The 72,089-nt window shown below is 44.7% G+C and overlaps 1 long non-coding RNA gene across 1 annotated transcript; it reads right to left on the bottom strand.

Annotated features, from left to right (window-relative positions):
* Positions 1-43,175: 43,175 nt before the first annotated feature.
* LOC103626833 (uncharacterized) lies at positions 43,176-43,714 on the bottom strand. Its single transcript, XR_553180.1, has 3 exons — positions 43,689-43,714; positions 43,414-43,479; positions 43,176-43,235 (listed from the first exon to the last, which is right to left on the bottom strand). It is a non-coding gene; the product is annotated as an uncharacterized lncRNA (long non-coding RNA).
* Positions 43,715-72,089: the final 28,375 nt, after the last annotated feature.

The following is a 72,089-nucleotide window of genomic DNA, read 5'->3' as shown; positions in this document are numbered from 1 at the left end:
ACCGGGTTTTGGAAGGTAAACCGAATGAGAACCATGTACGTGCCAGGATCAGAACTCACGTACACAACGATTACATAATTGGACATCATCACACAATGCTCAAAGTAAATAGCGGAAAGGTACTTTAACTACATCAAGATGTCCAAGACATCCACAGAGTCTAATACATAACCATTGTCTTCAACATTACTATCAAAGTGCGAAGAAACGAAACGTAGAAGATAAGCCTACACAGGCAGCTGACTGGGGGTTTGCCACTAAGATAAACTAGAACTCATCGTATTCCTGGTACTCCTCAAAGTCCTCCATGTTTCCAGCATCTCCTCTTGAGCACTGAGTACAGTGGGGACAACCTGAGGTGGGGTGGTTTGTAAAGCAAGGGTGAGTACACATCAACGTACTCAGCAAATGTCCCGTTTGGTTAAAGTGGACTAGCTATATGTGGAGTTAAGGTTAAGTTGTTGCTTTAAGTTGCTGTATGTGCAGTTAAGGTTAATCTGTTGCTTTTAGTTGGTCAAGTTTTATTACTATAAGTAGAGCCAAATTTTAGTAATAAACCTAGTTATTACCCAGAAGCACTCCCTCCAAGAGGAAATACCAGAGATCAAAATTATAGCCATCATTGCTAACCATGATCATAAAAGTAACCAAAGTTCTTCTAATCAAAGAGGATCCCAAGGCTGGTCTTAACCGTGAGCATGACTGATATACCAGTTTCTAACACTCTGTTGAGGTCGCATACTTTACCCACAAGTCGTGATTCCCTTTCTGCCCGGGGTTTTAGCCTCCCCATTGTTCACTACCAAGGTGACCTAGCAGGGTCTCACTACGTAGCCTTTACAAAGATTTCCCAGAGGTCATAGTCACTCGTTAGGTTTCTCCAGTTTGATAAACACAGTACATCTCCCCAAAGGAAGGGTGACTAACAAAACCAAATCAAGAACCTCTGCAACCAGCCTCGGTAGAGCAAGTACTATGCCCGGACCCTATTGACGGCCCTATAGAAAAGCCAACTACTCCTCTGATTCCTCTAATTAATCAGCTAAGGGTGTCCCATTCCACCCTTATGGTTGCACTGTTATCCCAGGTTGTCACTCCCCAAATAGGTCCTTATAGAGAGGCACTCACAAAACTGCCTGAGTCCCCTAAAGTAATCATAAGAACCTCATCGGGATAACATCATCGTATCATAAATAATCACATCATGTTCATTGATTAAGTTAAAGCAATAACTTAAAGCTAACCATGATAACCCAAAAGGTAAACAATGATAAGGTAAATACAGACTAGTCAATCCTTAAGTTTCAATAATGTAATGTGGGACAGTGAATTATAAAGTAAAGTAGGACATGATAGGTCTGAGGACACTTGCCTTCACCAGGTTGTTGCTTAGAGGGATCTTCGGCAACACACTCAAGAACCACGGGCTACTCGTTGTCTAAATAAAGGGATCATACATTCAATACATTTGGAAAGTACAAATGAACAGCACATCAAACATGTACAAACATTGGAACACATATCAAAAGGTATAGTATTAAACAAAGGAGAATGAGATCAAATTATAAAGTGAACTAATCTTAATTAGGAGTCGATCACTCTCTAACTGTTTGGAACACATCTCGAAAAGGTAAAATAGTAATTAAACAAAGAAAGAGATTAAATTCTAAGATGAACTAATCTCATTTAGGAATTGATTATTCTTTAAGTGTTGTCCATAATTACATAACCTAATTCTTTTCATTATATTGAGACCTAAGAGTTAAACCAGAGATGAATTCGTGTAATACATACTATTGATCTCACAAGATTAAATATACTTTAACTCCTAGGGTTTTCATTTTATTTATTTCATTAAATGAATAAATCAACATATACTTTAATCTTATATTCTAGGTGTAAAATTAAAGTGCACAGACTATTGATGAACATAATTTATTTGAACATAGAATAATCTTATGAACATTTTGCACTTTGAACCACTAAATTTGGAGTTCATATGAAAAAGATATGAAATAAACAAGTTTGAAGTTTAAAATATGAAATTAGGGCTTATTATGTGATTAAATAAAAGCACAAGGGGCTATTTAAAATAAACCAGGGGTCTGCACGCTAAAACTTAGGACAGCGGGGTTTTTCTAAAACCTACATGCGAAGGGATACGGGGTAATCCTGACCATCGGATTAGAGATCAACGGACAGAATTAGATCGCGCGGGCGCGCGCGTGGGCACGAGCGCGCGCACGCGATTGACAGGCGGGGACTGTGGTGTTAGGGAGCCGGGGCGGGCTGGCCAACCGGGCCCAGCGGCAGGGGCGCGGGTGAGGGGAGAGAGAAGGGTGGTCAGATCTAGATCGGAGGGCTGGGATTAGATCCGTTCAGCTAAAGTCTAAACCGCCCGATCTCGGACGGATGCCCGAGAGCCAACGGCCAGGGCCAGACCGCCACGGTGGCGTCGCTCGGTCCCGCGGTGAGGGCTCACCAGAAGAGGGGGGCGACCACGGCGGGGCTCTAGTGGCTTAGGGAAGGGGTCAGACACATTCAACGCGACTCGGCGAACACGATCGGGGGTGCAGAACCGACACGGGGGCGCAAGAGAACGCAGACCGCAGTGGGAAAAGTCCCGCGGCAGCGCCACCAACTCCAATGAGCAATTGTGCGGGCGCGAGCGTGATACTTGGTGAAATAATGGCATGGGAAGGGTTCTCACCTCGAGTGCGAACTCCGGGACACTTGGAGAACGGCGGGGGTGCGATGGAGCCTCGGGTCGACGGCGGCGGGACTTTGGCTGAACAAGAAACGCTCCGGTGAGCGCAGACCGGACAAACCAGAGAGCAGAAGGGCAAACCCGAGGGTGTCCCGAGTAGCTGACGGCGAGACGGAACTCACCGAGGCAACAAATGGGCCGCGGGCTCGGCGACGGTCGCAAAACGACCGGCAGTCGACTGTGGGTGGTGGCGGAGCTCTCTGGTCGTGCGCATAGAGCGAGAGAGAGGGCGAGAGGGTTCGGCTGAGGGCGCGGGGCTCAAAAGGGGCGAGGACGTGCGGAGGTGGCCGGAGATCATGCGGTCGTGGGCACGTCCACGGTGGGGGATCGTGGGCAGGAGGATGGGGACGAGCTGACAGGTGGGGTCGGCGGGACAGAGAGAGAATCGGGTGTGCGAATGAGAGGAACGACGCCGACAGACCTGGCCCACGGGGCAGCGAGAGAGAGAGGGAGAGAGGGCACGCGGGTTGGTGCCGACAGGCGGGGCCCGCCTGTTAGGCACCGAGGGCGCGCGGATGCAGGCGCGTGCACGTGGTTGGGCTTAGTGGGCCGACTTGGGCTGAATTGGGTTTTCTATTTTCCAGAGAATTTATAATTGCTTTTCTATTTATTTTATCTAGGGTTTTCAATTCAAATTCAAACAAAATCAAACATGTGCAACAATTCAAAGAATATTTGGGGTTCAACATGATGCAACATTTCATGACTCATATGTTTTGTCAAAAATAAAATAAATAAACCTTCACTAAATAAGCTAACCCTAACCAAAAGAAAAAGAGAGAGAGAGAAACTAGAGAGAGATAGAGAAGGGTAACACCTAAATTTGGATGATAATAAGAAAAAAATTATACCCCCAAATTCAGGGCGTTACAGACCTATCCTCCTTAAAAGAATCTCGCCCTCGAGATTCAGGGCTGGCTAGCAAAGAGTTCAAGGTACTTGGCTCTCAGATATTCTTCTCTTTCCTAGGTTGCTTCTTCTTCTAAGTGATGGCCCCATTTGACTTTACACATCCTGTTGGTGTTCCTACAAGTGACCCGATCTCCTGTCTCTAGAATTTGAGTTGGCTTCTCAATATACGTCAGATCTTCTGGAACTTCAAGGTCTTCTGTTGGCAACTGCTCTACTAGTACTCGCAAGCATTTCTTTAATTGAGACACTGGAACACATCATGCACAGCGGACAGATTCTCTGGTAAGCTAAGTTGATATACCACTTCTCCACGTCTTGCTTGAATCTGATACGACCGAATATATTGAGATGCTAGCTTGCCTTTTACTCCAAACCTTTTGGTTCCTCTGATGGGTGACAGTTTCAAGTAGACATAATCTCCCACTTCAAAACTGAGTTCTCTATTTCTGGTGTCAGCATAGCTTCGCTGTCTGGACTGTGCTGCCCTCAGATTCTCTCAGACCATTCTGATATTCTCTTCAGCTTCAAGCAAAATATCCAGACTGAACACCTACTTTTCGCCAGGCTGGTCCCAATGCAACGGAGTTTGGCAATTCCTCCCATAAAGTGCTTCGAATGGTGACATCTTCAGACTGGCCTGATAGCTGTTGTTGTAGGAGAATTCTTCATACGGTAGCCTCTTGTCCCAACCTAACTTGTCTTGCAAAGTATAAGCTCTCAGCATATCCTCAAGAATCTGGTTGGTTCTCTCTGTCTGTCTGTCTGTCTGCGGGTGATAAGTTGAACAGAACTTCAAGTGTGTACCCAAAGCTTCATGTAACTGCTGCCAAAAATGAGAAGTAAACTGGGTGCCTCTGTCCGATACTATCTTCTTTGGAATGCCATGCAAGCACACAATCCAAGACATGTATAATTCTACCAACACTGCGCTGTTATAGTTGGTCTTGACTGGTATGAAATGGGCCGCCTTTGTTAAACGGTCCACTACAACCCAGATGGAGTCATAACCAGCTCCAGTGCGGGGTAGACCGACTATAAAGTCCATCCCAATCTCATCGCATTTTCATTGAGGAATCTACAATGGCTACAACAAACCTATGGGCCTCTGATGTTCTGCCTTGATCCTCTGACAACTATCGCATCTGGCCATATACTCTACTATCTCTCTTTTCATACCGTACCAATAGAATCTCTTCTTCAGGTCTTGGTACATTTTCTCGCTACCAGGGTGTATAGAATATGTTGTCTCATGACCTTTTTTGAGAATCAGTTCCCGAATCGATTTGATGTCTGGAACGCACAACCTATCCTTGAACCATACCACTCCTTCGGCATCTTCACGGAAATCTGGACCTTTTCCATCTAGGATCAGCTGCAGGATCTCGTTGATCTTCTCATTGTCTTTCTGACCCTTCCTGATATCTTGTTCTAGAGTGGGTTCTAGCTCAACTAACACTCCTTGAGTGTTGTTCAGAAATCCGAGACTCAGCCTGTCGAATTCCTTTGCTAGCTCGAACGGCATCGGGTGAGTGGCCAACATATTGACTTGACTCTTTCTGCTCAGAGCATCTGCAACCACATTTGCTTTGCCTAGGTGATAGTGAATCTCCAGCTCATAGTCTTTGATCAATTCTAGCCATCTTCGCTGCCTCATGTTTAACTCTGACTGAGTGAATATGTAATTGACGCTATTGTGATCCGTGTAGATATCACACTTCTGCCCATAAAGATACTGTCTCCAGGTCTTCAGTGCATGAAACATTGCTGCTAACTCCAGATCATGAGTGGGGTAATTCTTCTCATGAACTTTCAACTGTCGGGACAAGTATGCCACTACTTTCCCTTCCTGCATAAAGACACATCCCAGTCCGGTGTACGAAGCATCACAATATACTGAGAATGTCTTGTGAACATCTGGCAGAACCAATACCGGTGCTATTGTCAACTTCTGCTTCAACATTTCAAATGATTCTTGGCACGCTGGGTCCACTTAAACTCAACCTTCTTTGCTAGCAAGGCTATCATTGGTCTGGTAATCTTGGAGAAATCTTCAATGAAACGCCGATAGTAACCGTCATTCCAATGAAACTCTTGATTCCTCGGACATATTTTGGTGCTTTCTAGTCCAGAATCGCTGCTACCTTCTTTGGATCCACAGCTAGTCCATATCGGTTTATTATATGACCCAAGAACAGAACTTCACTGATCCAGAACTAACACTTGCTAAGCTTGGCATACAGCTGGCAATCTCGTAGCCTCTAAAGTACTTTCCTCAAATGTTCCTCATGCTCTTGCTCATCTTGGGAATATACAAGAATGTCATCAATGAACACCACTACAAACTTGTCGAGATAGTCCATGAACACGCTATTCATCAGATACATGAAGTAAGCTGGCACATTCATCAAACCAAATGACATAATCATGAACTCATATAGTCCATACTTGGTGATGAATGTTGTCTTCGGCATATCTGAAGGTCAGATTCTAAGCTGATGGTAACCTGATCTCAGATCTATCTTTGAGAAAACACTGGCTCCTCTCAACTGATCAAACAGGTCCTCGATTCGGGGCAGGGGGTACTTGTTCTTGACAGTGACTTCATTCAAAGCTCTATAATCGATGCACATCCTCTTCGTACCATACTTCTTCTCCAGAAATAGCACTGGGGCTGCCCAAGGTGAGGTACTTGGTCTGATATAACCTTTCTCTAACAACTCATCAATTTGCTTCTTGAGTTCCACCAACTCTAGTCCGGACACTCGATAGGCTCTCTTAGAAATAGGGGCGGTGCCTGGGATAAGCTCTATGGTGAATTCAACTTTCCTTTTAGGTGGCATTCGTGGTAACTCTTTAGGGAATACATCTGGGAATTTTGACACAATCCTAATTGCCTTAGTCGGATTGGACTCTTTGTCATCTACTGATAAATGGTGATAGGCTCCTTCTTCTAGTTCAGGCAAGTACAGCTTAGTTACTACTTCCTTTCCGGATGGGGACACCAACTTAACTATTCTCTCGTCACAACTGACAGTGGCTTGATTTTAGTGTAGCCAATTCATCCCTAGGATGACATCTAACCCTTGAGTTCCCATTACTACTAGGCTAGCGGGGAAGTCTATCCCCCTTATTTCAATCCTTAGATTTGGACAAATCCTATCAGACTAAACTTTTCCCCAACTGAATTAACTCTTAAAGGCGGGATCATTGGTTCTATGGGTATGTTATGTGATTCTACCCAAGATGTAGAAACAAATGAATGCGTCGCACCAGTATCAAATAATACTTTTGCTGGGTAGGATTTGACTGGAAACATACCTACTGCCACATCCTGAGCATCCTGGATTGCTTCGACCTCCTTGTGGTTCACCTTTTCACAGTTGTAGGCCTGACCACGGCCTCTTGGTGCTTGCTGTGGCGCTCCTTGTCTTGGTGGGGCATTGACTGCTGGCCGCTGCTGAGCTGCTTTCTTTGGATAGTTCTTTGCCCAGTGGTTTTGTTCTCCATAGTAGAAGCATGCACGACCTCCTACTTGTGCTAAAGCTGCTTGGTTATTCTGGTTGGTTGCTGGGGCAAGAAGATGAGCTGCCAGGTTGTTCTAACGCTGGTACTAATTTCCTATCGGTTGAGTGTTCTGACGGTACTGCTGCTGCTGAGGAAACTGCCTCTGGTATTGATGCTGATGCTGACGCTGATGCTGGTGACCTTGCTTGAATTGCTTGTGTTTGCATCATGAACATCTGCTCAACTGTCATCGGGGGTGGCGGTGGCAACTACTGCTGCTGGGCTGCATCTTCTTGGGTGCCTGCTGTTCTGGCTGAGCACACCTTGCACCTCTGCGCCTGTTCTTAGACATCTGTAGAAAGCACACACACATCAGATCTGACTCTGCAGTTTTTCAGCATAAGAAAAGATATACGGAAATCTCCATAGCACTGAACAAATGATCATCTTCACTGACAGTTTCTCAGATAAAGAGGAAAGTGGAAATAAATGGATTACCCAACTAAATAACTGACTTTATTAATAACTACACCAAGTTGCAGGAGATACCCACACATTGATGACAATCATTACAAAGATTCAACTATGGATCCAAATCTATTCGGGTCCTACAGTCTAGGGTACTGTTGGGACCATGCTTCGTCGCCGAAGGTCCTGCAGAAAGGAAGCAGCTTTGGCTGAAGCCGCCTAGATGTAATGCCAAAGGTATCATTCATGAAGCTTCGGTATTACAGCATGTTCGAAGATGTCGAAGGTATCATTCATGAAGCTTCGGTATTACAGCACTCGCTCAATGTCGATCCATCCTTCAGACCCAGAAAGCAGAGGCTTCGGAAGATGTCTAATGACAAGGCCGAAGGTGCTCGGAATGAAGTGAAAAGACTCCTCAGTGCCGGAGTTATCAGAGAGGTAAAATACCCAGAATGGTTGGCTAACACTGTTATGGTAAAGAAGGCCAATGGTAAATGGAGAATGTGTATCGATTTTACTGATCTCAATAAGGCCTATCCGAAGGACGAGTTTCATTGCCAAGGATAGATTCCCTAGTTGATGCAGCAGCTTCATCAGAGCTTATGAGCCTGCTGGATTGTTATTCAGGCTATCACCAAATTTGGATGAAGAAGGAGGATGAACCGAAAACCAGCTTCATAACCCCTAGTGGAACATATTGTTACCTTCGGATGCCTGAGGGGCTTAAGAATGCTGGAGGAAGCTTCAGCAGAATGACAGCGAAGGTTCTTCATTCTCAGATAGGCAGAAATGTGCTAACTTATGTTGATGATATCATTGTAAAAAGCACGAAGCAAGACAATCACATTGCTGATCTGCAGGAGACCTTCGCTAATTTTAGACAGGCTGGTTTAAAGTTGAACCCAGAAAAATGTGTCTTCGGAGTGATGAAAGGGAAATTTCTTGGCTGTCTAGTCTCAACAAAAGGTATTGAAGCTAATCCAAACAAAATCGAAGCTATCCTTCGAATGGAGCCACCAAGTACAAAGAAGGGGACTCAAAGATTGACAGGAAGACTGGCATCTCTCAATAGATTTATATCTAGATCAGCAGAGAGAAACTTACCATTTTTCGAAGTACTGAAATCAGCTGAAGTTTTTCAATGGGGACCAGTTTAGCTGAAAGCCTTCGAAGAGCTGAAGCAGTATTTGATAGACCTAACAACACTAACTCCACCAACGCCAGGGGCTCCTTTGTTGTTATATGTGGCAGCTTCGCACTCAGCGGTAAGTGCAGCACTTGTCCAAGAGAAGCTTGAAGGCCAAATCAAAAAGCAGGCCCCAATATACTTTGTATCCAAAGTTCTTAGTTTATCAAAGAAAAATTATACAGAATTGGAGAAGGTACTGTATGCTGTTTTGATGGCCTCCAGGAAGCTTCGGCATTATTTTCAAGCTTACAATATAATTTTTCCTTCTTCACAACCGTTGAAGGATATTATGAGAAATCGAGAAGCTACTGGAAGGATTGGAAAATGGGCTGCAGAGCTCAATGAATTTTGTATTGATTATGTGCATAGGTCTTCGATTCAATCCCAAGCGTTGACAGACTTCATTGCTGACTGGACGCCAGGGGCTCAAGAGGAAGAAACGAATAAAGATGTCGAAGTATGGACAGTGTTTTGCGATGGGTCTTGGGGAACCTTCGGAGCAGGAGCAGCTGCTGTGTTGGTTTCACCTTGCAAAGTTAAAACTTGTTATGCGACAAGACTTGATTTCAGTTGCACAAACAATATCGCTGAGTACGAAGCTCTGCTCTTGGGTCTTCGGAAGTTAAAGGCAATGGGAATCAGAAGGGCCATTCTTAAAACTGATTCCCAAGTCATTTCTGGCCATATTGACAAGAGCTACAAAGCAAGAGATCTGAATCTTGAAAAATATTTAGATACAGTCCGAAGGATTGAGGCTTCCTTCGAAGGATTCTCTGTTAAAAATATTCCTCGTGGAGAAAATGAATATGCTGATCTATTAGCCAAGTCAGTAGCACAGGGGCTGCCCTTACCTTCGGAAGTATTTTTCGAAACAATAAAAGCACCTTCGGTCGAGCTTCTTGAAAGAGCAGTCCTCAATATATCCCCTGTCTATAGTGAAGACTGGAGAACTGAGATCATTTCTTTCCTTCAGGGTAATTTTCTTTCAGATGACGAAGCTTATAACAGGAGGATAGAAGCAAGAGCTCGACCATATGTCATAATAGAAGGGGAATTATACAAGCGGGGGTCTGCTCCCCGTTACTCAAGTGTTTATCTAGAGCCGAAGGCATAGAATTGATGAAGGAAATACACGCAGGCCTGTGCGGATCTCACATTGGATCTAGGCCTTTGCTCGAAAAAGTTTTTCGTCAAGGATTTTATTGGCCAAAAGCAGCTTCGGATGCAGCGGATTTAGTTCAAAAGTGCAAAGGTTGTCAGAAATGTGCAAGAGATCAAAAACAACCTTCGTCTTTAACTCAATTAATACAACCCACTTGGCCGTTGCAAAGGTGGGGCCTTGATTTGTTAGGCCCATTACCACCAGCATAGGGGAACTTAAGATATGTTGTAGTGGCAGTGGAGTATTTTTCCAAGTGGATTGAGGCAAAGCCTTTAGCCACAATATCTTCGGTTACTATTAAAAAGTTTTTCTGGCAAAATATTGTTTGTCGCTTCGGAGTGACGAAGGCCATTACTGTGGATAATGGGACACAGTTTGATTCTGAAGCTTTCAGAGAATTTTGCGATCAAATTGGCACGAAGATCCATTTTGCATCAGTTCGACATCCGGAGTCAAACGGACTTGTTGAAAGAGCTAATGGGATCATAATGACAAGGATAATGAAGCTAATCTTCAATCAGCCCAGGGGAAAGTGGCCAGAAGAATTAATCAAAGTGGTGTGGAGCCATAACACAACAGTGTCAAGATCAACAGGTTTTACGCCATTCAAACTATTATTTGGTGACGAAGCAATAACCCCGGAAGAAGCCAAAGCAGGATCAATAAGAATAGTAGCTTCGGCAGAAGGCGAAGATGCAGTTGATCACTCTATGGAAAAAGATGCTATAGAAGGGATCAGGCTTCAAGCTGTGGAAAACATCAACAAATATCAAGCTGAAACAATAAAATGGCGTGACAGAAAGGTTAGGCTGAAGAACATTGAGCCAGGACACTTGGTGCTTCGAAGAATAGCCAACCCTGAAACAGTAGGCAAATTACAGCTGAAGTGGGAAGGACCTTTTTTGGTAGCATCTTCGTCAAGACCCGGTTCCTACAGATTGAAGGATATGGATGGCAACGACATTCCTAGATCATGGAATGCGGATGAGCTTCGGCGATATTATGTTTAGCTTGATGTAATTTTCTTTTTCTATTCTTTTTTGTGGCACCCTTTCCCTTTCCAAAGGGGGAGAATGGTTTTTAATGGGGCCACAACATGTAATTTTCCTTGTTTTTATTCTATAAGAGTGATATCCCCCAAAAAATGTAAATGTAAATGCAAAGGAAAAAGAAAAGAAAAAAGGGAGAAGCTCAAAAGTCGTTCCTAAGGGAATGCAGAGCTTACAGCGAAAAATAAACGCTGATTCCGCTGAAAGTAAAAGGCGAAGAAGCTCCTAAGGGAGGCTTACAGCGAAAAATAAACGTTGATTCCGCTGAAAGTAAAAGGCGAAGAAGCTCCTAAGGGAGGCTTACAGCGAAAAGTCAACGCTGATACACCGAAAAGTAAACGGTGAAGCCGAAAAGTAAACTGCCAAAAGATTTGAATCATTCCCAAGGGGATGAAGGGCTATGATTATGGTTTTTGAATATGTGTTTCAATATTCATTTGCACGATACATTACATCATGTCATTTGCATTCATAAACATTTATTTAGACATATATAGAATCATCATCATACCACACAAAAAAGACAGATGCTTCGGCAATGAGGAAAAATTTCGAAGAAAGAGAAAATTTTTCATGCTTCGTTGTGTACGAAAAAAAGGGAAGGTGTTTTTCGCCTTCGGCTCAAAGAGAGAAGTTTCGTCCACAGCAAAGCAGATTGTACATGGACAAAGGAGACAAAATATATTACAAGGTATGTACAAATTTACATAAGTTTTTTCCACAATTATATTACAAAGATCCCTTCAGAATTTTTTGTAGGAAAGTCTATTATAGCAGCTATCAAGCTTCAGGCCGTCATACTTCAGCTTCGTCATACTTCAGCTTCGTCATCCTGCACATATTAAAGAGCAGAATAAGAAAGGTGTAAATTTCAAGGAGAAGGTAAAAGTAAAAAATACAAGTTTCTTACCGGCTTAAGGTGACTTCGAGCTTCGTCACCGGCCATCCTTCGCCCGCTATTTACCCAAATTTGGGTCATAAATCTATTCCCGATGCTTCGGGCTAGGCTCAGGATATCAATCAAGTCTGCTGCTGACAAGCTGAAGTTTGGTCTATTCATAATTTTTCCGTGCGTACAGCCAGCCTTCAGAAAAGCGGTAGCTGTGCCTCGAGAAGCTACCAGGGCGCAGAAGTCGGCATGCCCACCAATAACTTTGTCAAGAGCATCAACTTCGCCTTCAATATGTTCCAAGGTGCTAGGCAGGTTTTCGGTTGAAGGTGAAAATTTTTCAGAACTGGCTCCAACAGAGTGAAATACGTCCTTCAGCCGCTGCATGCATCGGCTGCCGAAATTTAGGCATTTCTCTTGGAGATCCTTCAATGATTTTTGCAAATTTGAATTTTTCTCGACCTCAGTCTTGAGACTTGCTTCAAGTTTCTCCTTTTCTTGCTCATATTTTTCTGACTTTTTCAGTAATTCATTCTTTAAACTGTCATTTTCAGCTTTGGCTTCAACCAAGGAGCCTTCCATAGACTGAATAATAAATTCTTTCTTTTCTAAGACACCTTCGTGTTCTTTAGCCATAATTTCAAGATCTTGAATGGTGAAGTCTTTCTTCAGAACAGCTTCGTAATTTTCAACTTTTTCTTCTAAATCTTTGATGATAGCTTTGTTCTTCTCCTCTTCAAGATCTTGTTGCATTTTCAGCACTTTACTTAATAATATACTCTTCCAAAACAACCTTCGTCAGAAAAAGACATAAAAATAATAATAATAATAAAACAATAATAATATTTTTACCTTAAAATTCGCATAGAGCAAGCTGCCCGCGACATGATGTCACTGGTACCTACAGAGGTCTGCCTCTATCTTCGGCAGGCCAACGCTTTTGGAGAGGGTTCTAACAATTTTGGCCTCGGTGCGATTCCGAAGGCATCTTAGCTTCCCTTCGTTGACCCCACCAAATAGCATAGCCCCTGATTTATATCCACAAGATATGGCATATTTTTTCAACTCTTCTTTTTCGGCGTCTATCAACTCTTGTCCAAGCAAATCTTGAAAGTTAAAATCTCCTTCCTCCGACATTTCATCAATCTGCTCTTTCCCCTTTTCAGTTGCCGTGTTCACCGCAGCCACAGCAGCTTCTTCTTTAGCCAATTTCAGAAGAATATTGTCAATAACTTCCAGTGTGGTTTCCAGGTTTGAATCTTCGGTGGCCCCGGCTTCGGCTCCAGTAGCTTCGGCTCCTGTAGTTTCGGCTCCGGCAGTTGCAATTTCAGTGGTTTCAGCCCTGGTAGCTTCGGCGGCTTCGGCTTCGGCGGTCTCGGCAATAACAATTTTTGACGCCGATACCGGTGGCGGTGTCTGATGAATTACATCTATCACTTGGATAATTCTGCGTTTTTTCGGCTTTGCAGGACTTTCTGCTGCCGAAGCTTTTTTGTCCTTCTGAAAAAACTTTATCAGTTCCGGTGCCAGCGGACTTAGCTCGACAGGCAAAGATTCAGTCATTACCTTCAGAATTTCTTCTACTTCGGCAGCAGAAGGTGTCGCAGGAGCTTCCTCATCTTGGACCAATCTCTCTGGTTCTAGAGATACAGGCTTTGGAGATGCAGGCTTTGGAGATGTAGGCTTTAGAGATGCAGTTTTTCTTTTTCTTAGAGCAACCACCTTCGGTTCAAATTTTTCTTTCTTCTTTTTTGGTTGATCTTCGTCGTCTTTAATTAAAGTGCTAGCCACTCTTTTCCTTTTCTGCCCTTCGGCACCCTTGTCTAGCCGTTAGTAGTCAGGGTATTCAAAGCCTATAGCATCAAGCACTCTGTTTAGCCTTCGTTTTGGCCGGGTGTCGAAGGCTGCTGTCATCAATTGATCCTCTTTTTTAGAATAATTCCCAAGAATTTCAGTACTCATTACTTCGATTGTTTCGAGCCATTCTTGGCAGGGTGCTTTAAAATATTTCTTGAATAGTGGTAGGGCAAGCGGACAAGCTCCCCCTCCTTCTTCTCCCTTTCGAGCTTCGGCATAGCCCATTCCTTCATAGTTGGAAATATCTTGAAAGCCAAAAATTCCTGCACTAAATCTCTAGTGCCAATGTGCTTTGCAATAATCCTGAATTCAGCCAACGCGATTTGCGTTGGACCTTCGGGTGTCATACTGCATCGGGGTCTGGTCTCTCCGAAGATCAGTTCAAGCGGACTTTGTACCAGCTTCTCCTTGTCATTGTCAACTTTGACGTAGAACCATTCCGATTTCCAGCCTGCCGGCCACTTGCTTCGGTAGCTGATCACAGGAAATTTTGTAGTCTTCCGATAGGCAAAATTGTAACAACCAAAATTTTCATGTAACCCATCCTTTCTGGCTTTAGTTTGATAATGTAGCTCGTGTACCCGGCAGAAACCTTCGGCAAATGGCTCCACCCCCTGGCTTCGGAGAGCCCAAATATAAACATTAAGCCTAACAATAGCATTAGGAGTCAGTTGATGAAGATAGATCCCAAACTTCTTTAGCACATCAGCAATCATCCTATTCAAAGGAAATCTCAAACCAGCTTTGAGGAAACTCTTGAAAATCACTATTTCATCTTTCTGTGGCTTCGGGGTAGTCTCTTCTCCGCCAAAACGAATCAGTTTTTTCTCATCTTCACTAAAGTAGCCCGACTTCACCATCTTAGGAAAATCAGCCTTAGAGATGGTTGACTTTCCGAAATCCAAGTGGCTGGGCTTGCTTGGTACTGCGATACTGTGATCACCTTCAGAATCAGTCTCTTCAATATCTGTTTGTTCTGCTTCGGTAGCAGCGGTGTCTTTCGATGTCACCAAACCAGATCGCCTCATTGCTTCCGAGATAGGAACAGTTTCTGCAGCTTCGGTTTCGTCTCCTTCGCGCTCAGCTCTAGCTGTAGAACGCACTCTGGCCATTTGATTTTGAATTTCTTGAAAATTGCTTGGAAATTAATAACCTTTCTTCCGATGCTCTTCTTCTGACGAAGCAGACAATAAACTCGAGCTTCGTTTGAATGCGAAAATCAAGCTTTGGCTATGGTTAAAATTCTTGGCAGCAAAACAGTGCAATAGCAATGAATGCTGTGGTAACTTCACACCTACACATCTGTTTATATAGTGCTGCAGGTAAGAAGGTGAATCGTCAGGATTTTTACACCAGGCAAACAGTTGCTCGCACCCGCTGCACGGTGGGCCGCAAAAACCAAAATAGTGAACCTGCAGGGTGGGACCGCTATGCGCTCGAAAACTGTATCGTTCCTCGACAACGACCTCAGGGAAGGTGTTTTTCGGACCTTCGGCTTCCTGAAGCCTAAGAGACTTTTTTCACGGATCAAGCTCGTTACGAAAAACGATCTAGCACCGCGAAGGGGCTACTGTTGGGACCATGCTTCGTCGCCGAAGGTCCTGCAGAAAGGAAACAGCTTCGGCTGAAGCTGCCTAGACGTAATGCCGAAGGTATCATTCATGAAGCTTTGGTATTACAGCATGTCCGAAGATGAGGGATCGAATCGACTTAAAGATAGAATGACTTTTTAGTCCATAAGGGTCTGAGTCAATGTTGTAAATTTTTATGAGGGGCATGATTGTAATTCTTCACAAGCTGTGCCCTGTGCCTATAAATAGTGAACAGTATCCCTTTACTGTTCACGCATTCCTGTAATTGCTAACGCACCACTCGGGAATTATTGTTTGTCAAGGCAAAGGTATAAATGTACATAAACATTGTATTCAAAGATCTTAAATTCATATAATAAGATATGTGAATGATGTCATTTATTTTCAATGTATTTATCTTTAATGTTTCATGTTTTATTTTATTTTGTATTATCTTATAAGTTTAATTACGAAGGTGAAACCTTCGTAATATTATGCTCGTGACCTTCGTCCGAAGTTCATTAAATCCTTGTGGAGATAATGCTTCGACGGACGAAGGACATTGATATTTAACATTTTATGTTGCCTTGTTCTTAATTCAAAGCATTTGAGAACAAGTCCCCAACAGGTACCTTAGTCAAAGTGACCACGGGGCGGTGAGCGGTAAGGGTGCTGAATCCCGACAGGGGCGGGAGAACCAACATCCAGATAGTGGCGTGCTGCGCAATCAGCACGCAATTTCGCAACCTCCGCCCGAACTTTGCCCAACTCGTCAAGGGCGTGGTCTAGCTCTGTGTTGAGCACGGCGGCCACGTTGACCATGCTGTTCAGCCAGGGATTGCCTTCACCAACTAGCGATACAATCACACCTCCAGCATTGCCGGTCGAATAGCGAGCGTAATACTTCAGGTCAAGGCCATCCGCTACCCCGTTGAACAACGAGCAATATTGAGAAAGTGCCCGTCGTGCTGCATCTTGCATGGCTGCCTCGGCAGTATCCCTCTGAGTAATAGAGTAATGCTCTGAGAAGGCCTCTGCACCCCAAAGATCATTGTCCGAACGGCGCACCAAGAAAGTAGCCTCCCACTGGTCTGGGTATAAACCGCGACGAAGCTGGTAGACTACACAACGGTACTCGATGGACCAAGTGTGTCGGTCGAAGGCACAATGCAGCAAGGTGTCGAGAGCGTCGTGGAAGTGACACCCGCGAGAGGCGTCGCGAGTGATGGGTCTAGCGATCCATCCCTTCGGCTCCGGCTACTCCGAGAGCTCCGTGACGTGGCTCGAACTGCCACCGGCGTCATTGCCGTCTCCGTCTCCATCAGGGTCTCCTCCAGCAGCCGGGATGCCATGTGGTGGTGCAGGGGGCATCTCTGGCTAAGGTGCATTGGAAGCTTGCCTCCCAGTCCTGCAGCTCCTGCTCCTGGCGACGACGCTCCTGCTCCTCGTGCAGGCGACGATGCAGTCTCTCCATGTGACTGGACTGACTTAGCACTGTGTGACGCAGTGGACGCTCCACCAGGCGAGAAGGCAAAAAGGGGATCACTGACTTATGTGCAGTGCACCTAATACGAGCCATCTACAAAAGACATCGTAAGCACAAGAGTGAGAGTAGAACTATAAGACCAGAAAATAAACAGAAAGAAAAGTGAGACAAAACTTTTGAGATAAGTAAATAACATAGAGTTGGTCAAGATGACCAACTTTTGAAAGGACACTAAGGTCAAGGTAAGAGCAGGGGTCTATAATCCTTAGAGCGACCATTCTAGTCTAGGTTAGCGGTCCTACAGTCAGCAAGGCTTTGATACCACTTATGTCACACCCGGTTTTGGAAGGTAAACCGATTGCGAACCATGTACGTGCTAGGATCAGAACTCACGTACACAGCGATTACATAATTGGTCATCATCACACAATGCTAAAAGTAAATAGTGGAAAGGTATTTTAATTACATCAAGATGTCCAAGACATCCATAGAGTCTAATACATAACCATTGTCTTCAACATTACTATCAAAGTGCGGAGAAACGAAACGTAGAAGCTAAGCTTACACAGGCACCTGACTGGGGGTTTGCCACTAAGATAAACTAGAACTCACCATAGTCCTGGAACTCCTCAAAGTCCTCCATGTTGTCAGCATCTTCTCCTGAGCACTGAGTACAGTGGGGACAACCTGGGGTGGGGTGGTTTGTAAAGCAAGGGTGAGTACACATCAACGTACACAGCAAATGTCCTGTTTGGTTAAAGTGGACTAGCTGTATGTGGAGTTAAGGTTAAGCTGTTGCTTTTAGTTGGTCAAGTTTAATTACTATAAGTAGAGCCAAATTTTAGTAATAAACCTAGTTATTACCCAGGAGCACTCCCTCCAAGAGGAAATACCAGAGATCAAAATTATAGCCACCATTGCTAACCATCATCATAAAATTAACCAAAGTTCTTCTAATCAAAGAGGATCCCAAGGCTGCTCTTAACTGTGAGCATGACTGATATACTAGTTTTAACACTCTGCAGATGTCGCACACTTTACCCACAAATCGTGTTTCCCTTTCTGCCCGGGGTTCTAGCCTCCCCATTGATCACTACCAAGGTGACCTAGCAGGGTCTCACTACGTATCCTTTACAAAGATTTCCCAGAGGTCATAGCCGCTGGTTAGGTTTCTCCAGTTTGATAAACACAGTACATCTCCCCAAAGGAAGGGTGACTAACAAAACAAAATCAAGAACCTCTGCAACCAGCCTCGGCAGAGCAAGTACTGTGCCTGGACCCCATTGACGGCCCTACGGTGAAGCCAACTACTCCTCTGGTTCCTCTAATTAATCAGCTAAGGGCGTCCCATTCCACCCTTAGTGATAAGTGTTGAGGCATAAAGATGAGTTGTATGTTTCACCCCTTGATTATTCTTTTCTTATGCACATTATCATGTGTTTGTTCTCATTTTATACCTTCTCCCTTAAATTATCCTTCGGGAAGGAGTAATTGAAGGAAGAAGGCTGCAATCTTTGAACTTGTGTATCCTTATTTTTGATGTAATGTAGCAATCAAAAGTAAGTGACCAACATTGACGCCCACCTCTAGTGATCTCATGACCAAAACAAGCTACACCACGACGAAGAGCATGGCGAGCCACCAAGCTTCATCATCAAAGATGGAGAAGCTTGGCTCGAGCTTCGAACCCTACAACAAAAAGCAAAGGAAAGAAGCACAAAGAAGGGTGCAACATGTGGGTGTCCAAGGACCCTACATCAAAACCAAGTGGTCTCATATACCAATCACATTCTACCAAGATGATCTTCATCTCAAAGATTACCCACAGAAATATGCCATGGTCATCTCATGTGTCATAAAGAGCTTCATGGTCCATAATGTTCTGGTTGATACAGACAGCGCAACAGACATCATATTCACGAAGGCCTTGAAGCAGATGTAGGAGCAGAGGATAAGATCTAGGATTCAACCTACCCTCTCTGTGGCTTCGTAGGGCAACAAGTGTTGGCCCTTGGAAAGTTGTCTATGCCCATCACCTTCGCCTATGTCAACAACACAAGGATAGAAGAGATTGTGATCGAGATAGTTGACAAGGACTTCCCATACAATGCAATTATTGGGAGGGGAACACTCAACATCTTCGAAGCAGTCTTGCACTCATCTTATCTTTGTATGAAGATATCAAGTAACCAAGGAGTCATATCAGTATATGGATGTCAAATGGTCATAAGAAGGGCATAAGGGACCCTACAAGAACCCAAAATTCTCTACAACATAGATGAAGCTAAAATGCAAACTCAAGCACTAGAAAAGCAAGTTAAAGAGAAAGCATCTTTGGTAGATCAGCTGAAACCAGTTCTCCTTTGTGAAGATATGGTAGATCAAAGGGTCTTATTCGGCAATCAGCTTTCTTCAAAGCAAGAATCTGATCTCAAGAGATTCTTGTTTCACAACAAGGATGTCTTTGCTTGGTCAACAAATGACTTGTGTGGAGTGGACAGAAGCATAATAGAGCACGCTCTAAATGTTTATCCAAGCAGCAGGCCATGAAAGCAAAAGCTTCACAAGATGTCTGAGGATAAGGTTGAAGGTGCAATGGCTGAAGTCAAAAGGTTGCTCAATGCTAGAGTCATAAGAGAAGATGCATATCCAAAGTGGCTAGCTAATACAGTAATTGTCAAGAAATTCAAAGGCAAGTGGAGGATGTGCATTGATTTCACAGACTTCAACAAAGCATGCCCGAAGGATGAGTTTCCATTGCCAAGAATTGATTCCCTTGTGGTCGTCGCAGCTACTTCGAAGCTCATGAGCCTACTAGACTACTATTTAGGCTACCATCAAATTAGGATGAAGAAGGAAGACGAGTTGAAGACCAGCTTCATAACCCCTGGTGGCACTTATGTCTATCTTCGGATGCCTAAGGGGCTCAAGAATGCTGGTGAAAGCTTCAACAAAATGACAGCCAAGGTGTTGAGCTCACAACTTGTATAAAAATCTTGACTTATGTTGATCATATCATTGTAAGAAGTATGAAGAAGCAAAATAACATCTCAGGCCTTCAAGAGACCTTTGCTAGCTTCTAAAGGGCAGGCCTGAATCTGAACTCTAAAAATGTGTATTCGGAGTAAAACAAGCTAAATTCCTTGGTTGTCTTGCGTTAACAAAAGGAATCAAAGCAAAATCCACATAAGATAGAGGCCATACTTCGGATGGAGCCGCCGAAGTCAAGGAAGGGGGCTCAAATGCTATCAGGAAGGCATGCTTCTCTAAACAGATTTATGTCAAGATCAACAGAACGAAGCCTGCCTTTCTTTGAGGTGCTGAAATCGACAGAATTAATCGAGTGGGAACCAGCCCATCAACAAACCTTCGAAGAATTGAAATAATAATGGATTCAATTAACAACTCTCTCTCCCCGCCATCGCAAGAGGCACCTCTGCTACTCTATGTGTTAGCTTCGGTGCACTGTAAGTGCCATTCTGGTCCAGGAGAAGGTTGATAGAGGCATAGGTCCGATATTTTGTGAGGTATGATAACTTGATTGAGAGGAGATCTCGACGTTGATGATCCAAGGCTCTGAGCGAATGGATCCTCGCAATCACTACTGCATTGGTTATCATTTGTGACACATGAGTGACCTTGACACGAAGGCTTATCCTATAAGTGCAATCAAGAACACAAGCAAGAACATGAAGAACACAACCAAAATTATGTTGATTACGAGTTGGGGTCTCACAAACTGATGAACGATGACATTATTCGATGACATATATGATCTAAGCAAAATGCAAACCCTAATGTGGTGGTGGGTGGTGATAAAATATAGGTTAGGGGATTGTGTGACCCCTAGTCGCACCCCTAATGAACTCCAACGCGACACACAACCCAATAGCCCAATCAGCACCAAAAATAAAATCTGAACGCTGACTTGTTTTGACGATTCCCGTTGACTCCGAATAAATTTTAAGGTGGTTCCAGTTGGGTTGGATAGATTATCTCCTTATATTTCCATCCATATAAATCCTAATCATAGTTTGGATACATACTAGGCGTCCATTTTAGTGCAAATTGGTCCTAGACTTCAAGGTATAGATGAAGTTGAGTCAGACTTGGCTTTCTCTTGTTGTGAACATTCTACCTTCTTCTCCTTGACATCTTGGCCTTTTCCAAGTCCTTGCTGGTCCTATCCAAGCTTCCTAATCATCAAAATCCATGGCATCATGTGTAAGCTCTAAAACACAGTTGACTAGGTAAGAATGCACCTGGAGATCTAGTTATCGTGCACGTGCTCGTGTTGTCAGTCCATGCAGTATTTGTATGTGAGTGATGTACTCATCATCCTCCCCCACTTGAATTGGAGTCATCCTCGACTCAGACGTTGGGTAAGGGGGTGGCGAGCAACTCTAGGATGTACAAGGCATTTAGGCCATGAAAGAGGTGTCGCTAATTTCTGGCAGATTCTGGATGTCATATTGTTATGATGATTCCCATTAGCTACAAGCATATTTTGATGTGGGACTAGTTGGGTTGGAGATCGTATCTTCTTATATTTCCAACGACATCTAGAACATCGAAACCAGAGTTCGTATGTGGTCTAGGCATCCGTTTTCATGAGGATCACTCCTGGAGTCCTAACTTGATTCACGAATAAACTGGACTTGAACTCCCCTTAAGCTTGGGACTCTATGATTGATTAGGCCTTGACCATACAGTTTACTTCCTTGTACTCATTATTCTCCCCTTTTTGGTTTTGAGTCATCCTTGACTCATAGTAGTTGGTGCATGCAAAAGGTGTTGATGTAATGCTTGATGTCGTCCAACCTTGCACCCCTTCTTGAAGTTGACCCTATTGTTGTAAAACATACAAAGAAGGACAAGTGGAACTGGACGTGATATGGTTAGCATTGACAAAACCCTCTAATTGATCATATTGTTTTATGACAAAAGGATATTTCATATTTTAACAAATATATACTTGATGTACTATATATTCTCCTTTCCAATTATATTTTTCCAAATACATGATATGTATGTTTAGATAACCATGGTAAATCAGCACTAAAAAGAACTTCCTCCTCTAAATTATTTAGATTGCATAGAACTTCAAATTCAATATAGCCCAAAGTATTTAAAGGAGATACGAATTTCAATCCATCATGCACACTAGTTATATGATTGAATGTTCTAGTTTTGGCACAATTAATAGGATCAGAAGCAACAACATCAAGTTTGTTCTCTAGTTGTGGCATAGAAATAATAGTATTGTCATCACACAACTCTTATTTATCACAAAGAACATCAAGACAATCCTCTTGTAACAAGGGCAACTCAGATTTTTAAGGCATCACTTCAGTAGAATTACTCAAATTATTTTTAGTGTCATCCATAGAAACAAATTGTTCTCTCATAAGTGTTTTTACATGAGTCCATGTGTGTGGTTTATCATAGTCATGCAAATTATTCCACCAAACTAACACATCATTCGTTGAAGTACTAGCCACAATTTTAATTTTGTACCTATTACATATAAGATGTCATGCAAAAATCTTATTCATTGTTACTTCCCATTCATTATACTAATTTGCAATATTTTCATCAAAAGAAGAGAAGGATGGATATATTGACCTAACAGAGACGAATCATCATCAATGGTGTGGCTCTCAAAGGCTTTAGTCAATGCGAGCATCATCTCCTTCAATTCCAGACAAGAGACACAGTCACCATCAGTAGGCTTAGGGTCCTTATCCTTGTCCATTTGCGTCTTTGGTTCTGTCATTGTGTCACACACGGTTTTGGAAGGAAAACCGAATGTGAACCATGTATGTGCTAGGATCAGAAACTCACGTACACAATGATTACATTGTTGGACATCATCACACATTGCTCAAAATTATAGTGGAAATAGTACTTTATTACAATGGCGGAACCACCTAGATTATTCCAGATTAAATGCCCAAGTCGCGCATTGAAGGCAGCAACACACTTAAATCCGAATAACCCGTTAGTCCCTCGGATCTAGTCCATTAAAGAAACTTACCAAGGATCGAATACCACTAGCTCGCTCGAAGGCGAGGCACAGAGAAACACAATAAAACATAATACCACAAATTTAAGAAGTATCAGTAGTGATTACATTATCGGAGTTTCAAAAGCAGTAACCATAGTTTTTAATGCAGCGGAAATAACTAACGGAGAAAACCCAGTAACATGGCGATGCCTGGCCACGCTAATCTTCCTGGTCCTCTCCTGCGGAAGCAGCAACCCACTCGGTCATCTATCCCGGTGGCAGGGGTGAAGGCCAAGTCACATCATCAACCAATCATCCAAGGAGGTACCTGTAAAAATTATGCCACAAGCAAGGCTGAGTATACTAATACTTAGCTAGACTTACCCGGTGTGAGGAGTCTACTCCTCTACCTCTAGACTATGAAGCTGTTTGGATGAGGGGTTTGGTTTGCCAAAAGCACTAGCTGAGTCTAAAACAAGTTTCAGCTTTTCAAGTTCTAGAATAATATTTTTAGACTAGATGAGCACCTAACTATCCATACATGGTATCAAACATTATGTCAATCAACATCCTTTTGAAAGTAACCTCATTTCCACTTTTTACTCAATGCAGTACAATGGATCAAGCAGTCTCATTAGCTGCGAGAAGCAGACGATTCGAATCGAGTTTTAACCTTGCAAGGTAAACCTAAACACGACATGTAGGGGCACTTCGTCCCCACACATATCAGCCATCCCCATCGATTCCCCAGCAACAGATCAGGGCTCACAGCCTTGGCGTACAATGCTCCATTGACCCTTGATGATGATTGTGCGAAGTGAAGTGGTGCCAACCACAAGATGCAGTTGGTGGATGACCCAAAGAAGGATGGACTTAACCAGTGGATGCTGGCCAAGCGAGTGTCATCTAGCAAACACTATCTAGTGTTGATATCCAGGCAAGCCCCGGTTTTATACATAACTGTTGTATATGTTATTTTACCGCACTTAATGTTTGTAGGCTTGTACCATGCACTAAAGTGTAGGAGTTGCTTGAAACCCTAGTTGCATAAACTCAGGATTCCTTTTTGAGATGGATACTAATATGCTAGGTCGAGTAGCTATTTTGCTAATTAGGGATCTCGGTAGAAGTCGAGTGATTTTTTCTAGCACTCGCGCGAGGTCAGGAATTGGTTGTATCCATTTTGATAACAGAACGATGATGGTCTATGGACACGGATCCATGGGGATGCGCTGTCTACGAGACAAAATTGGAATATGGATTAATGTGCGAATACCTGTGTCTAGCGTTTGAACGTACTAAACACATGCCGAGAAATATGGTAATCGGTAAGCGTAGTGTAGGGGGTATGCTTCATCGCCGAAGATCCTGTAAGAAGAAACACCTTCGGCAGATCCTCTCAAAAGCAGTGCCGAAGCTATCATCCATAAAGCTTCGGCATAGTTGCATGTCTCAAGATGAAGGACTGCACCGACTTAAAGATGAAATGACCAATTGATCCATGAGAGTCTGTGTCATAATCGTAATCTTTTGTAAAGGGCATGAATGTAATATCTCACAGGTTGTGCCCTATGCCTATAAATAGATGAACAGTACCCCCGTACTGTAGAGGCTATTCTGTAATTGCCCGCGTATCACACTTGGATCTTTGCCTTCTGTCAAGCCGAAGAAATAAATGTAATTAAATATTATATTTAATGTCCAAGTTTACATAATGATAATATATGAATAACATTATATGTCTGTTCATATAATCTTTCATGTTTCATATGTTTCATCTTTCATTATCTTATAACCGTGATGATGAAGGTATGTCCTTCATGACCTTCGTCCGAAGATCGTTATATCCTAAGGGAAATAATGCTTCCAAGGATGAAGGACTTTAACGTTTAACACTTTGTGTTGCCTTGTTCTTGATTCATAGCATTTGAGAACAAGTCCCCAACATTGGCGCCCACCTCCGGTGAACTCACTTCCACTTTTTGAGCTGATGGCTTCGTTCAACAATCAAGCTGAAGCTGCTTCAGCTACGAAGCTGGTGCTCCCGATAACAGGTGGTTCATGCTCAGAGCCAGCCAACAAGAAGCAGAAGGAGGCCCAGAGAAGGGTACAACATGTTGGGGTGCAGGGACCCTTCATCAAGTCAAAATGGTCCCACATCCCAATTACCTTCTCCCAAGAGGACCTTCAGCTCAAAGATTACCCTCATAATGATGATATGGTCATATCTTATGTCATCAAGGGATTTCTAGTCCACAATGTTCTCGTTGATACAAACAGTGCAGCGGATATCATATTTGCTAAGGCCTTCAGACAGATGCAAGAGCCAGAGGATAAGATCCATGATGCTACACACCCTCTTTGTGGTTTTGGAGGAAGGCAGATTGTAGCACCTGGCAAGATCACGATGCCAGTGACCTTCGGATTTGTCCACAATACAAGAACTGAACAGGTTGTGTTTGATATTGTTGACATGGAATACCCCTACAATGCAATCATTGGTCGTGGAACACTCAACGCATTCGAAGCAATTCTTCATCCAACATATCTATGCATGAAGATACCTTCGGATCAAGGGCCTATTGCTATTCATGGAAGTCAGGAAGCTACCAGAAAGGCTGAAGGAAATTGGACAGACTCAAAAGCAATCCACAATATAGATGGGGCCGAAGCTTATGAACAGTATAAGTACAAAACAGAGAAGGCTGCTTCGGCTGATCAACCGAAGCCCATGCTTCTATGTGAAGACATAGCAGAGCAGAAGGTATTGTTGGGGTCCCAATTATCTGAAGAGCAGAAGAAAACCTTGATAAGGCTTTTATTCAACAACAAAGATGTTTTTGCATGGTCAGCCAACGATCTCTATGGTGTCAACAGGGACGTCATTGAACATTCACTCAATGTCGATCCATCCTTCAGACCCAGGAAGCAAAAGCTTCGGAAAATGTTTGACGATAAAGCCGAAGGTGCTCGGAACGAAGTAAAACGACTTCTCAGTGCTGGTGTCATCAGAGAAGTAAAATACCCAGAATGGCTAGCCAACACTATTATGGTGAAGAAGGCCAATGGTAAATGGAGAATGTGCATTGATTTTACTGATCTGAACAAGGTTTGTCCAAAGGATGAGTTCCCATTACCAAGAATAGATTCTCTAGTAGATGCAGCAGCTTCGTCAGAGCTCATGAGTCTACTAGATTGTTATTCAGGCTACCACCAAATCTGGATAAGAAGGAAGATGAGCCAAAGACCAGCTTCATAACCCCTAGTGGTACATATTGTTATCTTCGAATGCCTGAGGGGCTCAAGAATGCTAGAGGAAGCTTCAGCAGGATGACAGCCAAGGTTCTTCATTCTCATATAAGCAGAAATGTACTAACATATGTTGATGATATCATAGTGAAGAGCACGAAGCAAGAAAACCACATTACTGATTTGCAGGAAACATTTGCTAATTTTAGGCAAGCTAGCCTGAAATTAAATCCAGAAAAATGTGTCTTCAGAGTGAAGAAGGGCAAGTTCCTTGGCTGTCTAGTTTCAACGAAGGGGATCGAAGCCAACCCAAGAAAGATCGAAGCTATCCTTCGAATGGAGCCGCCAAGCACAAAGAAGGGGGCCCAACAGCTGACAGGAAGACTGTCATCTTTGAATCGATTTATATCTAGATCAGCACAAAGAAATTTACCATTCTTTGAAGTACTAAAGTCAGCTGAAGTTTTTCAATGGGGCCCAACTCAACAGAAAGCTTTCGAAGAGCTGAAGCAATACCTGATTGATTTAACAACATTAACTCCGCCAGTGCTAGGGGCACCATTGCTATTGTATGTGGCAGCTTCGCACTCTGCAGTGAGTGCGGCGCTTGTACAAGAGAAGCTTGAAGGACAAGCTAAAAAGCTAGTCCCAGTATACTTTGTCTCCGAAGTTTTGAGTTTATCAAAGAAAAACTATACAGAATTGGAGAAGGTGCTGTATGCTGTGTTAATGGCATCTAGGAAGCTTCAGCATTATTTTCAAGCATATCACATAATTGTTCCTTCATCACAGCCCCTGAAGGATATCATGAGGAATAGAGAAGCTACTGGAAGGATTGGAAAGTGGGCCGCGGAGCTTAATGAATTCACTATTGACTACGTGCACAAATCTTCAATTCAATCCCAAGCGCTAGCAGATTTCATCGCTGATTGGATGCTAGGGGCTCATGAAGAGGGGACAAGCAAAGATGCCAAAGCTTGGATAGTGTTTTGTGATGTTTCTTGGGGAGCCTTCGGTGCAGGAGCAGCTGCGGTCCTAGTGGCACCTTCAAAAGTTTAAACATGTTATGCAGTCAAACTGGATTTCAGTTGCACAAATAATATTGCTGAGTACAAAGCACTTCTATTGGGGCTTCGGAAACTAAGGGCAATGGGAATAAGAAGGGCCATCCTAAAGACTGATTCTCAAGTTATTGCTGGCCACGTGGATAAAAGTAGCAAGGCACGAGATCCAAAGCTTGAAAGATATCTGGATACAGTTCTAAGGTTGAAAGCTTCCTTCGAAGTTTTTTCTGTCAAGAATATTCCAAGAGGTGAAAATGAGCATGCAGATTTGCTAGCCAAATCAGCGGCTCAGGGGCTCCCCCTACCTTCGGAAGTATTTTTTGAAACAATAAAAGCACCTTCGGTTGAGATCATGGAAAGAGCAGTGCTTACTATTTCTCCAGTACATAGTGAAGACTGGAGAACTGAAATAATATCTTTCCTCCAAGGCAATTGTCTTTCATGTGACGAAGCTTATAACAAGAGAATGGAGGCAAGAACAAGACCATATGTGATAATAGAAGGGGAATTGTATAAACATGGAGTCTGTGTGGATCTCACATTGGATCTAGGCCCTTTTTGGGAAAAGTTTTTCGACAAGGATTTTACTGGCCGAAGGTAGCTTCGGATGCAGTAAAATTAGTCCAAAAATGTGAAGGCTGTAAAAAATGTGCAAGAGACCAGAAGCAACCTTCATCTCTCACTCAGTTAATATAGCCCTCTTGGCCGTTGCAAAGGTGGGGCCTCGATTTGCCAGGCCCACTTCCACCAGCACAAGGAAATCTAAAATATGTTGTGGTGGCAGTAGAGTATTTTTCCAAGTGGATTGAGGCGAAGCCTTTAGCCACAATAACTTCGGTCACTGTCCAGAAATTCTTCTGGCAAAACATTGTTTGTCGCTTCGGAGTGCCGAAGGCTATTACTGTAGACAACGGAACACAGTTCGATGCTGAAGCTTTCAAGGAATTCTGTGAACAAATTGGCATGAAGATTCATTTTGCATCGGTCAGACATCCGGAGTCAAATGGACTTGTTGAAAGAGCTAATGGCATTATAATGACAGGAATAATGAAGTTAATCTTCAATCAGCCTAGAGGAAAGTGGTCAGATGAATTGATCAAAGTGGTGTGGAGCCACAACACAACATTATCATGGTCAACAGGTTTTACACCATTCAAACTATTGTTTGGTGACGAAGCAATAACCCCAGAAGAAGCTAAGGCGGGATCAATAAGAATAGTGGCTTCGACACAGGATGAAGCTGATTATTCTGTGGCAAAAGATGCTATAGAAGGGATCTGGCTTCAGGCCGTGGAGAATATCAATAAATATCAAGCCGAAACAATAAAATGGTGTGACAGAAAAGTTCGGCTAAAGAACAATAAGCCAGGGCATTTGGTACTTCGGAGAGTGGCCAACCCAGATACAGTAGGCAAGCTACAGCTGAAGTGGGAAGGGCCTTTTCTGGTAGTATCTTCGTCAAGACCCGGTTCTTACAGATTGAAGGATATGGACGGCAACGACATTCCTAGATCTTGGAATGCGGATGAGCTTCGGCGATATTATGTCTAGTTTGATGTAATCTTTTTATTCTCCTATGGCACCCTTTTCCTTTCTAAAGGGGGAGAAAGGTTTTTAATGGGGCCATAGCATGTAATTTCTCTTTTTCTTATTCAGCTCTACGAGAGCAAATTTCCCCAATTATGTAAATGTAAAAACTGAGCATGCACCATCGAGTGCAGGGAAAAAGGAAAAAACAGGGAGAAGCTCGAAAGTCGTCCCTAAGGGGATGCAGAGCACGACGAAGCTACAAAAATCCGTTCCTAAGGGAGCGTAGCGTAAGTTTTCTGCTCAAAAGTCGTTCCCAAGGGAATGCAGAGCTTACAGCGAAAAGTCAACGCTGATACCGCCGAAATAGAAGGCGAAGAAGTCAAAAAGACGTTCCTTAGGGAATGCAGAACTTACACCGAAAAATAAACGGTGCAGCCGAAAAATAAACGACAAAGAGATTTCAGTCATTCCTTAGGGAATGAAGGTTGTGGATGAAGCTTCGGATGCGTGTGTTTGGGCATTCATTTGCACGACATATTACATCATACATTTGCATTCATAAACATTCATTTAGACAAACATAGGATCATCATCATCATAACATACAGACACAGGCAGATGCTTCGGCTATAAAGATAAGGCTTCGGCAAAAAGAAAAAGTAGTTTCATGCTTCGTTGTGTACGAAAAGAAGGGAAGGTGTTTTTCGCCTTCGGCTCAAAAAATACTAGTTTCGTCCACATCAAAGCAGTTCATACATGGACGAAAAGGTAAAAATATATTACAAGGTATGCACAAATTTATAGAATTAGTATTTGATTTTTAAATTATAAATATTTTTACAATGATATTACAAGAATTTCTCTAGAATTTTTTCAGCAAGGTCTCCAGCTTTGACATCATTGAGCTTCGGATCATCTGAGCTTCGGATCACGTGTCAAGCTTCGGCTCATTGTTACTCAGCATCGCCATCCTGTACATATTAAAACGGTATGAGAAAAGTGCAGAGTTCAAGGAGAAGGTAAAGAAACAGGCACAAATATTTTACCGGCTTAAGGTGGCTTCGAGCTTCGTCGCCAGCCATTTTTCGCCCGCCTTTTACCCAAATTTGAGTTATGAATCTATTTCTCATACTCCGAGCTAGGCTGGGGATATCAATTAAATTTGCCAGTGATAAGCTAAAATTTGGTTTGTTGACAATTTTTCCATGTGTACAACCAGATTTCATAAAGGCAACAGCTGTGCCCCGAGAAGCTAGCAGAGCGTAGAAATCGGCGTGTCCAACTATAACTTCATCGAGTGCATCAACTTCGCCCTCAATGTGTTCGAAGGTTTCTGGTAGGTTTTCAACTGAAGGACTGAATTTCTCAGCGCTAGCTCCAACTGAGTTGAAAACCTGCTTTAGCCGCTACAGGCACTGTTTGCCGAAGTCTATGCATTTTTCTTGAAGTTCTTTCAGTGATTTCTGCAAATTTGAAGTTTTCTCAGCTTCAGCTTCGAGTTTGGCTTCAAAATTTTTATTTTCCATAGAGAGTTCACTATTCAATCTAGCAATTTCGGCCTGGGCCTCCACCAGTGAACCTTCCATGGTTTGAAGTACGAAGTCTTTCTTCTATAGGGTAGCCTCATGGTCTTTAATCTTCTTCTCCAGGCCCTCAATTATAATTTCGTTCTTTTTGTCCTCGAGGTCTTGTTGCATCCTCAGGACTTTGCTCAGCAGTAAGCTCTGATAAAATAAGCTTCATCAGAAAACAATCTTCGTATCAAAGCAATAAAAAGTTAAGAATTTTACCTTAAAGTTAGCATAAAATAGGCTACCGGCGATATGCTGCCGCCGGTACCTGCTGAGGTCTGCCTCAACCTTCGGGAGGCCAACACTCTTCGATAGAGTGCCGACAACCTTCGCCCCAGTGTGGTCCCGAAGGCATCCTAAGCTTTCTTCGTTGACTCCCCCGAGAGTAACGCACCTGGTCTGTACCCTCAAGATATAGCATACTCTTTCAGCTCTTCTTTTTCAGCCTTTGACAATTCTTGCCCAAGTATATCTTCGAAATTGAAGTCCTCTTCTTCCGAAGTATCCTCGCCTTTCTCCTTTCCTTTTCCAGCCACTATGCTCGGGATCTCTTCAGCGGCTGCAGCAGCTTCTTCTGCGGCCACATCCAGAAGCATGGTATCAATTTCAGAGAGTGTGGCCTCTAGATTTACATCTTCACCGATTTCAGCTTTGGCACTTTTGGCTTCGATGGGTGCAGCTTCGGCAGCAGCACTGCTCTCAATAGCTGGAGTCTTTGACGCTGATGCCAGTGGCGGTGTCTGCTCGATAACTTCAACTACATGAACAATTCTTCGTTTTTTCGGCTCATCTGGCTTCTTCGCTACCGAAGGCTCCTTTTCCTTCTGAAAAAGCTTCATCAGATGTGGCCCTAGTGGACTTAGCTTGACAGGCAAAGATTCAGTCATTACCTTTAAAATTTCTTCCACATCGGCAGCAGGAGGTGTTGAAGGAGCTTCATCCTCAATATCAGTCGTTTTTCGCTTCAAAGCCGCAGCTTTCCTTTTCTTCGAAGCAGCTATCTTCGGCTCAGGGCTTAATTTTCTTTTCTTCAAAGTTTCTTCATCCTTTTTCACCAATTTAGTAGCTTCTTTATCCAGGACGCTAGCAACTCTTTTTCTTTTTTGTCCTTCGGCACCTCTGTCCAATCGCTCATAGTCAGAATACTCAAAATTCAGGGCATCCATCACCCGGTTCAACCTTCGTTTCGGTCGAGTGCCAAAAGCTGCAGTCATTAATTGATCTTCTTTTTTAGAATAGTTGCCAAGGATTCAATCGTGTCTAACCATTCTTGGCAAGGTTCTTTGAAGTGTTTCTTGAATTTATAGTAATAGGGCAACCGAACAAGTTCCTTCTCTTTCTTTTCCCCTTTGAGCTTCGGCATGTCCCATTCTTTCAAAGTTGGGAATACTCTAAAAGCTAAGAATTCTTGCACCAGATCCCTAGTACCAATGTGCTCCGCAATAACTCGAAATTCGCCCAGTGAAACTTGGCATGGACACTTTGGTTTCATGTCGCACCGAGGCCTAGTCTCTCCGAAGATTAATTCTAATGGGCTTTGAACCAGCTTCTCCTTTTTCTCATCAACTTTGACATAAAACCATTCAGTCTTCCAGCCAGCTGGCCATTTGGTACGATAGCTGATAACTGGAGACTTCGCATCTTTGCGATAAGCAAAATTGTAGCAGCCGAAGTTCTCGTGCAGCCCATCTTCTCTAGCTTTTGTCTGATAATGAAGCTCATGTGCCCGGCAGAAGCCTTCGGCAAGCGGTTCTGCCCCTGGCTTTAGAGAGCCCAGATGTAGACGCTAAGCATAACGATGGCGTTAGGAGTTAGCTGATGAAGATAAATCCCAAACTTCTCCAAAACATCCGCAATCATCTCATTCAAAGGAAATCTTAATCCTGCTTTAAAGAAGCTTTTAAAGACTACCACCTCATCCTTTTCTAACATCGGCGTAATTTCCTCTCCGCCAAAGCGAATCAGCTTCTTTTTTGCTTCACTGAAATAGCCTAACTTCATCAACTTAGGCATATCATCTTCGGTAACAGTGGACCTCCCAAACTCCAGGTGGCTGGGTTTAGATGGCAGAGCACTGTAATCATCTTCAGATTCACCTTCCTCAGCACCAACCTGCTCAGCTTCAGTGGCAGGTGCACCTTCGTCAAAAACATCCTCCAGCACTACCATCCCTGACCGTTTCATCACTTCGGAAATCGGAGCGGTTTCAGCAGCTTCGGCTTCTTCTCCGTCATGTGTAACCCTGGCAGTGGAGTGTACCCTTGCCATTTGATGATGAATTCCTCACAATTTTTAATGAAGTTGTTGACTTTTTTAATTTTCCCGAAGCTCTTCCTCTTGTGACGAAGCAAAACCAACAACGGTACTTCGGTTGAGTGCGATGAACAAGCTTCGGCTATGGTCAAATTTTTGGCAGCAAAACAGTGCAATAGCAATGAATGCTGTGGTAACTTCACACCTACCCGTCTGTTTATATAGTGCCGCAGGTGGGAAGGTGAATTGTCAAGTCTTCTGCACCAGACGAACAGTCGCCCGCACCCACTGAATGGTGGGCCACAGAACCTAAGAAGGTGAATCGCCAGGATGCGCATACCCGTTGCATGGTGGGACTATTTCACGCTCGGAATATTGTGATCGTTTCTTGGCAACGAGCCCAGGGAAGGTGTTTTTTGGACCTTTGGCTCTTCGAAGCCTAGGAGACTTTTTCACTGATCAAACTCGTTACGAAAAATGATCTAGCACCGCGAAGGGGCTACTATTGGGGGTATGCTTCGTCACCGAAGATCATGTAAGAAGAAACACCTTCGGCAGATCCTCTCAAAAGCAGTGCCAAAGCTATCATCCATAAAGCTTCGACATAGTGGCATGTCTCAAGACGAAGGATTGCACCGACTTAAAGATGAAATGACCTATTGATCCATGAGAGTCTATGTCATAATCGTAATCTTTTGTAAAGGGCATGAATGTAATATCTCACATGTTGTGCCCTGTGCCTATAAATAGATGAACAGTACCCCCGTACTGTAGAGGCTATTATGTAATTGCCCGCGTATCACACTTGGATCTTTGCCTTCTGTCAAGCCGAAGGTATAAATGTAATTAAATATTATATTTAATATCCAAGTTTACATAATGATAATATATGAATAACATTATAGGTCTGTTCATATAATCTTTCATGTTTCATAGGTTTCATCTTTCATTATCTTATAACCGTGATGATGAAGGTATGTTCTTCATCACCTTCGTTCGAAGATCGTTATATCCTAAGGGAAATAATGCTACGAAGGACGAAGGACTTTAATGTTTAACACTTTTGTGTTGCCTTGTTCTTGATTCATAGCATTTGAGAACAAGTCCCCAACACGTAGTACCTGATTGAACTTGCCCGCATACTTTCCTCCTCACTGACTTGAGACGGAGTATCCCATGCCGGATTATGGTGGGTACAAGTGTAGACATTGCACGGCGGTCGCCGGGGTCAATGGAGCATTGTACGCCAAGGTCGTGAGCCCTGATCTGTTGTCGAGGAATCAATGGGGACGACTGATATGTGTGGGGACGAAGTGCCCCTACATGTCGTGTGTTTAGGTTTACCTTACAAGGTTAAAACTCGATTTGAATCGTCTGCTTCTCGCAGCTAATGAGACTGCTTGATCCATTTTACTGCATTGAGTAAAAAGTGGAAATGAGGTTACTTTCAAAAGGATGCTGATTGACATAATGCTTGATACCATGTATGGATAGTTAGGTGCTCATCTAGTCTAAAAATATTATTCTAGAACTTGAAAAAGCTGAAACTTGTTTTAGACTCAACTAGTGCTTTTGGCAAACCAAACCCCTCAGCCAAACATCTTCATGGTCTAGAGGTAGAGGAGTAGACTCCTCACACCGGGTAAGTCTAGCTGAGTATTAGTATACTCAGCCTTGCTTGTGGCATAATTTTTACATGTACCTCCTTGCATGATTGGTTGATGGTGTGACTTGGCCTTCATCCCTACTACCGGGATAGACGACCGAGTGGGTTGCTGCTTCCGCAGGAGAGGACCAGGAGGAGTAGCGTGGCCAGGCTTTGCCATGTTACTGGGTTTTCTCCGTTAGTTATTTCTACTGCATTAAAAACTATGGTTACTGCTTTTGAAACTCCGATAATGTAATCACTACCGAAACTTCTTAAATTTGTGGTATTATGCTTTATTATGTTTCTCTGTGCCTCACCTTCGAGTGAGCGAGTGGTATTCGATCCTTGGTAAGTGGCTTTATTGGACTAGATCCGAGGGTTTGACGGGTTATTCCGATTTAAGTGTGTTGCTGCCTTCAAGGCGCGACTCGGGCACTTAAGCTAGAATAATCTGGGCAGTTCCACCACTTTTGGATGCATAGGTCATGTCAAGAAGGTAGGTCCTGGAGTCGACAAGCTGTCAGACATGTCTACTAAAATGGTTCTGCTAGGATATGAATCAGGCACAAAGGGTTACAGAATGGTTGATCCTACGAGCCATTGGCAATTTTGCCATTATCATTTGTGGGTTTCGCCAGTATGCCATCGGACCCACAAATCATAGACACAGACGGTCCCACCAGTCATAGACACGGGATGGTATAATAACAGACAGCCAAATTTGAGAGTGGCAAAACAGCAAATTTCTCTTGATCCTACAACTGAGAGATTATACATAAGTAGAGATGTGAAGTTTGAAGAGGATGTGGCATGGAACTGGAACAGTGACAGTTGTTTTCAGTCGACTGAAATAGACACAGATATTTCAATCACACCGTTTCAGTTTACTGTACCTGGTCAGCAAATGGGTATTCCAGCGGGTACAGGTGATGTGAGTGAAAATTCTGGGGGTGGTGGATCACTTCCACTATCACCACATCCACAATCACCTGTGACACATTATGCCTCACAAGAATTAAACAGCATCACAAGATCTGAACATACATCCCAAATAAGTACCTGAATGACAATGGGACAAGTAGAAGAGTTGGCTGATTTAGTGAGAACAGCTAGCTGATTTAGTGAGAGATTTTAGAAGATGCACTATTCATAGTTATGTGCCTCCAGCCTTGAATGCCTATACATTAAAAGAAACTAAATTCAGCAAGCATGAGTAATCAGAGGTAGATTGGAAAAGATGCACTATTCATAGTTATGGAAATTGGGCGTTCAAGCCCTTGACATGGGCTCAAATCCAAGAACAAGCAATGAAGCAAGAGTGGGAAAAAACCATGTCATGTACGGCATCCCCTACTCCAGGTGACGTCGCGCCCGCGACGTACGCAGGGCGGCCGAGCGTGCAGCACAGGAGGCGGCTGCCCAAACCAACTAGCCGCGGGATTAGGCAAAAGAAGATATCTAGCCTATTATTTAGGAGGAGATTACTCCTTTCTGTTAGAGGTTATCTAGCCTATTATTTAGGAAAGGATTAACCTTTCTGTTTCAGCCGTGGGCTATATATACATGTAATCAGCACTTGAGAAAGGGGAAGGAAAAACAATTACCCATCTCTCTCTCTATCTACTCTCAAGCCCAGCCGCCGTAAGGGGCATAACCTTCGGTCCTGGAAGACACGGCAGGAGACTACGAACTCCGTAGTCGAGGGCCGCCTACCCTTGATCAATACGCCCTTGACATCTGGTATCAGCGATCCAGCCGATCCTCCACCTACTCACCAGCCGCCGCCAGCCCTAGACAACCGCCCAACCCACCCTCGCCGACCTCTTCATCTGAATCCGCAACCAGCCCAACAGCCACCATGTCTGAGTCGTCTATCGCCAACGTGCTGGACATGCTCAAGACCATGACCTCAGAGATGCAGACCCTCAAGTCCGACATGGCAGCCATGAAGGACAGGACTGCGTCAGCGTCTGGCACCGTTGAGAGCAACCAGATAGACAGGCCCCGCGATCACGACTTCTTCCCGAGCCATAAGAAGTGGGACTTTCCCCGCTTCGACGGCACCGTCGATCCAATGCTCTTCCTCAACAAGTGCGAAGCCTACTTCCACCAACATCGCACCATGGCGGAGGAGCGCGTGCGCATGGCGTCCTATCAACTGGACAAGGTCGCGCAACTATGGTATATCCAGCTTCAGGACGATGAGGGCACCCCATCGTGGGGACATTTCAAAGATCTCCTGAACCTCCGGTTCGGGCCCCCACTCCGGTCTGCCCCGATGTTCGAACTCGCCGACTGCCGACGCACCGGAACCGTGGAAGAGTACGCCAGCCGATTCCAGGCCCTTCTACCTTGCGCTGGTCGGCTTGAAGAGGCGTAGCGTGTCCAGCTCTTCACCGGGGGCCTTCTACCACCGCTCAGCCACGTCGTCCGTATCCACCACCCAGAGACACTCGCGGCGGCCATAAGCTTGGCTCGCCAAGTGGAGCTGATGGAGAGCGACCGGTCGGTACATCAACCAACGCGGCCAGCACCGCGCAGTCCCACGGGCCCTGCACAGCGGGCTGCCCTGCCGGCAACAGCGCCGCTCCTGGCGCTCCCTGCCCCTCCAGCGGCCGCCCAGCAGGGCCGCGGCGAGAACGACCAGAGGCGTCTCACACCGGAGGAGATGGCCGAACGACGACGCCTAGGGTTGTGCTTCAATTGCAATGAGAAGTTCACCCGTGGCCAGAACAGATTCTGCCGCCGCCTTTTCTTCCTCAATGGTGTGGAGATCGATGACGTCGCGCGGGACGGCAACGCAGCAGCGGAGGATCTAGGCAACAAGGAGGCGCCCGTGTTCGCTGTATGGGCCGCACCAGGGGCGCCCACCGAGGAATCGCCGTGTTTCTCCCTCTCCGCTCTCGCCGGGGTCCGCTTCATCGACACCCTCCAGATCGACGTCACCATCGGCAGTGTCCGATTCTCCGTGCTCCTGGACTCGGGCTCCTCACACACCTTCATCTCGGAGTCCGCAGCGCGCCGCACTGGGCTCCCTATCTCCGCCTGGCCACGCATGACGGCGACGGTGGCTAACGGCGAGCGAATCACCTGCCCAGGCGTCTTGCACCACGTCACGTTCTCCGTCCAGGGCGACGTGTTCAGCACCGATCTCTTCGTCATGCCGCTGGCTGGGTATGATGTCGTTCTGGGCGCCCAGTGGCTCGGCACGCTCGGGCCGGTGACGTGGGATTTCAAGCGCCGCACCATGTCCTTCATAATGCAGGGGCGCGCGATCTGCTGGCCATGCGCCCAGGGCGCCATCGCGGCGGCCATCTGCTCCACCACGGCCTCCGCGTCCCTCCTCGACGAGCTGCTGCACTCCTTCGACCCCGTCTTCGCCGAGCCTCAGGGATTGCCTCCACCACGCTCTCGCGACCACCGCATCACCCTCCAACCAGGTGCCCAGGTCGTCGCCGTGCGGCCGTACCGCTACCCCGCGACTCACAAGGACGAGCTAGAACGCCACTGCACAACGATGCTCTCCCAGGGGCTCATCCGCCGGAGTTCCTCGGTGTTCTCTTCTCCCGTTCTGTTGGTCAAGAAGCCTGAGGGCTCATGGCGGTTCTGCGTCGACTACCGTGCCCTGAACGCCATCACCATCAAGGACGCCTTTTCCATTCCAATCGTCGACGAGCAGCTCGACGAGCTCCACGGCGCCAAGTTCTTCTCCAAACTCGACCTCCGCTCGGGCTATCATCAAGTCCGCATGCGTCCCGGCGACATCGCCAAAACGGAGTTCCGCACGCACGATGGGCTATATGAGTTCCTCGTCAGCCATTCGGCCTGTGCAACGCTCCGGCGACATTCCAAGCACTCATGAACGACGTTCTGCGTCCCTTCCTCCGCCGGTTCGTACTGGTGTTTTTTACGACATTTTGATCTACAACTACTCTTGGGCCGACCACCTCCTACACCTCCGAGCCGTCCTCACCGTGCTGCAGCAACACCAGCTGTTCGTCAAGCGCTCCAAGTGTGCGTTTGGGGTGTCGTCCATCACCTACCTCGGCCACGTCATCTCCGATACCGGCGTCTCCATGGATCCCGCCAAGGTGCAGGCGGTGGCCGACTGGCCCCAACCGCGTTCCGCCCGCGTGGTCCGCGGGTTCTTGGGCCTTGCGGTCTATTACCGCAAGTTCGTCCACGACTACGGCGCCATCGCAGCACCCCTAACGGCGCTCCTGAAAAAGGAGGGGTTCTCCTGGACTGAGGACGCAGCGGCAGCATTCACAGCCCTCAAGACCGCTGTCACCTCGGCCCCGGTCTTGGCGCTTCTGGATTTTACATGGCCTTTTTTTGTCGAGTGTGACGCTTCTATGCACGGATTCGGGGCGGTGCTGCTCCAAGACAAGCACCCCATCGCTTTCTTCAGTCGCCCCGTCGCGCCACACCATCGCTCCCTCGCTGCATATGAGCGAGAACTCATCGGGCTCGTGTACGCCATACGCCACTGGCACCCATACCTGTGGGGACGGCGCTTCACGGTCCGGACAGACCACTACAGCTTGAAGTTCCTCCTCGACCAACGCCTCGCAACAATTCCGCAACATCATTGGGTCGGGAAACTTCTCGGCTTTGACTTCGAGGTGGAATACAAGCCGGGCGCCCAGAACACCGTCGCGGACGCGCTGTCCCGCCGGGACACACCTGACGGCGTAGTACTCACCATCTCGGGCCCGCGTTTCGACTACATCGAGCGGCTACGCTAGGCACACGCTCTCGACCCTGGCCTTGTCGCCATCCGGGAGGAGCTGGCCGCGGGTACCCGTACAGCCCCGTGGGGCCTCGTCGACGGGTTGGTCACCTATGATGGCCGGCTGTACATCCCTCCCACCTCGCCACTCCTGCTGGAGATCATGGCCGCGGTGCACGGGGATGGACATGAGGGCATGCAGCGCACTCTCCACTGACTCTGGCGTGACTTCCACTTTTCCGACATGTGTCGCGTCATCCAGGACTTCGTCCGCGCCTGCCCTACGTGCCAACGCTTCAAGACGGAGCATCTGCAACCGGCGGGTCTTCTTCTTCCACTACCCGTGCCGACTGGAGTGTGGACTGACATCGGGCTGGACTTCATCGAGGCTCTGCCCCGGGTCAAAGGAAAATCCGTCATCCTAACGGTGGTGGATCGCTTCAGCAAGTACTGCCATTTAATCCCCTTAGCTCACCCGTACTCTTCTGAGTCTGTGGCACAGGCGTTCTTCACAGACATTGTACGCCTCCACGGGAAGCCGCAATCCATGGTTTCTGATCGCGATCCGGTGTTCACTTCCACGTTCTAGAGGGAGCTGATGCGGCTCATGGGCGCCAAGCTACATATAACCACGGCGTTCCATCCGCAGTCCGATGGACAGTCAGAGGCTGCCAACCGCGTCATCACCATGTACCTCCGTTGTTTCTCCGGCGACCGGCCGCAGGACTGGTTGCGGTGGCTGCCTTGGGCAGAATATACATACAACACAGCGTACCAGTCTTCTCTACAGGAGACACCATTTCGGGTGGTATACGGCCGTGACCCGCCCACCATCAGATCATATGAAGTAGGGGACACGCGCGTGGCTGCTGTGGCCCAAACAATGGCCGAACGTGAAGAATTCTTGGCCGACGTCCGTCACCGCCTAGAGCAGGCCCAGGCAATCCAGAAGCGCTACTACGACAAAGCTCACCGCCATGTCTCCTATGCCGTTGGGGACTAGGTGCTCCTCCGACTCCGTCAGCGGCCGGTGGCTTCCATTTCTCAGGCGCCGAGGAGCAAGCTTCAGCCCCGCTTCTTTGGGCCGTACCGAGTCACCGAGCTCATCAATGAGGTGGCTGTACGTCTCGAGTTGCCTCCACGCGCCAAGCTTCATGATGTGTTCCATGTCGGCCTCCTCAAGAAATGGGTGGGCGAGCCTCCCGCGACACCACCACCGTTACCCGCTGTTCATCATGGAGCCATCGACCCTGAGCCGGAACGTGATGTACACACTCGCATCGCTCGCGGGGTTCGACAGGTGCTCATCCGCTGGAAGGGAGAACCCGTAGCTTCCTCCACATGGGAAGATCTCGACGCCTTCGCCGCCAAGTACCCAGCGTTCCAGCTCGAGGACGAGCTGGTGATCGAGGGGGGGAGAGATGTCATGTACGGCATCCCCTACTCCAGGCGACGTCGCGCCCGCGACGTACGCAGGGCGGCCGAGCGTGCAGCACAGGAGGCGGCTCCCCAAACCAACTAGCCGCAGGATTAGGCAAAAGAAGATATCTAGCCTATTATTTAGGAGGAGATTACTCCTTTCTGTTAGAGGTTATCTAGCCTATTATTTAGGAAAGGATTAACCTTTCTGTTTCAGCCGTGGGCTATATATACATGTAATCAGCACTTGAGAAAGGGGAAGGAAAAACAATTACCCATCTCTCTCTCTATCTACTCTCAAGCCCAGCCGCCGTAAGGGGCATAACCTTCGGTCTTGGAAGACACGGCAGGAGACTACGAACTCCGTAGTCGAGGGCCGCCTACCCTTGATCAATACGCCCTTGACAAACCACATGACTTTTTCCTGAAAATGAGTATTTTACATCCTCTTAAGAAGCAAACAAGCTTTATGTAACACATAAACTGTCTGTGGTGCAACTTAAGATAACAAAAAAAGTCAGATGATATACTTAGAACTTGAGCAGGAAGGAAAAGCATGGCATAAAAATAAAACCATTGCCAATTTCACATCAAAAAAACAGAAGAGCAAAAGGAGAAAGGTCTACTTCAGCACAATTTGACAGCTCAAGTACTTGAGAGTTTCATATAAAACACCTGGATCTAGATGAAGGTATTGCTTCAAGATGCATATGTTATTGAAACATGGCAGAAAATATTCACTAAACATACCTGAACCATTAGCAGCATTTCACAAAGTGTCCCACTTCCTTTCCGCAGTACCTCATCAGGTGACATAGGTATTATGGTTGCAAGAGAAAAGATGAAAGGATGGACATAAGTCATGTATAGATAGTATGTTGCAACAGCGTCTGATACAGAATACAAAGCCATTGTCTGAAAAAGAAACAATGGGGTGAAAATGAACTTAGGCAAATATTTCAAATTAAGACGAGTACAATCCATAAAACTAAACACAAAATCACAGACAAGGAGTAATATTTAGTTTTGTGTGTCCCATAGATGTATTTAGACCACCTCCATTGGAGATAATGTCACTTCAGGATAAGAAAAAAAGGAAAACTTTAGGTACATGTGGCTGCTCCATTGCAAAGCGAACCATATCTTCTGGATTAACCTCCAGAGGATCGTAACCTAGCTTGGCTTTTGTAACAGCCTGCGAGTGTGCCAATGTAACAAGAGAAATGAAATATAGTTAAATAACATATATTTAAATAGATAAAGATGAACCTAGACTCATATAAAACATATATATCAAAAATTGTATCTATTAATTAACTAAAACGCAATTTAATTTAGGGCGGAGTGAGTACTTGGATAAAAGTTCCTGCGTAACAAGAGCAAGTGGATAAGTGAAGGTGTCAAAATCTACAGCTAATCTGGACGTTTCCAAAACCAATTTTCATGTTTTCTCCTTCCACCACCGGCTGTCCTTCGCGTACATTCCACCGAGACACAGTAACGTATCAGAAGGAAGAAAAATATGCGCTGATTATGTAGTACTCCAGTTGACATATTGCACCGTCGTCAGATTTGGTAGTTTCACATTGTCTTAATAAGGGCACAAGTGATGGCATTTGGCACGCACCACTCAAATTATTTGGTTTATCCTCCCATTCCCTGTACTAGTTAAGCTGTTGATATCACAGGCCATAGACATTAAACAAGTTGCACTGCATTGTGACAAAAAAAACGACTGTACTCTCTCTAACAGAAGCGAGTAAAACGTACTTTTTCGGGCTCATGTTTATATTTTTTGTCCTGTGCAACCATTTCTATATATATTTGATTTCATCGTATCGAATCGAGCTACTTACTAGAGTCTTAGACTAGTACTACCTGCTCGTCAGTCGTCACTGTTGGAAAAAACAGTAGCAGAAAAATGAAAGAAGACTACCTATCCGTCCCCCCCTTTCTGTACGGCACCTCCAGTCGCTGATCAAACAGCAACGATCTGATTCGCAGATAAAGTCCAAACCTCGTTCTCGACCTGATGACCACTCGATTACCGGTGCTAGCACTAGCACGCAATGTGTACCTGTTGTTGCAATCCGCTAGAACAGATGGACACAGGCAGCAGCACAGCCAGCTAAAGGCACGAAGGCTCGGCCAATCAACGCATCATCCAATAAGCACAACGCTAGCTGATCACTTCAGAGAGTCGAGTCAGGTCGGGGTTCTTACCTCTCTCAAGGCAAAAACATGTTTCACATAGAACAGTACTAAAGAATAGCTTGCCCTTGTTTATTTTCCTTGCAGAGTGAGCAGTTGTAATCGGCTGGTTAGTGATTGGGGGCTAGGGTTCGTTGGTGTTCTTGGTCGGGACCAGTGGTTCAGGTCCTTCTTATTATTATACCGGGAGGGCGGTCATTCCCTCCCGAGCCGAGTTTTTTTATACTGCTGCAGCTTAGCTTAAAGGAGATCAGATTTTCTAAAAGTGCTTCCACAATACAAGATTATAATAACCAAATGACTATTGTCCTTACTATATCTATCTATATGACTATGAGGTACCTCAAGGCTCAAGTAAACTGTTTTCTGAAGTTTACACTCTCTTCTTGGTTTTGACATGTGTGTGATCGAACTCCCCCCCCCCCCCCACAAAATGAAATACATGGTCAGGCACTTTCGCGAATAAAAGTAAAATGCTTTCAGAATTTTTTACATGACTGTATCCTGAGCAGCTGGTGTTCAGTGTCTTTTTTGCCTTATGAAGCCCTGGGGAGACCTCTACGCATAAATCTACCTTTTGATTGTGGTGATATAAAACAATAATCAGAGTCAGGAAAAGAGTTCTGTAACTCACGTTGAAGGTGCCTGAAGAAAAGAGCAAGACAAAAAAACAGCAATCATCGCAAATACACCCCTGTTAACAAGAGATAGTATAAATTAGTCCAGAAGCTCTCCTTAAAATGGTAACCAGCACATGAGACTAAGAAAAATGGTGATCGGAAATATTGAGTTCAGTTCAGCACCAAGGAAGCTTCATAAAAAAATATAGCTGCAAGAAAAAGCAATAGAAGAGGACAAATCATTACAAATACCTCTTGACTGACCAAACACGATCAGCAGATGAGCTCCTTTCTGGATCGAGAGCACCACTTGCCCAACTGATAAGAACATGAAACAATACTTATCAAACATAAAATTCATGTGCATCTGCAGTATTTTGGATAATATATATAATGGTGATTCAAATTGAAGAAAAAGGTCCAAAAATACCACAAGAGGCCATAACCAATGATATATTATTATTATTTAAAAAAAAGGCTTATTCGTGTCTATTAAATGTTCCACAGATAAAAGACTATGAACTCACATTAAAAGGCATGTTCCCGTCAGCAAAAGCGAGATCATTCGAGGCTTGTATGCCCAAGCCGTCCATGGATGTACATCACCAAAGTAATCGAGTGGTCTTATACTACCATTGCAGACGGTGCCATTACAACCTCTGCGAAGTTCATGATGACCATTGGCCCCCATTACAACAGCCTTGGCAATTTACTATCTGCAAAAATATACAGAGCAGCACTTGAGAATGCATAATAATCCTACTGACCATCGAAAGACAAAAAATCACCACTCTTCCACGAAAAAAAGCAGCATGTATCTGTATCTCCAATACTTGCTAAAAACTAGCAAATGAAAAGCATGCCACTGTGAGGCCACAGAAAAAAAAGTATGTACAAGTGGATAAAAAGTCATGAATGGTCTAGCATATCTGGGAACAATCACTTGCTTAGAACAGAAGAACAAATTAGGCATAAAAACATCAGGCTGTAGCTGCAGTCGTAACCTTGAAACATAAAACCTACTTTGCTAAGTACAAGTTCTGCATTGCTTGCTCAATCATTTGCCAGAGATCACTTAATGAGCCCTACTCAGCTCCAAAATGGTTTCGGTGGCATTCAAGCTAGGTGCCAAATTCCAAACCCGAAATGCTTCCAGTTTCTCCAAAATAACATAAGGGGTGTGGTGTGCTACAACCAGAGGTTGCATACGTTAGAGCAGAGCACAGCAGAGAGCAAGGCCGAGCAAAGGAAACATACATTCCCATGAAGAAGACGAAGAGCAGCAAAAGGGATCGAGCAATTCAAAAGGAACACATATAAAACAGCCCGTGGGTTAAACAAGTGCGGAAATAGATAGATATAGTAAGGACAATAGTGCTTCCACAATACAAGATTATAATAACCAAAATACTGCATGGCTGCCTGCGCGGTGGATCTGGTACCCGAGAGTGGAGGTGTAGAGGTTGAAGGCGGCGCGGTTGGATCGACGGACGTGGAGGGAGACGTACTCGGCGCCAAAGACCTGGTCCATGGCTGCCTGCGCGGCGGACATGAGCTTGGTGGCGAGCCCGAGCTTGCGGTGGGAGCGGAGCACTGCGAGGGAGGTGATGTGGCGGTGGCGGCGCGGCCCGGTCGCGGTCGCGGTGGTGGCGCAGCCCGGTCGCGGTGGCGTGGCGGCGGCGCGGCCGCTCGAGGTGGCGCGGCGGCGGCGCGGGCTGCCGCTGGTGAGAGAGAAGCGCGTGTGGGCGGGATGAGACAGGGTGAGAGAGAGGAGGCTCGAGAGAGAGAGAGTGGCGCGCGTGGGATTTGCATTTAGGTTTTTTGACGGTGTCCACAAGCCCCCGACAAACTTAACTTAAAAATGTGGGTACCCACGTTCCTAACTCGTTAAGTTCGACGGTTTTATCTAGGGCCCACGAATTTAAATTAAAAACGTGAGTACCCACGTTTTTAACATAACTTATGAACTTAACTCAAGTAAGAACGTGGGTACCCACATTCTTACTTTTACCCACGAATATTTATCAGTTTTTTGTAGTGTTAGCCCACGTTCTTACTTTTACCCACGAATATTTATCAGTTTCTTGTAGTGTTAGCCTCCTATAATATATGTCACGTTAGCTCTAGTGGAAGATATACCACACAACAACTATGGTGACTAATATACCTCGGTAGGTTACATGTTTTAAATTTTACACCAAAAACATTTGTACATGGTTAAGGATAAATTGCTAATACACATTAAAACGTGTCTTCAAGTAGTAACGGTTAAAAGCGTATCTAATTTCATATCAACTAGAGATATTTCGTTATCACATAAAAAACATCTCTATGTGGCTAAGAACGGTTATTCAATGCGCTTTATGACATATCTTCATGTTAGTCACATATTGAAAGCATGTCTAATTATGTCATTTTTATACGTTTTTAATTGCATATCAAAAAGCTTCTTAAGGTTTCTATAGACGATTTTAATACGTGTTTTGCAACGTGTCTATAGGTTACTGACGATTGAAAGCGTGTCTAATTTCATGTCATTCTAATACGATTTTAATAGCGTGTTAAAAATTGTGTTTAGGTATCTCTTCACGTTGAAAGCGTGTCAAATACCGTAACATTTTGATGCGTTCTTAAAATTGTTTCAAATAACGTCTTTATGTACCGCCGTAGAGACGCTTTTGTGTGCGCTACAACTAAAACATACATACAAGGGGGGTTTTCTAGTAGTGTCAGGGGTAAGCTTTGCCTCGGTCGGACCAATACCAGAAAGGCCACCACGCAATGGGAGTGGAGAGATGGCGAGAGTAGCGTGTACCCTCCGTGGCAAGAGGCTGGATAGTGGTGTTTCTATGCTCTCGGTTGGCGTGAACCCATTCTGGTCTTGAGAAACCCGGTGGCGAGTTGACATATGCAAGGGTTAAGTGCTACATGTGACATGTGGTTGGAGATCACCAGCTAGGTATTAATCGATTCGGATCGCCGTTACTTCTCGGACATGAAGACTTGGTCACTGACTTACACGTAGCAATCCAGTGAACTTAAGGGGTGATAAAAGATGGCTTGTGTAGGCCAAGTGCCTGAACTCGGATAGAAAGAACTCTAGATATAGGTAATGACTTAACATGATAATAAAAATAGATTTTTAAGGATCCACTGTTAGTAAGCATTTATGCAAACAGAGTCTTTGATTCTTGATCAGCTTTACCTTGAATCCCATAAGCCAGCATATCCTTGAGAAGTCTTTTTCCTTTGTGGGGTAAGACTTGCGAGAGTACACTCCATACTCAGGGTTTTTGAACCCATGTTGTTGTAGGTGATGAAACAGTCGACTTTTGTTGTTTCTGCTCGAAGGTGGTGCCAACGAAGGAGGCAAATCAGTAAGCTTGTTGGTGGGAGGATGTTTTTACCTCCCTGATATGTAATAATATGTTATGCACTCAGACACCCGGTGTTGTAATAAATACTCTCTCTATATTTTATATATGAATGTAAATTATGTTATTGTAATCCTTCCGCTTATTCTTACTCCGATTATGTGTGTAATGCCTGCGTGATGGGTGAAGCGCTCTTGGGCGATATGATGATGATACAGATGACCGAACTTGTCGAGTGATTACGCGCATCTACAGGGTTGTCTGAGGTCCTTAGGACAAGGACATCTGTAGGTGTGCCTAGTACCTTGGGAGGTTCTACCACAGCTGGTATCGGAGCGAAGCCCGTCTCTTCAGACATTATGTAGTACTTCAAAAGAATTTTCAAATACTTACCTTGAAACATTCTTCCATTCTTATCTTACCACTTTCTGATAGTAACTTATCTTTTAAAGTCGGGTAACAGAGTGCAGTATATGTAAGGAAGTACGAGATCGACGAAAGAATGATCCCATAATGATTAGGTTATGCATGCATCATGTTTAAACTATACTAATAAATCTTCCCCACTTATGGAGATATGGCGCGAAACATGACCACTCAGCGCAAATCAACTGGACCACATGGTGTACCCAGGCACCAGCTGGCCTCTAGGCATGAAGGATGTAGCAGTGGAAACGACGACCCTATCGGGGATTTGATGGCCAGAGTAGAGCGACTCAGGTCTGAGCTATGCCACGGATGCTGGGAGCATGCGCGCGATAGCCGCCGCATTGCTGAATTATCAGCAGAAGTTACTTGCCTGCAGCAGGAAATTTCAGAACGCGATACGGCCATTGACTGGGCCATAAACTCGCGCTCTTTCGCTTGGGATTGTTAAGCCAAAGCTCTAGCTCGAGTAGCAGAACTTAGCGCATCCCTCAAAAACCTACAAGTGTACCACAACACCTTACATGAAGAGGTGCACGTATTGTATGATCGGCTGCACCCGATGGTGCCACCAGAAGTTGCAGCAATGAGAGCTGGACCATCTGGAACAGCAAATGGAGGACCTTATGGGGAGCTGGACCTTTTTGGGGCCCCTCCTTCCATGAACCTTGTTGATGAACGGTCTCCTGAAGCAGACAGTGAAGCAGCTAAGGATGAACAAAATTAGAATAATATAGTTTAAGTAATGTACTTATGTAAAATAAGTAAGGAAGTCAAGTTGTATAATGGAGTATGTATAATTATTATAGTTCAACAATGTAATAAAGATGGTGTATGTTTGGCATGTTATATTTCCAAATGTTTCTTTGCCTCAGATGCCATCCCGGACTCGTGCTCATGATGGGGCGGGTACATCCCACGGTGGAGAAGACACTCCCAATCTGCCACTTGTACCTCCTACCCTGACCGAGGCTATCGCTGCCTTGGTCAATGCTACCGCCGAAAACACGTGCTTTCAGCGTGAAATGGCAGGAAATCGATTTCAACAACACGAAGGAAGAGGTCAACCTCAAGGACCACGAGACACCAACTATCTGGAGTTCTCCAAAACCCATCCACCGCTCTTTGTCAAGGCATAGGAGCCCATAGAAGCTGATGTATGGGTGCGGGTGATGGAACAAAAGTTTGGGCTAATCCGATGCACCGAGACACAAAAGCACCTATTTGCCGCCCAACAATTGCGAGGCCCTGCCAACACCTGGTGGACAAACTTTTCTGCCATCTGGCATGCGGGACATCAAGTCACATGGGAAGAGTTCAAATTGGCATTTAGAGAGCGTTATGTTCCAGAAGGAGTGCTACAGATGAAGCTGGAAGAATTCATACGTCTGAAGGAGGTGGGAGATTCTGTGATGTAGTATCTCAACAAATTTAATCATTTCTCCCAATATGCCATTGATCAGGTGGACACAGACTTGAAAAACAATAATTGCTTCATGAGGGAACTGAATGACAGACTTCAGCGCAAGATGGCAATATGTCTGGACCTCACATATAGCAGAGCTGTCAACACAACACTGTCAGTCGAAGTTAAAAATATGGGACAAGGAAAGTCAAAAGGATATGCGGGTGAAAGATCAACACAAGGACCTGAACAGAGGACAAGGTTGGTAATTCGACCTTTCAATTCAAATCGTTCTTCTCCTCGTCCGCCCACATATCCCTTCATACAACCCATATTTATTCGTCCCACTCCTGCCCCCGCCCAGACCAATCAGCCGAGTGCCCCTGGTGCTCGTTTCCCTGCCCTTCCTAGTTCCCTGAGTGGCTGCTTCAATTGTGGCAATGTGGCAGACCACCCGGATTATTCCAACTTAAGTGCCCAAGTCCTGCATTAGAGGAAATGACACACTTAAATCAGAATAAACCATCAGTCCCTCGGATCTAGTCCGATAAAGCCACTAACAGGATCGAGTACCACTTGCTCACTCGATGGTGAGACACAGAGAAATACAATAAAGCATAATACCATAATTTAAAAGAGTACTTAATGTTATTACATCATCATTGGAGTTTCAAAAGTAGTAACCATTGTTCTCGATGCAGTGGAAATTAACTAACGGTAAAAGAAATGGAGGATGGTGAAGCCTGGCCCATCACTGCTCATGCTCCTCTCCTGCTGAGGCAGGGTCCCACTCGACTGTCCAGCCCGGTGGCAGGGTGGATGGCCAAGTCACTCCAGCAACCATGTCATCCAGAATACCTATTAAATTGTGCCACAAGCAAGGCTAAGTATACTAATACTCAGCTAGACTTACCCGGTGTGAGGTGTCTACTCCTCTACCTCTAGACCATGAAGCTGTTTGGCTAAGGGGTTTGGTTTGCCAAAAGCACTAGCTGAGTCTAAAAACAGTTTTAGCTTTTCCGATTCTAGCATAATTAATTAAGCTAGATTTGCTCCTTTCTAAGCATACATGGTAACAATCATTTAGTACAATCAACATATTTTCTCAAGAAAACCTCATTTCACTTCTTACTCGATGCAGCAACATGGATCAAGTAGTCTCATTAGCTGCGAGAAGCAGACGATTCGAATCGAGTTTTTAACCTTGCAAGGTAAACCTAAACACACAATGTGGCGAGGCACTCCGTCCCCACACACATCAACCATCCCCGTCGATTCCCTGGCAATAGAACAGGGCTCACCGCCTTGGCATACAATGCCCCACTGACCCCGGCTGTCGCCGTGCAGTGACCACACTTGTACCCACCATATCCGGAATGGGAGACCACGTCTCAGGACGCGTGAGGAGAGAAGTCTGCGGGCAGGTTCACTTAGGCACTAGGCTTACCAATTTTACCATATTTATCGGCATGTGTTTAGTACGTTCAAACGCTTGACACATAGTCCTTATTCCAATTTTTGTCTCGTAGACAACGCATCCCTATGGATTGTTGTCCATAGACCATCATCATTCTGATATCAAAAATGGATATAACCAATTCCTGACCTCGCGCGAGTGCTAGAAAAATCACTCGACTTCTACCGAGATCCCTAATTAGCAAAGCAGCTACTCGGCCTAGCATACTAGTATCCATCTGAAAAGGAATCCTGAGTTTATGCAACTAGGGTTTCAGGCAACTCCTACACTTAAGTGCACAGTACAAGCCTACAAACATTAAGTGTAGTAAAATAGCATATATAATGGTTATGCATAAAACCGGGGCTTGCCTTCAAAAGCTAGGGCGGGGAGAACCTCGGTGACAAGCTCTAGTGTTGGCTCCTGGACTCCCTCCTGAGCAACTCCTTGCTCCGGGACGAGCACGTACTCTCCGTCAGCGAGGTTGCAATCTATTGAGTGCAATGAATAAGATTAATGTATGCTATGATATGCAAATTTAGTAACTGATGGATGGTGAAGTAATACTAAGGCAGTTGGTAAACTAGGGTTTCTTTGTCGTACGAAGTTCTTAGTGATTTATACTTAGCAGTCTAGGTTTTGAGTGGATTAAGATTTAGATCGTCCCTTAAAGTTTTATGTAACACCTCAGGTGTTACCAAGGCCATGGTTTCATTTATGCACTGATGACTAGTGATCACATGTGGTTAAGTGGAGGAGAAGAAGCACCTAGAACCTTGGAAGCATGGGTTAGCTAAGAGAAGTTAATGACAAAAGCTTCACTCACACATTTTGAACAATGGTCATGTTGAGCCAAGGAGATTAAACCCTAAAGACACCTATGGGCACTAGGCTTCCAAGCAAGGGATAAGGGGATAAGTTAATCAAATTGCCAAAACATGATTCTAATCCTTAAAAAAGGGTTTAAGTAACATTGTAAACTACCAAATGCAGGGGAAACCTTGCAAAAAGACCCCTTGAAGACCCCAAAATTCACCCCTTAAGTAGAGAGCACACTAGGGCTCTCTAATTCTCTCATAGTCAAAATCTAACCCTAATCTAAAGATCCACCATGTTCACTTGTAAATGGCACCAAAACCACTTGGGTTAAATACCAAAAAGGTGCCAAACCACCTAAGGCACCCACTGGAAAAGTTTGAAACCGAGCCCAAGTCGTTTGACAAGATTTGGCATCATTTTTGTCGCAAGGTGGACAGTGGTGCTAGCAAGTTTTGGTGTCCGCAAATCTCCCTACCTAGGGCATATCTGCAATTGGAACTCACATACAAGAGACAGCCCTAGGTGCTAGGAGGAGGCCTGCGCCGGATTTTTGCCAAGATTCACACGTTTGCGATCTTGGCGAGCTGTTCAACAAGGGTAGAAGAACACTTCCACGTGTTCGACGCGTTCTGAGCGTGCCAAAGCATGCCCAGCGCCCAACCCCGCGCGCCCCGCGCCGCGCCAAGCCGCTCCCGTGTCTCCTGCCCACGCCCGCGTCTATAAAGCCCACCAAAGCTTCAGCCGTACTCCCCCGCGCGCTCTCGACCTCATCGGAGCAAGAGATCACCAGCGTTTGCCCTACAGACGACGTGCCAGCGGCCGCCCGATCCTCCGCCACCGTAGAGCGGCCAGCAGAGCCATCCCCAACCCCGTCCAACCCTTGGAATAGACTCTACGTACCTCGGTAAAGCTCCTAGAGCGAGGAATCGAGCTCTTCCTCACCGGAGACGCCGGATCAAGGTCACCGGACTTCACCCGATCGCCAGCGAATGTAGACCGAGCACCACGGTGAGTTATTTTTCGATTCCTTGCACGGTCGACTCATTAGCACCCCGTGAAGCTCCCCGTGCCCTTGGATTGACCTGTATCGCCGTGGATAGGCCGGAGCACACGCCACCGACGAGCTCGCCCTCCTGCGCATGTGGACCGGCCGATTCCGGCCATCACCGTCATCGAGCCGCACCTCATTGTGACTCACTTATATAAGGTAGTTCACTGGAAAAGTTTATTAGACCTTTGTTTAGTACAAAAGAAATGAGATACATTTTATTTTATGCAAACAAGGAAAACTTAGGAAAATCTTAGAGAAATAATCCTAAGGAGAAAACACCCAAACCTTGGGATAACTAATACTTTATTATTATGAACATAGGAAAAATATGAGTTCTGTTGTTTGATATTTTTCAAATAACAAGTTAGTTATAAGTACCTTTTTGGCATTAAATTTTAGAAAAGCATAACTAAATAACCACTAAGTAACCCTTTGTGAATTTTGGTACAAAAGCATGTTATTACCCATAGATCCCAGCAAAAATAACTCTTAGTACAGAGCCCACACCTAGATGGGAGATGTAGTGCAAAGTGACCCCTATGCCCCAACTTTTGTTATTTTTGTCCAGGGCATATTCTATTTATTTTTGACCTCAAAATTATAGGATAAACTACAGTGACCAATAGTAACCCACTGTAATGTTTACAGAATTTTTGGAAATTTTGAAATCACTGTTGTAGTTCAAACCCAACTTAAGAGCATGGAAAGAGAATAAAAGAAAGAATTAAGTAGTGGAGAAAAATGTTACCCTGACCAAAACAGCAAAACTCTTAAGTACCTACTAGAACCATTAAGGGCAATCCAAGCCTTAATCCACTAGGGTTGCCTCTAAGCAAGACCTCAAACCTAAATTGATAAGCATAAACCGCAAGAGCTTCTTATAACCAGGAAACCCTAAGTTCTCAAATAACTTAGTTCTTCTTCACTACAAATAATGGTTACTAAATCCTGCATATCATAGCATACATATTTCTTACTAATTGCATTCGATAGATTGCAACCTCACTGACGGAAAGTACATCCTCGTGCCGGAGCAAGGAGTTGCTCAGGAGGTAGCCCCGGATCCAGCACCAGGGCCCGCCATCGAGGATCTGCCTGCCCCAGCTTTGGAAGGCAAGCCCCGGTTTTATGCATAACTATTATATATGCTATTTTACTGCACTTATTGTTTGTAGGCTTGTACTGTGCACTTAAGAGTAGGAGTTGACTGAAACCCTAGTCGCATGAACTCAGGATTCCTATTGAGATGGATACTAGTATGCTAGGTCGAGTAGCTGCTTTACTAATTAGGGATCTCGGTAGAAGTCGAGTGATTTTTCTAGCACTCACGCGAGGTCAGGAATTGGTTGTATCCATTTTCATATCGTAATGATGTTGGTCTGTGGACAACAATCCATGGGGATTGGTTGTATACGAGACGGAAATTGGAATAAGGATTAAGGTGTGGTACCGTGTGTCAAGCATTTGAACGTACTAAACACATGTCGAGAAATATTGTAAATCGGTAAGCCTAGTACCTGAGTGAACCTACCCGCAGATTGCCCTCCTCACGCGACCTGAGATGTGGTCTCCCATTCCGGTTATGGTGGGTACAAGTGCGGTCACTGCACGACGGCAGTCGGGGTCAGTGAGGCATTGTACGCCAAGGTGGTGAGCCCCTTTCTGTTACTAGGGAATCGATGGGGGACAGTTGATGTGTGTGGGGATGGAGTGCCTCGCCACGTCGTGTGTTTAGGTTTACCTTGCAAGGTTTAAAAAACTCGATTCGAATCGTCTGCTTCTCGCAGCTAATGAGACTGCTTGATCCATGCTGCTACATTGAGTAAAAACTGGAAATGTGATGACTTGGCAAAAGTTGTCGATTGCTAAATATTTGATACCATGTATGATTAGATAGGTACACATTTAGTCTTAAGACAGTCACACTAAAACTTGAAAAAGCTAAAACTGGATTTTTAAACTCAGCTAGTGCTTTTGGCAAGCAAACCCCTCAGCCAAACAACTGCATGTCTAGAGGTAGAGGAGTAGACTCCTCACACCGGGTAAGTCAAGCTGAGTATTAGTATACTCAGCCTTTCTTGTGGCATAATTTTTTACATGTTCTCTGGAGGACATGGTTGCTGGAGTGACTTGGCCGTCCATCTTGCCACAGGGTTGGACAGTCGAGTGGGACCCTACCTCGGCTGAGGAGGAGCATGAGGAGTGATGGGACAGGCTTCCCCATCTCTCCGTTTACTTACTGTTAGTTTTATCCCGCTGCATTCCGAACAATGATCTCTACTTTTGCTAAAACTCCTATGTTGATGTAATAATTTGATACTCCTTAATGTATGGTTTTATGCTTTATTGTATTTGCTCTGTGCCTCACCATCGAGTGAGTACATGGTACTTGATCCTGTTAGTGGCCTCGTCGGACTAGATCCGATTGACTGATGTGTTATTCCTATTTAAGTGTGGTCTAGCCTCTAATGCAGGATTTAGGCACTTAAGTTGGAATAATTCGGGCGGTTCTGCCACATCTGGTATTGGAGCTCGTACCACCACAGAGGAATCAATAAACTATAAATACCATTCTTTTCAAAAGTAAAACTTGATAGAAACAAATGTTGGGTAGATTGTCAGGACGATAAGGATAGACCTAGGACGTGAAGCCTTAGGATGATAGAGGGGTAGCTAGGTGGCTATCTGAGTGAGCCCTACAGGCTACTATAAGGGATGGGAGTTTTTCCCTATTCCCTCTAGGTTGAAGTGAGGTCGTTTAGGACGATCATGCATGCATCCTTACTTAAACTACTCAATAATTAGATAAGAATTTTTAATACATGATAATGACAAATTAAGTACCCTCAGTGACATTGTCGTAGCCATAGAGAGGCCGAGTTTTGATCCCTTTTTATTTTAATTCTTTTTTCTTTATACTTACGCTTAACCATACACAGATGACTTCTCACGGATCCTCGGAAGGAGGGAACACACAGTCCCACATGGACGGACTTGCACGAGAGGGTTTTCCCCGTATCTTGTGGGAGGTGCTTCACAGAGCTGGTTACACGACGCCTCCCCAGTACGCGGTGCAGCTGTTTGAGAAGCACCGAGTGCCCCGCTGTAGGGTGAGGATGACCCTGGAGCCTCATCCCCTACAGCTAGGCTGGCGTTCGTTGGACTAAGAGTCTTTTCGGATACCGTGCTGAGGATACCATCAAGGCGATTGCTCTCCACGGGCTGACCACCTTCTGTGGTTTTCACCCCTTGGAGCTATCTACTCATCCCATTGGCTTATTCCCTGCTGAAAAGGAGGATGACCCAATGTGGAAGGACCGAGTGGAGCATGCCAAGGATATATGGGCTCTTTACCCAGGGCAGACTGCGCACTTAACGGTGCGATGCATGGATACTTTGTATCGTCTGCAGGTGAAGCGAGGAGAGGCAATGTCTCACATGATGGCATTGTTAAAGGCTACCAAGATTACCTTGGATAACAGAGAGGAACTTGTGGTAGACCTGTCCACTGAGATGGTGGAAAAGGACCTACAAGTGGAACGGATGTCCAATGAGATCCAGGAGCTTGAGGAATTAGTGGGAACCAGGGAGAACACCATTGAGGTTCTCGAGGATCAGCTCATCAACTCTCAGCAGCAACTCACGAAAGCTAACCAACATTTGGATATGCACCACCAGGAGATCCAGGACATGGAGGCCAACGAGGATGTCGACATCGAGGGAGGAGAGGAGCCGGAGCCTGCCTCCAGCTTGGACACTGCTGGCTCAGGGAGACTACCTTCCCCCGAGTCGAGCGTTGCCTCGTTTGCTCACTAGGTCACCGGGATAGAGTTAGAAGTGTGTGGTGGTAGAACTCCTCGAAGCTAGCTTAGCTTTTGCACCCTTGGGGTACTAGGCTAGACAGAGTTGAGTCTTTTGGGTCACTGATGTAATATTAGCAAACTCTTTTGGGAGTATGGATGATGAATGATGTTAGTTTTAATTTATGAAGGGAAGTTTTATGCCATGTGGAATCTTTTTATGAATTATGCAAGAAAATAATGGTTTTACCCTTGTGAATCTTTCACCACGTATGAACCCTAACATCAGAAATGTGATATTGAGAGCATTCTTGATTTTTCAGATGGCGGGAAGAGCGCGTCGTGGACAGAATGAACGCATTCCTCCGCCACTGCCTCCTACCCTGCAAGAACTAATGGCTCAGCAGAACGAGATTCTGGAACAGTTGGCTCAGCGTCAGTCACCACCTCAACATTATGGTGGTGGTGATCATCAGCGTCACCCAGCAGCAGCCACTTATCAGGAGTTCCTCGGCACGCAGCCGCCTTTGTTCACTCGGGCAGAGGATCCACTTGATGCGGATGTATGGCTTAGGGTAGTGGAATCCAAATTCGCACTACTCAATGGAGTTTGTTCAGATGTGACTAAGGTCAGGTTCGCCACCCAGCAGCATTGCGAACCCGCGCGGACATGGTGGGACCACTTCCTTGCTATGCAGCCAGTTGACCACGAGGTGGAATGAAGAGAGTTCAAAGCAGCTTTCAGGGGGCATCATATACCAGCAGGTATTATGGATCGCAAGCTCAATGAGTTTTTGGCACTTACTCAGGGAAATCGCACTATGTTGCAGTACGCTCAGGCCTTCAATGACCTGTGCCAGTATGCCGTATATCATGTAGACACTGATGAGAAGAAGAGGGACAGGTTCAGAAGGGGGCTTAGCACTAAGCTCCGCGACCGTCTCAACACCGTCAGGGCGAATAGTTACAATGAGTTAGTCAACATGGCCATATCTTAGGAGGACTGCATAACAGCCAGATAGGCAGAAAAGAAGAGGAAGACCCCTGTGGCAGGACCTTCAGCTCAGCCATAGCGCTTCAAGATCATATCTGACACCCAGAACAGGGGACCTCAGCAGCAGCAAGGACGTTGGGTGATCCGACCACAACAGCAACAGCAGGCACCCAACCGCTCTCAGCCCCCAGTTCAGAGGAACAATCAGCCACAACAGCAGCAGTACCGTCAGGCAAATGACAACAGGTGTTTCACTTGTGGTAACACCGGGCATTATGCTAAGAATTGCCCCAGAAATCAGCAGAGGCAGGGACAGAATTCCAACCAGAACCAAGACAAGAGGCAGAATGTGCAAGTGAGGCAAGGCAGGCTGAACTTCACCACCATGGCTGACATTCCAGAGGGAGCACCCATCATGACTGGTATCTTCTCCGTTTTGAATAATCCTGCAATCATTCTTTTTTATTCTGGTGCATCACACAGTTTTATCAGTACAAAATTTAGTGCCAAGTGCCAATTACCTTTTCACCACACCAATGGGGGTATCACCGTTTCAACACCAGGAGGCAGGGTTGCCACCTATCAAATCAACAGGCAGGTGCCTATAAAATTTGGTAGTCTTGTGATTAGAACCACCCTTCTAATCTTAGGGTTGGATAGTGTGGACATCATATTGGGAACTGATTGGTTATCCAGGCATCATGCAGTACTTGATATTGCAGCAAGGGCCATTGAGATTCACTCCCCTACTTGTGGCGAGACTACTTTATATTTACCTAACCAGGGATGTACCCGTTCCTGTGCCTTCACTATGATAGAGTCGCCTGTTGAGAAAATCCCTGTGGTCTGTGACTACCCAGATGTTTTTTTGGATGAGTTACCAGGAATGCCACCCGACAGAGACATAGAGTTCGCGATTGAATTACAACCTGGAACTGCACCTATATCCAAGAGACCTAATAGGATGCCTCCAGCGGAATTGGCGGAATTGAAAAAGCAACTACAAGAGTTGTTGGACAAGGGGTTCATTCGCCCAAGTACTTCACCATGGGGATGTCCAGCCTTATTTGTGAAGAAGAAATATGAGAGTTTGAGGTTGTGTGTTGACTACCGCCCTCTCAATGCGGTAACCATCAAGAATAAGTATCCATTGCCCCGCATTGATGTATTGTTTGATCAGTTGGTGGGAGCCAAAGTATTCTCCAAGATAGATCTTCGCTCTGGCTATCATCAGATAAAAATCAGGGCAAGTGATATTCCGAAGACGGCTGTCTCTACCAGATATGGGCTTTATGAGTACTTGGTGATGTCCTTCGGGCTAACCAATGCCCCGGCTTACTTCATGTATTTGATGAACTCAGTATTTATGCCATAGCTGGACAAGTTTGTGGTGGTCTTCATCGATGATATCTTAGTTTATTCCAAAAATGAAGCCGAGCACACTAAGCATTTGCATACCGTACTTCAGAGACTGCGCGACCATCAGTTGTATGCTAAATTGTCCAAATGTGAATTCTGGCTGAGGGAGATTAAATTTTTGGGTCACACCATTTCTCAGGATGGGGTATCAGTTGATCCTGAAAAAGTACAAGAAGTGATGAATTAGAAACCTCCTACCACAGTACGATAGATCCGTTGTTTTCTGGGATTGGCAGGGTATTATCGACGATTTATTCCGGATTTCTTCAGGATTGCCAAGCCAATGACTGAATTGTTGAAGAAAGGAGTCAAGTATGAATGGAGCCAGAAATGTGAGGATGCCTTTCATGCACTTAGGCAACATTTGACAACAGCACCCGTGCTGGCTCAGCCTGACAACACCAAACCCTTTGAGGTTTATTACGATGCTTCAGGTACTGGATTGGGATGTGTCTTGATGCAAGACAACAGGGTCATTGCTTATGCCTCCCGAGCACTCAGACCCCATGAGCAGAACTACCCCACACATGACCTGGAGTTAGCAGCCATGGTTCATGCTCTCAAGATTTGGAGGCATTATTTGATGGGAGCTCACTGTAATATTTACACTGATCATAAGAGTCTCAAATATATCTTCACCCAGGCTGATCTTAATATGAGGCAGAGAAGATGGTTAGAATTAATCAAGGACTATGATATGGAGGTGCATTACCATCCTGGCAAAGCCAATGTTGTGGCAGATGCCTTAAGCAGGAAGGCTAGTGCAATTGTATGAATATGGATGCAAAAATCACCACCCTGTGTGATGAGTTGTGCAAGCTAAACATAGAAGTCGTTTCCTCTGGTGCTTTAAGTTATATTTCAGTGGAGCCCACCTTATAGGAGCAAATATTTATGGCACAGATTGGAGACAAGGGTGTTCAAGTCATTAAGGAAATGGTCGAATAGAAGGTGGACAAATACAAATGTTTCTGTCAGGATAGCAAAGGAATTCTATGGTTTGGAGACCGATTGGTTGTTCCTAAGAACCCCGAGCTCAGAAAGAAAATAATGGATGAAGCTCACCTTTCCAAATTCTCCATGCACCCCGGCAGTAACAAGATGTATCATGATCTCAGGTCTTTGTACTGGTGGACCAGAATGAAGAGGGAAATTGCTAAGTATATATCTGAATGCGACACTTGCTAGAGAGTCAAAGCCAGTCATTTGAAGGTAGCAGGCACCTTGCAGCCCCTTCCCATACCTTCTTGGAAATGGGAGGATATTTGCATGGATTTCATTGTGGGATTGCCCAATACTTCCTGGCACCACGATTCTATTTGGGTCATTGTGGATAGGTTGACCAAGACGGCTCATTTCTTGCCAGTACATACCACCCACCGGACAGAAAAGTATGCAGAAATTTATATTGACCAGATAATTCGTCTGCATGGGATACCAAGGACTATTGTGTCTGACAGAGGAGCACCCTTTGTAGCACGTTTCTAGGAGCAATTGCAAGAATCACTTGGGACCCATGTAATAAGAAGCTCAGCATACCACCCTCAAACAAATGGTCAGACAGAAAGGGTGAATCAGATTTTGGAAGACATGTTGAGGGCATGTGTGCTACACTATGGTAAGGATTGGGACAAGTGTCTTCCATTGGAAGACTTCTCCTATAATAACAGCTACCAGTCCAGCCTAAAGATGGCACCTTTCGAGGCCTTGTATGGGAGAAGGTGAGGACACCGATGAATTGGTCTCAAGCTGGAGAAAGGGAAATATTTGGACCTGACCTGGTACTTGAAGCAGAGGAGAAAGTCAGAGTCATTAAGAAGAACCTAGATGCTGCTCAGGCCAAGCAAAAGAGCTATCATGACAAGAGGAGGAAACCTCTACAGTTTGAAGTGGGAGCTCATGTTTATCTTAAGGTGTCACCCACCAAAGGTGTTCAGAGATTTGGAATCAAGGGCAAGTTAGCTCCTCGCTACATTGGACCCTATGAGATCAAAGAAACTTGTGGACCTGTAGCATATCAATTGAAGTTGCCACCCCATATGTCAGCAGTTCATGATGTGTTCCACGTATCTCAGCTGCGAAAGTGTGTCCGCTTACCCACGGAAGTACTACCTGAACCAGAATTTGAGATAGAACCAGACTTATCCTATCAAGAGCACCCTGTCAAGGTATTGGATCAAAAGGAGAGATCAACATGGGCAAGGTCGATCAGGATGTATAAGGTTCAGTGGAGTCACCACTCAGTGGAAGAGGCTACGTGGGAGACTGAGTATTTTCTATGTTCTCGCTTCCCCGACTTTCTGCCTAAAGGAGTCGGTACGTAATCCAAAAACCCCACCCCCACCTGCCCTTTGAATCTAAATATAAGAAAAACTTAGATGTTAAAGGTATAGTAAGCTTTGAAAATAACTTTAAAAGGACTTCCTTCTGAAGTTGCAAAGAGAATGACATTCGAAGAGTAGTTAACTAGAGAAACTTTACTAAAGGGAAAAAGACAACATACCAGCACACTTTCTTAGTACCCCTAAAGGATCCCTACCCAAAAATCTCGGGGCGAGATTTCATTTAAGGGGGGAGGGCTGTAACACCTCAGGTGTTACCAAGGCCATGGTTTCATTTATGCACTGATGACTAGTGATCACATGTGGTTAAGTGGAGGAGAAAAAGAACCTAGAACCTTGGAAGCATGGGTTAGCTAAGAGAAGTTAATGACAAAAGCTTCACCCACACATTTTGAACAATGGTCATGTTGAGCCAAGGAGATTAAACCCTAAAGACACCTAAGGGCACTAGGCTTCCAAGCAAGGGATAAGGGGATAAGTTAATCAAATTGCCAAAACATGATTCTAATCCTTAAAAAAAGGGGTTTAAGTAACATTGTAAACTACCAAATGCAGGGGTGAAACCTTGCAAAAAGACCCCTTGAAGACCCCAAAATTCACCCCTTAAGTAGAGAGCACACTAGGGCTCTCTAATTCTCTCTAAGTAAAAATCTAACCCTAATCTAAAGATCCACCGTGTTCACTTAGTAAATGGCACCAAAACCACTGGGGTTAAATACCAAAAAGGTGCCAAACCACCTAAGGCACCCACTGGAAAAGTTTGAAACCGAGCCCAAGTCGTTTGACAAGATTTGGCATCGTTTTTGTCGCGAGGTGGACAGTGGGACAAGCCAGTTTTGGCGTTCACAAATCTCCCTAGCTAGGGCATATCTGCCATTGGAACTAACATACAAGAGACAGCCCTAGGTGCTAGGAGGAGGCCTGCGCCGTATTTTTGCCAAGATTCGCACGTTTGCGATCTCGGCGAGCTGTTGAACAAGGGCAGAAGAACACTTCCACGTGTTCGACGCGCTCTGAGCGCGCCAGAGCACGCCCAGCGCCCAACCCCGCGCGCCCCGCGCCGCACCAAGCCGCTCCCGTGTCTCCTGCCCGCGCCCGCGTCTATAAAGCCCACCGAAGCTTCAGCCGTACTCCCCCGCGCGCTCTCGACCTCACCGGAGCAAGAGATCACCGGCGTTTGCCCTACAGACGACGTGCCAGCGGTCGCCCGATCCTCCGCCGCCGTAGACCGGCCAGCAGAGCCATCTCCAACCCCGTCCAACTCTTGGAATAGACTCTACGTACCTCGGTAAAGCTCCCAGAGCGAGGAATCGAGCTCTGCCTCATCGGAGACGCTGGATCAAGGTCACCGGACTTCACCCGACCGCCGGCGAACGTAGACCGAGCTCCACGATGAGTTATTTTTCGATTCCTTGCACGGGTCGACTCATTAGCACCCTGTGAAGCTCCCCGTGCCCTTGGATTGACCTGTATCACCGTGGATAGGCCGGAGCACGCGCTGCCGAAGAGCTCGCCCGCCTGCGCACGTGGACCGGCCGATTCCGGCCATCACCGTCATCGAGCCGCACCTCGTTGTGACCGCAAGAACCTCCCGAAGCCAACCCCACCCTTCGCCGGACCTCCCTCGCCGCCGGTAAGCCGCGCCGCCCTTTTTCCTTTCACTGGTACTGTTCAAAAGGGGGGAGGGACCTCGGGGAAGAAGAAATAGAAGTCAGGGGTTTTTTGAACTGTCAGAGACTCAGGGGTATAGTTGCGCAGGGGTATAGATTAAAGAAATGGTTTAGGCAGAACCCAGGGACCTCGGTGTAAACTGGTTTTCCAGGAAACCTTTTTAATATTTCTAATTTAAATACAAACAGAGCTTGTAAAATTCATAACTTCAGTTTTATTCAACCAAATTTGGTCAAACCAATTTTGCTTGATTCTAAATAATGTAAACTACTTAGGAAAAATGCAAAACCCCCTTAGTATTGCAAAAGAATTTAAAGTTTGGATTTAAATATTGATTTGGCCAAAAGCTAAATAATAGAAGGAAAAATAGTTACACTGCTAGACTAAGGTTAAGAAAAATCAGAGAAGTACTTAATCACTCTCTAATCTGTTTAAAATTAGTAAACCCCTCAGTACACCAAATTAAGGTAGGGTTTGCCATTTAAATCATTTTTAGCTTAAAGATAAAGAAAATAGAAAAGGTAATTTAAATTAAGAACTAGGGAGCAACCATATTTTTGTTAACTCACTTATTTAAGGTAGTTCACTGGAAAAGTTTATTAGACCTTTGTTTAGTACAAAAGAAATGAGATACCTTTTATTTTATGCAAACAAGGAAAACTTAGGAAAATCTTAGAGAAATAATCCTAAAGAGAAAACACCCCAAACCTTGGGATAACTAATACTTTGTTATTATGAACATAGGAAAAATATGAGTTCTGTTGTTTGATATTTTTCAAATAACAAGTTAGTTATAAGTACCTTTTTGGCATTAAACCTTAGAAAAGCATAACTAAATAACCACTAAGTAACCATCTGTGAATTTTGGCACAGAAGCATGTTATTACCCATAGATCCCAGCAAAATTAACTCTTAGTACAGAGCCCACACCTAGATGGGAGATGTAGTGCAAAGTGACCCCTCTGCCCCAACTTTTGTTATTTTTTGTCCAGGGCATATTCTATTTATTTTTGACCTCAAAATTATAGGATAAACTACAGTGACCAATAGTAACCCACTGTAATTTTTCCAGAATTTCTAGAAATTTTGAAATCACTGTTGTAGTTCAAACCCAACTTAAGAGCATGGAAAGAGAATAAAAGAAAGAATTAAGTAGTGGAGATAAATGTTACCATGACCAAAACAGCAAAACTCTTAAGTACCTACTAGAACCTTTAAGGGCAATCCAAGCCTTAATCCACTAGGGTTGCCTCTAAGCAAGACCACAAACCTAAATTGATAAGCACAAACCGCAAGAGCTTCTTATAACCAGGAAACCCTAAGTTCTCAAATAACTTAGTTCTTCTTCACTACACATAATGGTTACTAAATCTTGCATATCATAGCATACATATTTCTTACTCATTGGATTCGATAGATTGCAACCTCGCTGACGGAGAGTACATCATCGTGCCAGAGCAAGGAGTTGCTCAGGAGGTAGCCCCGGATCCAGCACCAGGGCCCGCCATCGAGGATCTGCCTGCCCCAGCTTTGGAAGGCAAGCCCCGGTTTTATGCATAACTGTTATATATGCTATTTTACTGCACTTATTGTTTGTAGGCTTGTACTGTGCACTTAAGTGTAGGAGTTGACTGAAACCCTAGTCGCATGAACTCAGGATTCCTATTGAGATGGATACTAGTATGCTAGGTCGAGTAGCTGCTTTACTAATTAGGGATCTCGGTAGAAGTCGAGTGATTTTTCTAGCACTCGCGTGAGGTCAGGAATTGGTTGTATCCATTTTCATATCGTAATGATGTTGGTCTGTGGACAACAATCCATGGGGATTGGTTGTCTATGAGACGGAAATTAGAACAAGGATTAAGGTGTGGTACTGTGTGTCAAGCGTTTGAACGTACTAAACACATGCGAGAAATATGGTAAATCGGTAAGCCTAGTACCTGAGTGAACCTGCCCGCAAATTGCCCTCCTCACGGGACCTGAGACGTGGTCTCCCATTCCGGTTATGGTGGGTACAAGTGCGGTCACTGCACGACGGCAGTCGCGGTCAGTGAGGCATTGTACGCCAAGGCGGTGAGCCCCTTTCGGTTGCCAGGGAATCGATGGGGACGGTTGATGTGTGTGGGGACGGTGTGCCTCGCCACGTCGTTTGTTTAGGTTTACCTTGCAAGGTTTAAAAAACTCGATTCGAATCTTCTGCTTCTCGTAGCTAATGAGACTGCTTGATCCATGCTGCTACATTGAGTAACAAGTGGAAATGTGATGACTTGGCAAAAGTTGTTGATTGCTAAATGTTTGATACCATGTATGATTAGATAGGTACACATTTAGTCTTAAGAGAGTCACACTAAAACTTGAAAAAGCTAAAACTGGATTTTTAAACTCATCTAGTGCTTTTGGCAAGCAAACCCCTTAGCCAAACAGCTGCATGTCTAGAGGTAGAGGAGTAGACTCCTCACACTGGGTAAGTCTAGCTGAGTATTAGTATACTCAGCCTTACTTGTGGCATAATTTTTTACAGGTTCTCTGGAGGACATGGTTGCTGGAGTGACTTGGCCGTCCATCTTGCCACCGGTTTGGACAGTCGAGTGGGACCCTACCTCGGCTGAGGAGGAGCATGAGGAGTGATGGGACAGGCTTCCCCATCTCTCCATTTACTTACCGTTAGTTTTATTCCACTGCATTCCAAACAATGATCTCTACTTTTGCTAAAACTCCGATGTTGATGTAATAATTTGATACTCCTTAATTTATGGTTTTATGCTTTATTATATTTGCTCTGTGCCTCACCATCGAGTGAGTACGTGGTACTTGATTCTGTTAGTGGCCTCGTCGGACTAGATCCGAGGGACTGATGTGTTATTTCTATTTAAGTGTGGTCTAGCCTTTAAGGCAGGATTTAGGCACTTAAGTTGGAATAATTCGGGCGGTTCCGCCACATTTTAGTGGGAACTTAGAGAGGTTTTGTTGGAGTGGTGAGTGTAACATTAATTTCCTCGACCAATTTCCCTTTTCAATTTCCCTTTTCATTCTCTACTTATGTTTTTAAGGTGGGTTTGAACTACCACAATGATTTAAAATTTTTATAACAATCTGTAAAAATTACAGTGGGTTAATACTGGTTACTGTAGTCTATCCTATAACTTTGAGGTTAAAAACAAATAGAATAATCCTAGGACAAAAATAATAAAAGTTAGGGCAGAGGGTCACTTTGCACTACAACTCTTATCTAGGTGGGGGTTCTGTACTAAGGGTTATTTTTGCTGGTATCTATGTGTAATAACATGCCTCTGTGCCAAAAATCATAGAGGGTTACTTTGTGGTTATTTAGTTGTGATTTTCTAAATTTTAATACCAAAAAGACACTTATAACTAAGTTACTATTTGAAAAATGTCAAACAACAGAACTTGTATTTTTCCTAGATTCTTATTAGCATAAGAGTAGTCATTCCTAAGGTTGGGGTGTTTTCTCCTTAGGATTATTTTTCTATGACTTTTCAAAGTTCTCTCTGTTTTCATCAAATAAATGGTGGTACAATTTCTTCTTACTGGACTAGGGTTTAACAAATTTTTCTTATGAACTACATCACCGTTAGGAAAAATGTGGTGGCTCTCTGGTTTATTCATTTTCCTAAGGTTTGAGCAAACACAAGTTTTAGTGGATAAACCTTCCTTAACCTAGTAGACTAGGGAGCTTAATATTTTTAAACAGTGTAACTACTAGTTAAGTATATCTCAAATTTTTCTCAGCCCTAGTCTAAAGCCTTTCTATTTTTCCTTTTGTTATTAAGTTTTGTGTAGTTTGCTTATTTAAATCAAAATTCTAGAAATATTGCAGGAACCATGGTGTTTATTATTTTTGCTTGATAGTTTATAATATATAGGTCCTAGCAAAATTTGTTGACCAAATTTTACTGAATATAACTCAAGTTATGAAATTTTCGAGTTCCTTGCTCATTTGAAAAGAATAAATTTAAAAATTTAAAGGAAAACAACTTTGCACCGGGGTCCCTGGGATTATTCTTAACCGAACCGTTTAAACCGTGCCCCTGGGAAACTATTCATATGAGTCACTGACTTAACACTTAACCCCCTGATATTTTCCTTTCTCTAACCCGCGCTCCTTCCTCGCTGGAACAGTAGCTGAGGAGAGAAAAAAGCGGTGGCGCGACTTACCAGTGATGGTAGCGGTCCGGCGATGGGTCGGGCGAGGTCCGGGGGTCCCTAGCGGTCACGTCGAGGTGCGGGTCGCCGGCGGTGGTGACCGGAGGTGGGCTAGCCGCGTGCGCAGGCGGTCGGGCTCATCGGCGATGCATGCTCCGGCCTGCTCACGATGGTAGAGCTCAATCAAAGTGCTTGGGGAGCTTCACGGGAAGTCAGTGATGTCGTGGGTGCAATGATTTTGAAAATGGCTCACTGTGCAATTCGGTCCACGCGCGGCGGCGGACGGCTGGAATCCGGTGATGGCAATTCGGTGCCTTCAGCGAAGTAGCGCTCGGTTTGAGGGAACAGGAAGCTCTACGGGGCTCTAGGGAAGCTAGCCGAGGAGTTGAATTGGGTAGAGGTGGGTCGGAGTGGCCGGTCCACGGTGGGCGGGCTCGGGTTGCCGATGGCACGCCGTGCTCAGAGAAAACTCCAGTAAACTCGGGCTCGGGCAGAGCTGAGGGCGTGCGGGGGAGTACGGTCGCGGCCTTGGGCTGCTTTATAGGCACGGGCGCGGGCGTGGGAGAGGGCGCGGGGCCGAGCGCCAGGGCATGCTCTGGCGCGCCAGAACAGGTCGAACACGTGGACGTTTGTTTCTGCCCTTGTTCAAACGCCTGCTGGTCGACCAAACGTGCAAATCTTGCCAAAAATCCTGTTTAAAGTCTCTTCACTATGCCAAGGGCTATCTGTCTTGTGTGAGTTCCAAGTGAAGATATGGTCGGGTGTGGGAGATATGGTGGCTCTAAGTCAGGTCTGTTTGGACTGTTCAGCCCGAGACAAAACCCATGTCAATTCATGTCAAACGGTTTTGGTTTGAGTTCAAATTTTTCTAGAGTGTCCCTAGGGTATTTTGGTGCCCCTTTGTCAATTTGACCATATTGATTTGGAGTTTGCAACTAAGTGAACACATGTGATCTTTAGAAGAGGGCTAAAAATAGACTTAGAGAAAAAGGGATTTTTCTTTTGTGCTTCCCATATGTGTGATCATTTTGGTGATTTTGTTGGACCTTTTTGGGAAAAACTCCATACTATTTCTTGTAAGTATTTAAATATGCTACAACTTTGGTGAATGGGTCAAGTCATGATTTGGTGATTTATATAGTTCCACCACTAATCCTTTCTTGGTGCTTTAATGGCTTAAGGAGGGTAGTCCTAGGGTTTGAGCATTTTTCTCAATTGGAGGTGCATGAAAATGGCTAGGATATGCCTTCTAAGATGATCAACACTTGGTTAAGACCTTTCTCCTCAAATTTGGTGTATCTTTCTCAAACTAAAACACATGTGATAATAGGTCACAGGTGTATATGTTGAGCAAAGGCCCTGAGTAACACCTGGGGTGTTACAGGCAAGACCAGACATTTCATCAAAGACTACCCTTACCTGAAGCAGAACAAATCCAACTTTCAGCAGACTTCTGGGAACTCAAATCAAGGAAAGGGAAACACGACCAACCCTCCAACGGGCAGAAATCTGAAGAAAACTGGGCGAGTCTATTATACCCAGGTGGCTACTACACCGGAAGGTGAACCGGTGATGATGGTTACATTCCTCGTTGCCAACCACCTAGCGGTTATCCTTTTTGATTCTAGTGCATCACATATCTTTATGAGAAAGACTTTTGTTGATAAGCATCGCATACATAGCACTTAATCAAGGGAGGGATTTGTTATCCACTCACCTGGGGGTCAGATATTTACTAAGAAAGTAGTCTTCCAAGTACCTGTAACTTTGGTCGGGCGGGAATTCCCTACAAACATGATTGTTATAAAGGGACAAGATATAGATGTGATTCTGGGAATGAATTGGTTAGCCCAGAATAAAGCCATCATCAATGCGGACCAAAGGACCATTAAGTTGAGTTATGGTCATGAAGAAGTCCAATTGTCCATCCCTATAGTTGTCCCAATCAACGCATCTCGACATGTTTTTTAGACCATAGTACAAGAAATTCGGGATATTCCGGTTGTATGGGAATTTCCGGATGTTTTTCCCGAAGACTTGCCCGGATTGCCTCTAGAAAGGGATGTGGAATTTGTGATCAAGTTGAAGCCCAATATGACTCCTATTTCTAGAAGGTCATATCGTATGCCACCTAATGAACTGGAGGAACTCAAAACTCAACTACAAGACTTGTTGGAGAAATGGTTCATTAGACCAAGTTCATCACCGTGGCGATGTCCAGCAATCTTCATCAAGAAAATGGATCAGACACTTCGAATGTGCGTGGACTATAGACCCCTTAATGAGGTTACCATCAAGAACAAATATCCTCTTCCTCGGATCGATATTTTATTCGATCAACTTACTGGAGCCTAGGTATTCCTTAAGATTGATCTCAGGTCGGGCTATCATCAGATCCGTATTCGACCCGAGGATATACCCAAGACCGCATTCACCACGCGGTATGGATTATTTGAATATCTGGTCATGTCTTTCGGATTAACAAATGCTCCAGACCACTTCACATACTTAATGAATTCGGTATTCATGCCCGAGTTAGACAAGTTTGTGGTGGTCTTCATTGACGACATCCTGATATATTCCAAAAATGAAAAGGAGCATGCAAAGCACTTGTGGATCGTGCTAACGCGCTTAAGGGAACATCAGTTGTATGCCAAATTCAGCAAATGCGCGTTCTGGTTGGAGGAAATCCAATTCCTTGGGCATGTTTTGTCTGCAAAGGGGATTGCGGTTGATCCCAGCAAAGTCAAGGATATCCTAGAATGGAACTCACCTACTACAGTACATCAAGTTCGGAGTTTCCTTGGACTGGCTGGTTATTACCACAAATTCATTCTAGATTTCTCCAAGATAGTTAAACCCATTACAGGATTATTGAAGAATGATACAAAGTTTGATTGGTCCTCAAAATGCAATGAACCCATTACGGGCTGAAAGTGTTGTTAACCACTGCACCGCTTTTGGCCCAACCGGATATTGAAAAGCCTTTTGATGTGTATTGTGACGCGTCAGGCAGTGGACTTGGATGTGTCCTGATGCAAGAAAGACGAGTGATAGCCTATGCTTCAAGGCAGCTGCGCCAGCATGAAGAACATTATCCAACTCATGATCTGGATCTAGCTGTAGTGGTTCATGCCCTTAAAATTTGGTGTCATTATCTGCTGGGAAATATATGCCATTTGTACACGGATCACAAAAGTTTGAAGTATATCTTTACCTAGTCAGAACTAAACATGAGACAAAGAAGGTGGCTTGAGCTAATCAAAGATTATGACTTGGAAATCCATTATCACCCAGGAAAAGCCAATGTGGTGGCAGATGCTTTAAGTCGCAATACTTTTTGTCATTCTCTTACAGTAAGAGCACCTGACACCACTTTATGTCAAGAAATGGAAAGGTTGAATCTGGGGATAATCCGACAAGGGATGTTGACGAATTTGAAGCTTGAGTCAATTCTTCTACAACGGATTACTGATGCCCAAAGAACCAATAAGGGTATGAAGTATATCCGTGAGAAAATGGAGGTCGCCAAGGCAAATTGCTTTAGAAAAGATGATCAAGGGGTAATATGGTTTAAAGATTGCATAGTAGTGCCAAAAGATGTTGAAGTCCGCCAACAAATCTTGGACGAAGCTCATCTTAGTCGATATTCCATTCATCCTGGAAGCACTAAGATGTATCAAGATTTGAGACAACATTATTGGCGAACTGAAATGAAGATTGAAATCGCACGCTATGTGGCCATGTGTGACACTTGCAGATGGGTCAAAGCGATACATATGAAGGCTGCTGGGCCATTACAATCTTTGCCCATCCCAACCTGGAAATGGGAAGATATTAGTATGGATTTTATTGTGGGATTACCCAGGACAGCTAAAGGATTTGACTCTATCTGGTTCAAAATTGATCGACTCACAAAGATAGCACATTTTCTTCCTGTTAAAACAGATCACCCAGTTGCTGTCTATGCTAAGTTATACATTGCTCGTATTCTCAGTTTGCACGGAGTTCCAACGACGATAGTGTCGGATTAGGGACCACAATTTGTATCCAAGTTCTGGAGTGAGCTGCACAAATCATTGGGTACTAAATTACTCCACAGTTCGGCTTATCATCCTCAGACAAGTGGGCAAAGTGAGAGGGTAAATTAGATACTTGAAGATATGTTACGAGCATGTGTCCTAGAATTTCCACAGAAATGGGATGATTGTCTGTCATTGGCAGAATTTTCTTATAATAATAGCTATGAAGAAAGTATTAAGATGGCACCGTTTGAAGCACTGTACGGACGATGATGCCAAACACCCTTAAATTGGTCTGAACCGGGAGAACGGTGGTTTTTCAGGCCTGACATGGTTAAAGAAACAGAGGAACAAGTTCAACGGATAAGACACAACTTGAAAGAAGCTCAAGCTCGGCAGAAAAGCTATGCGGATAAACGACACCGACCTTTGGTCTTTCAAGCCAAGGATTATGTATACCTGAAAGTATCACCGATGAAGGGTGTTAACCGATTCAGGGTAAAAGTAAAGTTGGCACCCCATTATATTGGCCCATTTCCCATTCTTGAACAATGCGGACCAGTGGCGTACAGACTTCAACTGCCCGAATCATTATCTGTGGTACATAATGTGTTCCATGTATCCTAGTTAAAGAATTGTCTTCGGATTCTTGATCGAACCATAGATGTGGTGGATGTTACTTTGGAAACAGACTTGACTAATTCGGAACATCCCATTCGAGTTCTGGATCAAAACGACATAATCACTTGAAAAAGGACTCTTAAGTTCTATAAGGTACAATGGAACCAACATACTGAAGACGAAGCTACATGGGAAACTCAAGATTTCTTAGAGAAAAATTTTCCTAGGTTTTTAGCTTCATGTAACCTATAAGATTTGTATATCTTATTGTAAAATTGGAACAAGCCCCATACCACCCCCTGCTCTGTAAGATAAATAAGGAAATAAAGTTGTGACACGTTTCCTTTTCCATTACTTACCCTAGGACCTTAAATCTCAGGACGAGATTCTTTTATGTGGGGAAGGATGTAACACCTCTGATGTTACTACAACTAAAACTTGAGCATGGCATCATATGCATTGACATGTCATTATGTTTGTTACACCTAGAATGCATTCACTAGGCTAAAACTTCAACAAAATTTGTGATGTGGTGATTTGAAGTGTTCTTAACCCTAGAATAGGATACTTAATCCTGGGATTAGGGCATATGGGTAAATGTAAGGCCAAATTGAGGATTGCCTCAAAAGTTGTTGGAAATGTTCACAAGAGATTAAGTGTGATGGATTTAAGTGGCACACAAACCCTAGAGTACCCAAAACCTTAAAGAGAACCCAAGAAACCCTAATTTGTGCCCTATATGATGATTTCAATTTCTATACACTTTTGGACCAAAGTGTATATAGAAAAGTGGTATAATATCAAACACTAAACAACTTTTACATTGGAGGATTTTCAAGTAATGTGGAACAATTTGGACTAAATTGTGAAAAAGCCACAAGGTCATCCATAGGGCTAACTCTAAAATCAGTGAGATTAAGCTGACTTTGGAACCTTATATTTCCTAATCCATGAAGATTTTGCCCCAAGTTATTACAATAAACTTGTAGAGCTATGTTAGGGGAACAAGTTTGATTAAGTGACTAAGCATTGGTGCTGTACAAAAATTGGAGAAAAATGGACATGAAGTTGGACTGTCAGTCACCACAAAAGACTGAAACTTGGCTGACAGTGAAACATGATGAACTTTGGAGCCAATTTGAGTTTGATCGAGTGAGCAAATGACCAAGGTTTCTATGGTCGAATTGGAGCTGGTATATAGGTTAATAACATTGCTATAATCCGATTGGTAGCTTATCACATAGAAATCGAAGAAAAACACCCTGAAGATGCTCTATCAGAACGACTGAAGAAGATCCTGATGATACAGTAGTGAAAAGATCTTCAGATTCAGTGTATCTCGCCGCCGGTGAACTTACTCCACG

The sequence above is a fragment of the Zea mays genome, chromosome 5 (genome assembly GCF_902167145.1).
Source record: "Zea mays cultivar B73 chromosome 5, Zm-B73-REFERENCE-NAM-5.0, whole genome shotgun sequence".
Taxonomy (NCBI): Eukaryota; Viridiplantae; Streptophyta; class Magnoliopsida; order Poales; family Poaceae; genus Zea; species Zea mays.
The sequence above is the reverse complement of the archived record's forward strand: the minus strand, read 5'-3'. Positions and strand labels throughout refer to the sequence as shown.